The 72,089-nt window shown below is 47.2% G+C and overlaps 1 protein-coding gene and 2 long non-coding RNA genes across 5 annotated transcripts; all 3 read right to left on the bottom strand.

Annotated features, from left to right (window-relative positions):
• Positions 1–11,664: 11,664 nt before the first annotated feature.
• LOC103654666 (uncharacterized) lies at positions 11,665–35,063 on the bottom strand. Its single transcript, XR_566263.4, has 3 exons — positions 34,966–35,063; positions 31,331–31,648; positions 11,665–12,245 (listed from the first exon to the last, which is right to left on the bottom strand). It is a non-coding gene; the product is annotated as an uncharacterized lncRNA (long non-coding RNA).
• Positions 35,064–40,309: 5,246 nt separating this feature from the next.
• Positions 40,310–42,780, bottom strand: LOC103654665 (uncharacterized). 3 transcript variants are annotated; one of them, XR_566259.2, is made up of 5 exons: positions 42,698–42,780; positions 41,625–41,656; positions 40,670–40,816; positions 40,471–40,543; positions 40,310–40,388 (listed from the first exon to the last, which is right to left on the bottom strand). It is a non-coding gene; the product is annotated as an uncharacterized lncRNA (long non-coding RNA). The 3 variants fall into 3 exon arrangements; XR_566262.2 differs by lacking the exon at positions 41,625–41,656; XR_566261.2 differs by lacking the exons at positions 41,625–41,656; positions 42,698–42,780 and adding an exon at positions 41,483–41,588.
• Positions 42,781–48,427: 5,647 nt separating this feature from the next.
• Positions 48,428–49,576, bottom strand: LOC103654664 (putative germin-like protein 2-1). The gene is made up of 2 exons (XM_008681503.4): positions 49,250–49,576; positions 48,428–49,149 (listed from the first exon to the last, which is right to left on the bottom strand). The coding sequence occupies exons 1-2, from the start codon at positions 49,368–49,370 to the stop codon at positions 48,614–48,616; spliced, it is 657 nt and encodes a 218-aa protein (XP_008679725.1). The 5' UTR covers positions 49,371–49,576; the 3' UTR covers positions 48,428–48,613.
• Positions 49,577–72,089: the final 22,513 nt, after the last annotated feature.

Below are 72,089 nucleotides of genomic sequence, written 5' to 3'. Positions count from 1 at the left end.
GCTTTTCTAAAAGCACATTCTTATCATTCAAGGCATCAATCAATTCATTGATTTTGTCTATCTTAGATCTATCTAAGCCCTTGAATAAGCATGAATAGTCTATGTCATCATCATCACTAGACTCATTATCACTAGAAGAAGCATAAGTGGAGTCTCGAGTACTCACCTTCTTCTCCCTTGCCATAAGGCATGTGTGACGCTCGTTGGGGAAGAGGGATGACTTGTTGAAGGCGGTGGCGGCGAGTCCTTCATTGTCGGAGTCGGAGGAGCAATCCGAATCCCACTCCTTTCCGATGTGTGCCTCGCCCTTGGCCTTCTTGTAATTCTTCTTCTTTTCCCTTTTGTTCCCCTGTTCCTGGTCACTATCGTTATCGGGGCAGTTAGCGATAAAATGACCAATCTTACCGCACTTGAAGCATGAGCGCTTCCCCTTTGTCTTGGTCTTGCTTGGCTGCCCCTTGTGACCTTTTAGCACCGTCTTGAAGCGTTTGATGATGAGAGCCATCTCTTCATCATTAAGTCCGGCCGCCTCAATTTGTGCCACCTTGCTAGATAGCGCCTCCTTGCTTCTTGTTGCCTTGAGAGCAAGGGGTTGATGCTCGTTGATCGGTCCATTCAAGGCGTCGTCCACGTATCTTGCCTCCTTGATCATCATCCGCCCGCTTACGAATTTTCCGAGTACCTCCTCGGGCGTCATCTTCGTGTACCTGGGATTCTCACGAATATTGTTCACGAGATGAGGATCAAGAATGGTAAATGACCTTAGCATTAGGCGGACGACGTCGTGATCCGTCCATCGCGTGCTTCCGTAGCTCCTTATTTTGTTGATAAGGGTCTTGAGCCGGTTGTATGTTTGGGTTGGCTCCTCGCCCCTTATCATTGCAAACCTTCCAAGCTCGCCCTCCACCAACTCCATTTTGGTGAGCATGGTGATGTCGTTCCCCTCGTGAGAAATCTTGAGGGTGTCCCATATCTGCTTGGCATTGTCCAAGCCGCTCACCTTATTGTACTCGTCCCTGCACAAAGAGGCTAGCAACACAGTAGTAGCTTGTGCATTTTTATGAATTTGTTCATTAATAAACATAGGGCTATCCGAGCTATCAAATTTCATTCCATTCTCTACGATCTCCCATATGCTTGGATGGAGAGAGAATAAATGACTACGCATTTTGTGACTCCAAAATCCGTAGTCCTCCCCATCAAAGTGTGGAGGTTTGCCGAGAGGAATGGAAAGCAAATGCGAATTCGAACTATGTGGAATACGAGAATAGTCAAATGAAAAGTTCGAATTGACCGTCTTCCTGTAGTCGTTGTCGTCGTCCTTTTGGGAAGAAGAGGATTCGTCGCTGTCGTAGTAGACGATCTCCTTGATGCGCCTTGTCTTCTTCTTCTTCCCATCTTTGCGCTTGTGGCCCGAGCCAGAGTCGTTGGATTTGTCATCTTTTGGCTCGTTGACGAAGGACTCCTTTTCCTTGTCGTTGATCACGATTCCCTTCCCCTTAGGATCCATCTCTTCGGGCGATTAGTCCCTTTCTTGAAGAGAATGGCTCTGATACCAATTGAGAGCACCTAGAGGGGGGGGGGGGGGTGAATAGGTGATCCTGTATACTTCAAAAACTTAAGCCACAAAACTTTGATTAAGTGTTAGCACAGTTAATGCCAAGTGGCTAGAGAGAAGATCTTGCACAATATGATAACCACAAGGAGTTCAACACAGAGTAGACACAGTGATTTATCCCGTGGTTCGGCCAAGTACAAAACTTGCCTACTCCACGTTGTGGCGTCCCAACGGACGAGAGTTGCACTCAACTCCTCTCAAGTGATCCAATGATCAACTTGAATACCACAGTGTTATGCTTTTCCTTTCAATTTCCCGTTTGCGAGGAATCTCCACAACTTGGAGTCTCTCGCCCTTACACTTGAGATTCACAAAGAAATATGGAGTAAGGGAGGGAAGCAACACACAGAAATCCACAGCAAAATGCGCACACACACGGCCAAGAATCGAGCTCAAAAGACTATCTCAAAGTTCTCACTACAACGGAGCTCGAATCACTTAAAATGACAAACGAATGCGCAAAGACTGAGTGTGGATGATCAAGAATGCTCTAAGGTTGCTTGGTATTCTCCTCCATGCGCCTAGGGGTTCCTTTTATAGCCCCAAGGCAGCTAGGAGCCGTTGAGAGCAAATCCAGAAGGCCAATCTTGCCTTCTGTCGTCGGGTGCACCGGACAGTCCGGTGCACACCGGACACTGTCCGGTGCCCGATTTCTTTCCTTAAACAGTGCAGTCGACCGTTGCTGATCTGGGAGCCGTTGGCGCACCGGACATGTCCGGTGCACACCAGACAGTCCGGTGCCCCCTTCCGACCGTTGGCTTGGCCACGTGTCGCGCGCTGAATCCGCGGCCGACCGTTGGCCCTAGCCGACCGTTGGCTCACCGGACAGTCCGGTGCACACCGGACAGTCCGGTGAATTTTAGCCGTACGCCGTCGGCGAATTCCCGAGAGCGGCCACTTCGGCCGAGGCAGCCTGGCGCACCGGACACTGTCCGGTGCACCACCGGACACTGTCCGGTGCACCACCGGACAGTCCGGTGCCCCAGACCGAAATAGCCCCTTGGCTGTACACAGCCACCTCATTCCTTTTCTTTTTCTTCCTGTTTCCAATACTTAGACAAGTATATTAGTACGCAAAAACAATGTACTAAGACATAGAAACATACCTTTGCTTGTGATTTGCACTTTGTTCATCCATGGGCATAGATTCACATTTAAGCACTTGTGTTGACACTCAATCACCAAAATACTTAGAAATGGCCCAAAGGCACATTTCCCTTTCAGCTTGCGAATGCCGTTGAATTTTTTCAAGATGTTTGCACTAAACAAAAAGCTCAACTTAAAACCTTGAAAAATAAGTTGATTAGCTCCCAAAATGATTACAAAGGTTTGCTAGAAAAATTTGAAACTTTTGCAAACTTAAATAGTGATCTGTCAACCAAAATTGAGCTATTAGAATCTAGTGCTCCATCCATTGCTACCGATGATGGCCTTATTAAAAAGAATGAAAAACTCAAGGCTAAGTTAGCTAGCTCCCAAAATACTATTGAAAATTTGCTAGAGAAAATGGAAATTCTTAGCATACACAACAATGAGCTAACTACTAAGCTAGAAAACATTGGTAGCACCCCAGAAGCATCTTTAGTTGAAATTCCTGAAATTATTAAAAAGGATGCTTCTACTTCTTGCTTTGATTTAATTGATGATTCTAACCCATGCAACCAAGTTCGTGTTGAGAATATTGTTGCAGAAACATGTTCGGATGAGGTTGCAAAGGAAAATGAACAATTAAGGCAAGAAGTGGCTCGCCTTGGCAAGGCTTTGTATGACAAGAAAGGCAAAGCCAAACAAATCCGACCTCCACAGGATAACACCACTGCGGGAGTGAACAAGCCTATGGAGGGAGAAATTGTGATTTGTCGGCTATGTCACATGGAAGGCCATAAGTCTTTCCAATGCAAGGCGATGACCGGGGACAAACAAAGGCAAAAGCTCAAGCAAAAGCCATCAAGCAAAATCTCCAACACCTACATCAAAAAGGTGGACAAAGAGGCTGCTACACCAGATTTGATCAAAAAGAAAAAGAATGGAAAGGTGATAGCAATCAAGGCCAACAAGCAAGCCAACAAAGGAAAGGGGGCCAAACGCATCTGGGTGCCAAAGGAAATAATTACAACCATGAAAAGCACCAAGAAGGTTTGGATCCCGAAAGGGAAGTGAGTAGACCAAAGGAGGAACGGGAAATTTGGAGACTTGGCAAAGTTAGGATGTATATCATGGGATACATCACATTGGATCAAGTTTATTGCCAAGAGGGTTAGTAGATACTTTGGACCCAAATTTCCCCACCCATGACTAAGGTAACTAGATTTATTGTATTCCTTATTTTTAGTATGTGTATCTATTTTCTTGTATCTAGTTTTACCTCTCATGCCTAGTATAACAATTTGTACTTACTTTTTCTTAAACGCATCCATACTAGGTAAATCACATGGTAGGACTGCTTGTTTTCAATTCATACACTTAAGCAAACCTACACGGTTTAAAATGTGTATTTAAGCACGGCACATAGCTTCTTTATCACTCCATAGTAAATGATACATCAATTAATAATTTTAAATGCTACAGGTAAAACACTCATATTCTACAAGTTGTATCATTTAACTTATATGTGCCAAAGTTCGGATTATAGATAATTTTCCCCTCTTGATATCAAATCAAAGTGCATGTCTCCTACAAGTATTCAAAACTTGTACGCACAAATCCAGGGGGAGGTTACTCTATAATCTAAGTCTTTGAGACTAATACCTGTTTTCAAGTCTATTTCATGTAGTAGTCTCATTGTAAGGAAAATGAAGTCCCCGGAGAAAGACAACAAGCTTCCACTGCAAATCTACAAGAATTCTTATGTCTGCAAGCCTGCCATTGGTATTCAATTGGTCCGCAATTGACTTTTAATTGGTATCTTTGAGACTACACTTAGTAACATTTACATGTCTTCTCCATTATTTGATTAGACTATATTTCATATCTTATACTTCCCATATTGCTATAAATGCATATATTGTTAACTCATATTTTGTTACCTATGCATAATGGAAGTTAGTCTATTCAAATCATGACTTGCACCTCCATTTCTCACATGCTTTTTCCTAAGTAGAAGATCTCTGTCAGGGGGAGTATTTCTTCGTCTCTACAGGGGGAGAAAATTCTTTCTAAAGGAGAACACTCATTTAGGGGGAGTATCAATTTGGTGTTTCAATTGGTATTATTTTACAAATCCTTTTTGAGGGCAAGTCTTATTTGCTTCCTATATGCTTTTAATGTCTTCCTTTTCGGTGGTTGATGCCAAAGGGGGAGAAGTTGTAGGGACCAAAGCAATGAAAATGTTATCAAACACCAAAAACCACCAAATTAAAATTTTGATCTTTCAAGTGGTTTTTGCATTTTGGTCTAAAATAGGAAGTAAGTGAATTATGGAGTTAGGGGGAGGCTTAAGTCCATAATCTCACATTACGGGGACAAACATGCATCCTAGCAAGTAGATTGTATATTTATATTCAAATGTTTGTAATATTTGCTTGCTTTGGTTGTGTTGTCATCAATCACCAAAAAGGGGGAGATTGTAAGGAAAATGGACCCTGGGCCATTTGGCTTAATAGATTTTGGTGTTTGATGATTAACACAACCTGTGAACTAATGTATTTTCCAAGTGTTTGTGTGTTGTAGTCCACAGGATGCAAAGTGGATTGGACTGAGGCTCTGAGGATGCAACAACTCAAAGAAGACATTATAATACCCATATAAGACATTACAAAGTCATATTGAAGACAATTTATATATGCTAAGAGTCCAACACATCAAGAAGTAGAAGTGAGATACAAAGATGCAACACAAAAGTGAACTTGACAAAGTTGAGAGGAAGGGCTGACTGAATTGGAAGTGTTTCACAAAATCAAATCTACTCAAACTGACATGGCTTCAACTCTGAGATGTAGATAATTTTATAAGCTTTCCAAAAAGTCCAAGATCATCAAAATCGGAGTTCGGAGCTAAAAGTTATGGCCACAATACGAAGTCGGAATTGCTGAAGAAACAAGAGCAGCATATGGGATGTCCGGTGCACACCGGACTGTCCGGTGTGCCAAATTTGCTCAAACTGGTATGGCTTTAACTCTGGGATGTAGAGAATTTCATAAGCTTTCCAAAAAGTACAAGATCATCAAAATCGGAGTTCGGAGCTAAAAGCTACGACCAAAATACGACAAGCGGACATGGGCTGTCCGGTGCACACCGGACTGTCCGGTGCGCCATGTCCGGTGCGCCATCTTCGGAAGCTCAAACGGCTACTTTTAACGGCTAGTACACGTGGCATGTCCGGTGCACCACCGGACAGTCCGGTGCACCTGTCCGGTGCGCCGCAGAAAGCTGCAGAACTGCTTTCCAACGGCTATATTTGAGTTGGGGCCTATATATAATTCACCCAACCGGCCATTTGGAGGTGTGGGAGCCCAAGCAACATACCAAGGCATATTGTAGACATTTCCAAGTGCTCAAACACCCAAGTGCTTAATAGAATCACTCGGTGATTAGCGTAGGTGCTTTGCGAAGTGCTTAGGTTAGTTAGACCGCTTTAGCGCTTGCTCTAGGTGAACCCTAGATTGTTGAGTGAGTTTAGATAAACCTCACAACCCCTCGGCTCTTGCGTGAGCCATTGTAATTGTACCGAGTGGGGCGAGAGTCTTGCGAGACCGTGACAACCGCGTTTGTGTCACGGCCGCCACCGTGTACCGGAGGGAACGAGGCCCGCGGCGTTTCGGCCGGAAGCTCGATAGTGGAGACGGCGGGGAGCGTCCGAGAGGAGCCGGAAGCGGAGCACCACTTGCGTGTGGAGAAGGCCCGCGGCTCTCTACGGAGTTACTCGACCGAGGTGCTTGGCCCTCGCGTGGGCTTCCCTTCGCGTAGGGGCACCAACGAGGATTAGTCGGGACCTTGCACGGTTCCGGATACCTCGGTAAAAATACCGACGTCATCCACGAGAGTTTGCTTCTCTACTTTGCTCTTTAAGTTTCCGCATTTATATTAAGCATTTAAGTTTCAATCTTGTATTCATACATATCTAGTGTAGATTGAAACTTAGCCTTTGCGGTAGAGATAGCAACACTTAGACAAAACCTAGTTTGCACATTCTAGTTTGACTATTTGCATAGGTTTTGCTCTAGGGATTTAATTGTGGCCTAGTTTAGCGAAAGTTTTATAAGTCCTAATTCACCCCCCTCTTAGGCGTCACCCGTTTCCTACACACCACTTTCCAAAGTTATCATATAAGACTATCTCAAATTCATGGGGTGAGAGATAGAAATTGGTTCTATAGATTTGCATGCTATTTTTCCAATGCTCAACTTATAGCACACTCTTCTACTTGTTTTGCTATAACATAAATGTAGTATATAACTATCTCTCTCATATGGTTTAGGATAATATACAAATATATTACATATTTAAATATATGAACTTAATTAGTTTTGTCTAAATTATAATTATTATAATGGAATTCAATTCCAACGAAACAAACGGGGCCTTAGGGCTACTTTGGGAACCTCAAATCCCCTTTGGGGTTGGAGGAGAATGAGGTGGAAATGAACTAATTTCTTCTTCAATCCCCTTCAATCCCGAAGGGGATTTGAGTTTCCAAACTAGCCCTTCGGGATTGAAGGGGATTGGAGGGGAAATTAGTTCATTTTCACCTCAATCCCCTCCAATCCCGAAGGGGATTCAAGGTTCCCAAAGTAGCATAGGGCTGATTTGGTAGGAGGAAAAATACTTGTGGATGGAATTCTCTTAGGACTGATTTGGTGACCAAGCTAATGGAGGGGTTCTTTGGGGGAGGAATCCCCCTGCTATTTAATTTTGAATAGCACAAGGATTTCTCCATGGAGGGGTTCTTTGTGGTCACCAAATCAGCCTTTAGCATCTCCAAAATGTCATCAATTTAGTAATTAAGAAAAGTTGAGGTACTCCATGTAATATTAGGAAAGATCGACCTGTCGAGGTAATAGAACCCTCAAACACAAAGACCTCACACAAGTCAAGAAAACCCTCGAACACCTATCTCACTCATAAACAATGGCATTGTATCCCATGTGAGAACGATGTGGAAGGTGATGAAGAGTCGGTCTCGTAGTAGACTACCTTCTTCATTTTCTTTTTCTTCTTATCACCTTTCCTATGTGACTTGATCGAGGAAGCGAATTTATCCTTGTGCTTGTCGCCGGCCTCCTTTGACGGAGTACGTTCATCATTCTTCCGTCCTAAGCCTTCGGGCTTTTCGTCGGTGGTTATCTCCCTCTTGGCGTGTTCTCCCGACATCACTTCGAGTTGATAGACTCTAATGAAGCACCGGGCTCTGATACCAATTGAAAGCCGCCTAGAGCGAGGTGAATAGATGAAACCTGAAAATTATAAACTTTGAACACGCACTATGCTCAGGGTTAGTGTTAGAAATAATTCAGAGTGCGGAAGATAGTTCTCCTTGCTATGAGTTGCTCAATCAATGCGGATAACCTTAGGAGCAAACTCAAATCAATATGAGCAAGGGAACTTAAGAGAGAGAGGAAAGGGGAAATAAATCGAGTGGAGATCAACACAAATGAACACGGTGATTTGTTTACCGAGGTTCGGTTCTATAGAACCTAATCCCCATTGAGGAGACCACAAAGGCCGAGTCTATTCCAACCCTTTCCCTCTCTTAATCGGTCACACAGGTCGGTTGAGTGCTTCTCCTTAATCACTTGGGTCACTAAGACCCCGCAAGGATCACCACACACTTAGGTGTCTCTTGCTAGCTTTACAAAGCACTTGAAGAATTAGAGTGAGAAGGGAAAAAGCAATCCAAGCAACAAGAGCAACAAAAGAAACACTAAACACCCTCTCACAAGTCACTAAGCAATTGAGTTGATTTTGAGGCTTGGAGAGGATTTGATCTTTTGATTGTGTCTTAGAGTGTAGGCTTTTGCTCTTGTATTGACTGTGAAGGGCTGAAAACTTGGTTAGCTTGAATGGTGGTCGTTGAGGGTATTTATAGCCCCAACCACTATTCCAACCGTTACTGTCGATGGGCACACCGGATAGTCCGGTGGTGCACCAGACACTCTATTGTTCCCTGTCCGGCGAGTGCCACGTCAGCCGACCGTTAGGGTTTAGAGCGGTTGGCCGTTAAAGTCCTTTGTCCTCTTGCGGCACCGGATAGTCCGATGTGTTTTGACTTTGCAGTTCTAACTTCTGACTTCTGCGTTGACCACTGTTCACTGTTCACCGCAGTCGACCATTGGGCGTAGTTGACCGTTGCTCTGTTGGCTCATCGGACAGTCCGGTGAATTATAGCGGATTGACTCCCAGAAAAACCCGAGAGCGGCCAGTTCGCGAGGTGCCTCGGCCTGGACACCGGACAGTGTTCGGTGCGCCACTAGCAACATCTATACTTGTCCTTTGCTCCAAACTTTGTAGAGTTCTCCAACTCATTTTCTTTGTTGGTTTGTGTTGAACTTTATGCACCTGATATAAATGACAACTAGGCAAACTAGTTAGTCCACATGGTTTGTGATATACGTCAAACACCAAAATCGATTATAGGAAATGTTTAAGCCCATTTTCCTTTCAATCTCCCCCTTTTTGGTGATTGATGCCAACACAAACCAAAGCAAATATAAAGTGTAGAAATGTAACTAGTTTGCAATTTTGACAGATGTGCACAAGTTACTTTTGAATTTAAACCAACTGAAAGTATTTCTAAGTATATATGATTGCTTTCTTCTATTTTAACATTTTGGACCACATTTGCACAACTTAGGTTGTTTTTGCAAATCTTTTGGAAAAGTCTTTTTAAATTCTTTTGCAAGTAGCCAATGGTATAAGAATATGATTTCAAAAAGCATTTTCAAGATTTTGAAAATTCTCCCCCTGTTTCAAATGCTTTTCCTTTGGCTAAGTAAAAGCCCCCCTGAAGAAGTTCTCACCTTAGTTGTCAAGAGGGTTTTTGTAATTGAAATAACTCCTTCCCCTCTTTGAAACAGTTTTTGAAAACAAGGTGGTGGTGTGGTCCTTTTGCTTTGGGCCTATTAATTTCTCCCCTTTGGCATCAAGCGCCAAAAATGAAGAAACTTGAGAGACCTAATACTTCTCCCTCATTGAATATGATTGAAAGTTTATGAGGAGGGCAAAGGATAAATGATATCGACAGAGTAGTAGTGGAAGTCTTGCCTTTGCCGAAAACTCTATTTCCCTTTCAATCTAAGACTAATCATAGAGATACTCATGGAAGCACATTAGTCTTAGCTTTGGCACAAGAAGAATAAAAAATGCATTTGCACCAAATGAGAGAGACATGATCAAAGGTATAAAAAATTAGCTATGTGTGCAAGATTTCAATCAAAGTTCCGAGAATCTAAGACATTTAGTTCATTCCTAAGCTTGCTAAAAGCCTTTTCATCTAGGGGCTTGGTAAATATATCGGCTAATTGGTTGTGGGTGCTAACATAAGCAATTTTGATATCCCCTTTTGTTGGTGATCTCTCAAAAAGTAATACCGGATGTCTATGTGCTTAGTGCGGCTATGTTCAACGGGATTATCCGCCATGCGGATCGCACTCTCATTATCACATAGGAGAGGGACTTTGCTCAACTTGTAGGCATAGTCCCTAAGGGTTTGTCTTATCCAGAGTAATTGTGCACAACAATGTCCTGCAATAATATACTTGGTTTCGGTGGTGGATAGAGCTACTGAGTTTTGTTTCTTTGAAGCCCAAGACACGAGGGATCTCCCCAGAAACTGACAAGTCCCTGATGTGCTCTTCCTGTCAATTTTACATCCGGCATAATCGGTATCGGAATAACCAATTAATTCAAAGGTAGATCCCTTGGGGTACTAGAGCCCAAAATAGGAGTGTAAACTAAATATCTCATGATTCTTTTCACGGCCCTAAGGTGAACTTCCTTAGTATTTGCCTGGAACCTTGCACACATGCATACTTCATGGTGTATGGATCAGAGGCAGTGTTGCCATCAGACATAATTTTTGGAGCACCCAAGTTAACATTCGAAAGCATAGCAGAAGCGAAAGCAACCGGACTGGAGGAGGTTGGCATTCTAGAAGAAGAGCGTTTGAATGTCGTCATCCAATCGGCTAGGTACCAACAGATTCTGAGGCGCTACCACGACAAAGCAGTGCGGCACCGATCCTTCGCAGTAGGACACCTGGTACTCCACCGCATATTGGAGGAGAAGGACGACACAAATTATCACCGCCATGGGAAGGACCATTCATCATCGCAGAAGTCACCCGACCAAGATCCTACCGACTAACCCAGATGGACGAGACTCAAGTAGGAAACTCGTGGAATATCGAGCATCTCGGGAAATTTTACCCGTAGTAACACCGTAAACTCTAGATGGTGAGCTACACGTTGTAAACCAGAGATCTTGTTATCAATAAAGCTTTTGTGCTCGTCCACATACAAACAAATTCTCAAGTAGTGATCGGCTTAAGTTGAAAACGCCTTAAGTCGACGCAGCACGTTCACACATACATAACTTAGGGTGATTACTATACCTTGCTAACGGAGCAATCAGTTTAAGTCAGAAACGCCTTAATAGTCGGTGCGACACGCTCACGCATACATAACTTAGGGTGATTACTATACCCTGCTAACGAAGCAACCGACTTAAGTCGGAAACACCTTAAGTCAGTGCAACATGCTCACACATACATAACTTAGGGTGATTACTATACCCTGCTAATGGAGCAATCGGCTTAAGTCAAAAATGCCTTAAGTCGGTGCGACATGCTCACACATAAATAACTTAGGGTGATTACTATACCCTGCTAATGTAGCAATCGGTCTAAGTCGGAAACGACTTAAGTCAGCGCGACATGCTCACACATACATAACTTAGGGTGACTACTATGCCCCACCAACGCAGCAATCGACTTAATTCGGAAATGCCTTAAGTCGGTGCGACACGATCAATTAAGCAGCAAAAAGCCCAGGGCGCATACTATGCCCTACCCACACTCAACAAAGGAGAGTAACTCAACATTCGACAAGAGTTCAAAAAACCGCGAAAAATACCATCTCAATGAAAAGTTATTATCTGTTTGAACAAATCAATGTACACTCTCACTCTCTAGTTACTGTGCATGAGCATCCTCGCGAGGAACCTTGTCCACAGGGTCACCAGAAGCAGAAGGATTACTCAAAGTACCCGATGCAACGAGTACATCAACTACAATGTCATCAGGCACCACAACGCCAGGCCTCTTCATCAAAATCCGGCCAGCCCGGATAGCCTTATCCATTGCTTTGTCACACCATGCCTTCATGATAGCACGATCGTCCTCCAAGACCTTGATATCATGATGGGAAGCCTCTACATCGCGACGAGCAACCTCTAGCTCCTGCGACACAAGTTTCTTCAAGATGCGAAGCTCTCTGATGATGGGATCTTTCAAAGACAATGACCTGCTAAGTCTTGATATCTCGTACTGGGAGATTTTTAACTCATCTCTCTGGCGCTCCAGCTCTGACATGGTAAAGCGGTGGCTCCTCTCTAAGGTGGTGAGAGAATTGCTGGCGTCATGGTACAACTTGTCCAAATTGTCCCAAGAATCAAGAAGTTTCTGTATCTCCTCCTGCAGACAAGAGAGCTTCAGATATCAAAGCAAAAACACAAAACAAGATACTTTAAGACCTCAACAAGTTAACCCATGGGCTCTCTTTTCTGAGTCAAGCTTGGCATTCAGGGAAGAGTTCATAGCACGGGCATCGTCCAGGAGCGTGGTTACTTGATCAAGATCCGCTTGATTCTGCGCACACCTTTCCTCAGCATCAGAACACCACTGAATCAACGCCGAAAAAACAAGCAAAAGTAATCTGTGACATAAGCAGAAAAGCAACAGGCACAAGAAGAGTTATCAATCCACTAATGGTGTTCGAAGCTTTTAGATCATCTATTTGCCTTTGAAGAAGAAGAGGGTTCCACTGTGATGGAGATGAAATCTGCTCAGGAACAGGAGCGCCACACGACCTTAGCTGAGTCGATACCGAGTCTAGAATACTCTGTAAATATAAAAGTCAAAAAGGAAAACATCCACTGATAAGGGTAGAGCAGAGTAGGGATGCACATACCTGAAGGTTGGAAAGGAACAAGGGAAATCCCAGGGCTGGAGGCATCGAGATACTATCAGACGGAAAAGCAATGACAGAAGCAACATTAGGGGTAGGGTTAGACACCAAAGGAAGAGTGTAGTCCATGCTCAGTGCGACGCCCAATGGGATCTTAGCTCCAGGAGTACCCATCGAATCCTCGGTGCCAGGACCACCGACCTCTAAGGTGATCGGGCCAGTTGGGCTAATGGGAAAACTAGAACCCATCACCACAGCTTCCTAAGATAGAACCAGCGGCGACCCAACATGAACGTCCATGGAGACAGCTAAGGGAGAACCAGTCCTAGGACCCTCTTGGGCTAGATCATCTTCAGCTGCACCCTCGAGGGCTGGAGCATCCTCATGAACCGGAGCACCCTTGGGGGCTGGAGATGTATGGCAAACTGGTGGGGTTATTTGTCGCCTAGCCAGAAAACTAGCAGAGGGCGCGCTGTCCAGGATCTCTATAAGGACGTCGGCACCCCTAGCTTCAGAAAGCTACCGCGAAAGGTCCTCGAGAATAACCTCCTCCAGCACGTCGTCAATGGCGGACATTGTCATTCCCTGGAGGCTAACCAGCCCCGAGAGAGCTTGGTCTGTATCATCGTTGCTAGCCTTGTTGCGACTATTTCTATGAACCAAGGAGGGCACATCCTCTTCATCCTCCTCCTCCTCCAAAACATACCTACTGACTCTAGCGCCACCCCAACTTTCCATGTCATCTTCAAGATCGGCATTCGCTGTGTCATCACCAAGGTCTAGAGCAGCGGAGTCAGCCTCCAGTTCTAAGCGGGACGACCGCTGAAGCTTTCTTTTTCTCCTCGTCGTTTCAGGGAACACGACCGGGGAGCTCACCCGACATGTCCGCTTGCAGCAAGCGCTAACAGGGCTGCAAATTCTTTTCTCCTCATCGCATAGTCGTCCGAGTACAACATCTACTGATTCAGCTTGAACAGACCAGGTGACTCTCCAGCTAGTGCATATAGAATTGCGTTCATCTTAGCATCATAAGCAACAAATTGCATTTGGAAGTGGGTATGTCTCTTCTCCTCGGGAAAACCCCTGTACACGGTGACGAGGTCCTCGATTTCATCCGAAGAAGGTCACACTCTATGGCCTGGGCTCCCGTCTTGAACAGGCGGGTTGGACACGAACTCTAAAAAGGGCCTCTACAACAATGGAATGACACATTAAAAGCATTGAGGGTGACAATACAGAAGCTCGTGCATGCTAGCACTTACCATTGGGGGAAGATTCCAGGCAGAGTAAGAAGGAGGAGCACCAACATCCGAAATTTTACCCCTCAACATCAAATCAACTCGACTCAGGACATTCTCCTCGGATATCTGCTAATTGGTAACTCGAGAAGGGCCGTTCACCCCTGTGTACAAATAAGCCGGGTACACTCTATCCTTCAAAGGTTATATGTTATTATAAACAAAGTCAACAACAATAGCTTCAGCAGTCAAGCCCCTGTTCTTCAGTATAGATATCTCGGCAAGCAAAATCCAACTAGGCGTTCAAACGTCGGGTTATCTCCCAGAGCGAGCGTGCATCGATTTGTGATGGTTCTCCATGGTAAACCACTCGAAGCGCCATCCCTTGATACTATCCTTTAGTGGAATGTCAAGGTATTCAGTTTTCCTGCCTCGACGAAGCTCTAGACTGGCGCCTCCGACCAACTGATGTTGCCCCCTAGCCATTCCAGGCTGACAATGGTAAAGGTACTTCCACAAACCAAAGTGCGGAAAAACTCCTAGGAAGGCTTCACAGAGGTGAACGAACACGACAATTTCAAGAGATGAGTAAGATTGAGAGAATATAAGTCAAGGAGGCCACGGAAAAAGGGAGAAAATGGCAAAGACAACCCTCTGATGAGGAAGGGCACGAAAATAACCGCATCTTGAGTATCCTCTGTCGGGACGATAATTCCCCGCTAGATCCTCCATGAGCATAACTCTTTGGACAGAAAGAACACCAACCTCGACGAGGTGAAGAAGACCAGTCTCTGAGACAAAGGAAGCATAGTTACCGCAGAAAAGTAGTTGACTGTTGGGATCAATCGGAGGGATATCGGGCATGGCGACACCCTGTTTCCTCTTCCTAGGTGCCATCATGATCTCGCAAACAAAAAGGCTTAGGAACATTGCAAGAATGAGCGGGAGTTCGAGAGGCTAGAGTGCGACGAAGGACAAACAGAGTTAGGGTTCACGCACCAAGAAACCGTTGACAAAGATATATGCGAACACGTTAAGTTGGGCGCATCGTGGCAGGCTGGTGGCTCGGACCAGTTTTTGGCAAAACAGAACAAAATGGGTCAGACAGTGTTTCTGGTCGGGCCTACCTGAGTGTTTTCGAAAACTAAAATCGTCGACTGGGTTCACCAGAATCAATTTGTGAGGCAAAAATAGAGATGCAACGATCATATTTATGCTTGTTCCTGATATCCTTGTTCCTCTACTACTATAACTACTACTACAACAACAACAACAACTACTGCTGCTACATCTACATCTACACTATACTACTATTTATGCTGGTGGCATCTTGCCACCGGCGTTATCATCGTCGTCGTCGCCCTCGCCCTCGCCATCACCGTCGCCCTCGCCACTGCTGCCGCCGCCGTCCTCGGAGTCCGAGGAATCCTCCTCCTCTTCCTCCTCCGAGGAGTTCTCTGAGGAGTCCTCCGAGTCATCCGACCCTTCGAGCCCTACGCGCTCGATGGGCAGGATGTAGATCTGGTCTGCCACTAACAGCCCCATGGAGTCGTCTGAGTCGTCGGACAATGCCGCGGGGACACCGGGGCCAGCGAGCCATCGTACTCCGAGGAGAATTCCTCCTCCGAGACCACCAAGCCCCCAAAGTCCTCAGATGGAGGGCTCAGAGGGCGCTTGTGCTTTCCCTCAGACGAATGATGCTTCCCCTTGCCTCCTTTGCCTCCAGCCATTGTTCTCGGGGGTGAAGGGAAGAGGGAGGGGAAGAGGACGAGTTAACAAGTGCAAGTGACGAAGGCAACTGGGGGCGAGTGGGTTATTTAAAGGAGCCGGAAGACGACCGTTCGTTTCTCGCCCATTCGCCGAACAGTCACAAGACTTCAATAGCGGCTCAAGTCTCCAAGAAATGAGTCAGGTGGCTGGCACCGTTTCACATAACATGGCACCAGAAGGAATCAAAGTCAACCGCTCAGACACAGCGTTACACCTCCCCATCGCATTAGTTTACTATTTCGAGACAAGACAATGGACACCTTTCAGTGGATAGACACCCATTGGGTGTATCATCGGGATTTTGAGGTTTTCTAGAGCACCACGACCTGCAACATATACACAATAAATACACAACAACAAAGGGAGAGATTGGTCAAACTGAAGGAAGTCCAGACTCCATCGAGCACAAGTCCAATCAGTAGAAGCATTGAAGTCTTCGGTCAAGTGTCGTCCAACCAGGCTCCCCTTGGTTTGGGTTCATCCGGTCGGGCTCCAATTCGTCAGGGGGTCTGATCGGAGTGATTCTAAACCAAGCAATGTGTGGATAGATGTCACCGTCAAACTACTCCAAACTCTTTTGAAAGCAGGATGCGAAGACCTTTGAGTTGATTATTTCAAAATCAATTCAAAGCTCAGGGGCTACACCCATTGGTCGGTGCACCCAATGGAGACATGAAATCTCAGAGAGGAATGCTAAATTCAAAAGCGAGCAATGAAGAACTTTGAGCTGATTATTTCAAAATGAATTCAAAGCTCGGGGGCTACACCCATTGGGTGCAACTTCGGTGCACCCAATGGAGACGTGAAATCTCAGAGAAGAATGCTAAACTCAAAAGCAAGCAATGAAGAACTTTGAGTTGATTATTTCAAAATCAATTCAAAGCTCGGGGGCTACACCCATTGGGTGCACCTTCGGTGCACCCAACAAAGACGTGAAATGTCCAAGAAGAATGCTAAACTCAAAAGCGAGCAATGAAGACCTTTGAGTTGATTATTTCAAAATCAATTCAAAGCTCGGGGGCTACACCTAATGGGTGCACCTTCGGTGCACCCAACAGAGTCATGAAATCTCAAAAAAGAACGCTGAACTCAAAAGCGAGCAATGAAGACCTTTGAGTTGATTATTTCAAATCAATTCAAAGATCGGGGGCTAGTGGGGGCGGATATCCCCCGGGTCCACACGAGCACGAAAATATGTCCGGGGCCACACAGCAGACGCCCTCCTAGGGCGTCTCGTGGTGGGCGGGATAAAGGAAACTAGGAGAGGCAAGCCGGTTCTAATACAAAAGAGGCCCAAGTCCGAGTTAGCTGCTGCATGAGTACGGGTATGTCGGGCCGGGTTTTTTGCGCCCACCCGTTAGACTAAACCACCAGCAATAACTCGGACGCGTGAGTGCAAGATTTCCATAGTATAAAGGAAGACTGTTCGCTACAAATCAGGAGATAAGCAAGGAGATTGTAATCGACACCTGTGCAGGGGGCTCTCTCTGGTTGTATATATAAGGCCAGGAGGAACCCCTACCATTTTCATCTCACCCTCAACCCACCACTCTCATAGCCACAACCTGTAACTCACCTCAATACAGAAAACCACCACAGGACGTAGGGTATTACGCCTCTCGAAGCGGCCTGAACCTGTTCAAGCCCGAGCGTTTCTCTCATCGTGATATCGCATGAACCATCGAGTCACAATCAATGACGCCATCCTACTCAAAAGCACCATGAGGGTAACCCCGGGGTGTGCGGTGTCACAAACACCGACATTCCACGATGAGATTCTCCAAGCTCTAGATGGCTGAAATTGATGTTGGCGTAGCATGGGCTCTCGGAGCAACCGAACGCTTTAGGAACTCTGCCAACGCCCTCGGCAACAAAGGAATGATGAACAAGGCCTCCGAAGCCCAGACTCCTAGGACGAGCGAGTCTCTTGACATCACCTCGATCACTTGGAAGGTGGGAGCATGCAGCCAGGCTCACCACAACCCATTTTTGACAAGGCCTTTGAGGTATCAAGTCCTGTTCAGGGACCGTCGTTTGGCTACCCCCTGTCAGGGTCGGGAGACAGACCCGGTTTCCTATTAGATGGGACTAGCCACATCTCGACTCGAGAATGTCTCGTGATCTCACCGATCAAGGACCCCTCCTTGCTCTTAGGGAACCTCGAGGGGAGCCTCGCTGACACTGCGGTGCGCGTCGTGGCGTCAGTCCTAGCTCCACTTGACCCGCCATGCTAGAGATTGCCACCAACGACACCTCTACAATAGTGCCGAGGGTTGACTAGAGCGCTACGACAGTGCCGGCAACCAACGACGCCTCTATGAGACAACTGATCAAGTCTGAAGTGGGCCAGGAGCGGATCCCACCCCGTTGGAACTGAAAATAAGCGAGGGAGCATAGAGCACGCCTGACCCAGGGAGTGTCGGGGAGGTATGGAAGGGGCCAAACGATGACCATCGGTACAGCCGGCGCAGCGAGGCCGGTTTGACTCTGACGAGGATCGACACCCAAGCCCCCAGCCGTCATGGCTATAGGCTTTCTGTTGCCATATCCTGCGGGCACCCGCACGACCACACTACAGGCCCTCACTATCGCGAAGTACACTAGGGAATCGAACCCCGGTCCCTAGCTAGAGGACTATCGGCTTGTGTGTCATGCGCGGGGAGCGAATTGCGATGGTTTTATAATCCAGAACCTCCCCCTATTGTTAGTAGGTTCGGCGTTGACCTGGCTCAATACCCTCGACCCTGGGTGCATCTAGGGCTGGGTAGACCTAGAAGAGATTTTTCTTAGAAATTTCCAGGGCACGTACGTACGCCCGAGAAACCCATGGGACCCTAACGATTGTTGGCAGTAGTCGGACGAGGCACCGAGGGACTATATCTGACACTTTTCGCGATAATGCAACCAGTTGCCCAACCTCACGGACACCAACGTTATCAACGCCTTCACCTAGGGAGCCACCGACAAAACCTCGGTGCATAAGCTGGGACGGAAGACCCCACAAACGCCAAAGAAGCTTTTCGACATTGCGACGGGCCATGCATCAAGAGAGGACGTAGAGAGAGCCACCACTGGTAGTCGCAAACGGAAGACTGGGCGTGATAGGGGTCCAGATGAAGATGTCGACAATCACCTCAACATGAAGAGGAGAATAGGGTGATGAAAATGAGCCAATGTATCGGCGGCTACGATAAGCTGGACGTGAGGAAGGCCTCCAGCTGAGAAAACCCCTGATCACTTCGAAAAGCTCCTTGAAGCCGAATGTCCGAACCATCAGCATTCAGTCTGACATGGCTATGAGGACTACAAGTTACTCAGAGAATTCTTACGCATAACGACACCATCCGGGAGGGGGCTCAAACCTAAGGAGAACAAAAGGCCATAGGGAGCGGGACCTTTTGCCTTGCTAGGACCAGCCGCTCGCCGACCCTCAGGTAGTGCGACCAGTCCCTGGTCACCATCGGCCCTATCGGCGATACAGTACAATTAGCCAGGATACACGAGGTTAGAGGCAATAGGCATAATGACCTCTGTTTTGCCTCGAACGAACATCGTGAGTTTCGAGACGCGATCGCCTCCGACTGACCGATGGACCTGTTCCCCCTCTTCCGAGCGGTGACTAGCTAGCAATCTCTAGCTCAAGCCATAACACATTGAGTTGGGCCAGAAAAAGGGGAAGGCACCGGTCGACAGCAGGAACATCAAGCCGATGGGATGGCTCAATTCATGGCGAAGTCTCAGCGCCCTAGACCGGTTCTGAACCCCAACCCTGAAACGATTGTCCGCAGGGGCGGGCCCAGGATTTAGAGAATGGGTATTCGAAATTGTACTAGAGAAAAAAATTTGGATGGCCTAAAGCCTATCCTAATAGACTTTATACACATATATATATAATCGATTCACGTATAGATAGTCATAGCATAGATAGTTGTTGGGGCGAAGGCAAAGACGCCACCCTTCGCTCGAGGCCTTCGCTGCAGTCGTCGGTCCGACGGAGATAAAACGGGCAGGGACACCCTTCGCTCGACACGACATCAGACAAAGGCCTGCGACGAGGTCATCCCACCGTGCGGCCTCGTCCAGCTCGGAGGCCCACGTGCGATCCGGCCCATTGTAACGGGCCCTGCGTGGCCGCTGCGTGTTACGGGCCTAATTTGTAAAGGCATTCCTGTAATTACAGTCTGTAACCCTGCTTTATGGGAATATTCTGGGGATAACCTAGGTGTCTGAGGGCACATGCGTCCTTAACACAAGACGCTGGGCGGTCAGATACCTATAAATACCCCCGCACAGCGCCCGTGAGAGGCCAGATTAACAGAGCTATTGCCATCTTGCGCGAGAACCCTGTTAACGTCCCTGTTCACCCTTGTTGGATCCCCTTGCAACTGAGAGCAAGTTCCAACATTTGGCGCCCACCGTTCGTGCTACGAGAAAACCACCCGCGATGGCACCCAAGAAAGCTAACTCGAAGGCTGATGAGGCTGCGAAGGCAGCACTGCTCGCCGCAAGAAAGGGCAAGGCCCTCGCCCTCACCCAATCCACCCACCAAGAGGCCACTGAAGACGACGTTATCTGCACCTGCGAAGACGACACTCTCCGCACCTACGGCCCTGAAGGACAATCGCAGCCACCCCCAGGCTTCGCCCTACTGGAGGGCGCGGACCTCACCGAGGACGGTGAAGTCCTCGGCGTCTCAGCGGAAGAATAGCTACAGCTGCGCGCCCTGCGCCTCAAGAACCGCAATCTCCAGAGGCAGAAAGAGATACTGGAGGCCAAGCGCCAGCGCGTGTCCGCACTAGCCAAAGTGCGGCAAATGATACGCGACGAAGAGCAGAAGGCCCAGGACCTCGAGCGGGAGATCGCGCTGATGCAGCGCGAAGGCCACCTTGGCCTGCAGCACGGGCCACCCCTCCAGCAGCGCGCACAACTGGAAGACACGCGCGAAGGCCACCTCGGCCTGCAGCATGGGCCACCCCTCCAGCAGCGCGCACAACCGGAAGACCCGCGTCTCCCCCAGCGCGACCACACCTTCCCGCATGCCGCGCCATTCCAAGGGGTCAACTACCTCGACGAGCGAAGTCCCCTGGCGCCACACCTGCAAGTGATGCCTTGGCCCGCTAACTTCCGGGCAGGGACCTATCCCAAGTACAACGGCAGCACCGACCCAGCACAATACATAATGAGTTATCAGGTCGCCGTTGCATCTTCCGGAGGGGACGACGCCACAATGGCCAAGTCTTTCATCATCGCCCTCGAAGGCCCAGCTCTCACCTGGTTCACCAGGTTGCCTCCGCTGTCCATTGATTCCTGGAGAAGCCTCCGGGACAAGTTCCTACTCAACTTCCAAGGGTATCGCCCAGACACCGACGCCTTGGCCGAACTCTCGCTCTGCAAGCAGCTGGAAAAGGAGACCCTGCGGGAGTATTACCGCAAATTTTTAACACTCAAGTCACAGCTGCCCTCAGTTGATGACCAGATCGCTATCCACTACGCTATCAGTGGCCTTCGCGCCGGCGTCATCTATAGCCACTGCATCAGAGATCCGCCAAAGAACCTCCAGGAATTATATCAGCTGTTTGAAAAATACGCCAAATCCGAAGAGCTCCACCAGCGCAAGGTCGAGTCCCAACGGAAGCCAAAAGATGCTCCACAGTACAGCCGCACGTGGACGAGGACTCCGCAGCCAGACTCCGGTCGAGACGGCCGCAATCAACAGCAAGTGCACAACATCGCCAACCAGCACCCCGCTGCTGTCGCCCCTCGTCGCCAGGAATATCCCCTCAGGGCCGCGGAAATGGAACTCGCGGTAGGGGTCGGGGGCGTGCGTAGCCGCCGCGCCGATTCTACTGCCTCTTCCATGGCGAAGACTGCGCCCACCAAACCAAAGACTGCCCAGAAACAAAGGCCACCAGAGATAGGATGGCACGGGCGCAACCAGCCGACAACCCCAGAGTTGTCGCACACACTTACCAGCAACCCCCTCCACCATATATCCACGCCCCCGCCCCGCATCCACCGCACCACGCTTACCAACACCATCAGGAAGTACAAATCGTACCTCCCTCACCCCCACCACCACACCAGCAACATCAAAACATCCCCCACGCTCCAAAGCAGGAAGACTTCGCCGATCAGCCATATCGCGGCAGAAGCGGCAGAAGCGGGACCACTACCGCAGCATCAACCACGTCGCCGTCACTGGCCCAGTCGTGCAGACAAAGTGGTCCCACATACCGCTAACCTTCGACGCACGAGACGTCGACCTGCGCAGCGCCCCCCACTGCGACGCCATGGTTATCAATTGCAGCGTGGCAGGCTGGGACCTGCACAAAGTCCTAGTCGACAATGGCAGTCAGGCGGACATCATCTTCCTCCATGCCTTCGATCGCATGGGCATAAGCCACAGCCTGCTCAAGCCTTCGGACAACCCGTTGTATGGCTTCGGCGGCAAGGGCACCTTTCCTGTCGGCAAAATAGAGCTGCCTCTCTCCTTCGGTGTAGCACCCAATGCCCGAAGTCAGCAAGTAACCTTTGATATTGTGGATATGGTATATCCATACAATGCCATCATGGGCCGGGGCTCCATCAATAAGTTCGAAGCAGCCATTCACGGACTGTACCTATGTATGAAGATACTAGGTCCGTTAGGCGTCATTACGGTCTACGGCAATCAACAGACTGCGCGCAACATAGAGCGGGACTTCGTACCCGGTCAGAGAAACGTGCACTGCCTCACGGCCCAGCGCGAGGTCCCCGCGCCCGCCAGCCCAACTGATAAACAACACGACAAGGCACAACTGCAGAGCAACGACGGGACCAAGACTGTCCCCCTCGACCAGGCTACGCCCAAGCAGACAGTCACTATCAGCGAAGACCTCACTTCGCATGAAGAGGAGAAGCTCCTCTGCTGCCTGTCCAAGAACAAAGATGTCTTCACCTGGTCAGCCCTCGACCTGGTCGGGGTCAGCCGATCCATAATCGAGCACAGCTTGGGAATCGACCCTTCGGTGAGGCCGAAAAAACAGCGGCTTTGCAAGATGTCCGACGAGAAGACAGAAGCCGCCAAGGCAGAAGTGCGCCGCCTCCTGGAAGCCAAATTCATCGAGCCGGTGGCTTACCCCACATGGCTCTCCAACGTTGTGATGGTGCAGAAAAAGAGCGGGAAGTGGCGAATGTGCATCGACTTCACTAGTCTCAATAAGGCCTGCCCAAAGGACAACTTCCCGCTGCCACGGATCGACAAAATAGTCGATAGCGCGGCCGGATGCGAAGTCATGTCACTCCTCGACTGCTTCTTCGGTTACCACCAGATATACATGAAGGAGGAAGACAAGGCTAGCACCAGCTTTATAACACCCTTCGACACATATTGCTTCATCAGAATGCCGGAGGGACTCAAGAACGCCGGGTCCACCTTCTCCAGGCTTACCAAGACAGTGCTCGACGGGCAAGTTGGCAGAAATATATTCACATATGTGGACGACATCGTCGTCGCCAGCAAGAGCAAGGCGGACCATCTCACTGACCTCGCCGAGACATTCGCGAACATGCGAGACGCACGACTCCGTCTAAACCCGGAAAAGTGCGTCTTCGGCGTTCTCCAAGGCAAAATATTGGGCTACCTGGTATCACACCGCGGCATCGAGGCCAACCCAACCAAAATTCAAGCCATCATAAACATGATGCCCCTGCAGTCCGCTAGAGACGTCCAGCGCTTGACGGGGAGATTGGTCGCCCTCAACAGATTCATCTCCAGATCCGCTGAGCGAAGTCTCCCTTTCCTCAAAACTCTCCGTGGCGCAAAAGACTTCGCTTGGGGACCAGAGCAGGCAGCAGCCTTCGCCTCACTAAAACAGTACCTGTCGGAGTTGGCAGTCCTTACAAGCCCCGACTCTTCACTACCTCTGTTGCTCTATGTTGCGGCTTCGCCGCATGCGGTCAGCGCGGCACTGGTGCAGGAGCAGACAGTTGAGGGCGTGATCAGGCAGTGCCCAATTTATTACGTCTCTGAAGTGCTGACGCCGTCCAAATGTAACATGACAGAGCTGGAGAAGATTGCCTACGCAGTCGTTATGTCTTCGCGCAAATTGCGCCATTATTTTGAAGCATTCAAGGTCTGGGTCACCTCAGATAGGGGACTCGGCGAATTATTCAGAAACCCGGAAGCATCAGTGAGGATTGCTAAGTGGGCGGCCGAACTCTCCGGCTACCACATCAATTTCGAGCCCAGGACAGCCATCAAGTCACAAGTCCTGGCAGACTTCGTTGTCGACTGGACTGGGCCAATAACACAGCCGGACCCGTCCGCAGAGAAGGTTTGGACGATCCACTGCGACGGCGCATGGTGCCATGCGAGGGCAGGCGCCGCGGCAGTCATCACCTCGCCAACCGGAGTCAAACACAGATATGCGGCTCGCCTCAGCTTCGCTCTGGAATCCGACAGATGCACAAATAACATAGCAGAATACGAAGCAGTCATCCTCGGTCTCCGCAAGCTGAGGGCCCTTGGGGTCACCACCTGCATCATCAGAACATACTCCAAGGTAGTTGCCGGCCAGGTCGAGAAAGACTATGCAGCAAAGGACCCCGCACTCATGCAATACCTTGCGGCCATCCGAAGTCTCGAGAGACAATTCAAGGGATTCACTTTGCAGCATGTGGACCGGGCCAAGAACGAAGAGGCCGACGCATTGGCCAAGGCTGCCGCCAGAGGCGAGTCCCTGCCCTCCGACGTGTTCTACCATGTCATCGGCACACCAGCTGTCCGGAGCCCCGAAGGGCTCCAAATAACCAATGACAGCGAGGGCCACCGCATAGTCAACCTTATCATGACCGAAGACTGGCGGGCACCAATAACTATGTTCCTATAGGGGTATTATCACCCAACCGACACCAACGAGGCCAAGCGCCTCAAACATCGAAGCCGGGACTTCGCACTGATTGAGGGCCAACTCTACAAGAAGGGGGTCAGTCAGCCAATGCTCAAATGCGTCACCGAAGCCGAAGGTGTCCAGATCCTACGCGAAGTCCACAGTGGTACCTGCGGCTCTCACGCAGGGCCAAGGGCCCTAGCTGCTAAGGTGATCCGCCAAGGTTTCTACTGGCCCGCAATAATCTGCGCCGCAAATCGGGTCACAAGGTCCTGCGAAGCCTGCCAGAAGTTTTCCCCTCGATCAGGCAGCCCTTCGCAATTTACAAAGCTGATCGCCCACACATGGCCTCTCCAGCGCTGGGGCCTAGACATCGTCGGGCCCCTACCCACGGCTCAGGGGAACCTTAAGTTCGCCTTCGTCGCTGTCGAATACTTCACCAAATGGATCGAGGCAAGGGCTGTCTCCACAATAACATCAAAGACTGCCCAAAAATTCTTTTGGCAAAACATTGTTTGCTGCTTCGGAGTACCGTCCGAATTAACAGTCGACAACGGCAAGCAGTTTGACAGCCAAGACTTCAAAGATTTTTGCTTCTCCATCGGCACCAAGCTTGCCTTCGCCTCAGTCTATCACCCGCAGTCCAATGGAGTTGTGGAACGCGCCAACGGAAAAATCTTCACAGCTGTCAAAAAGATGCTCCTCGACGAAAAGAAGGGCAAGTGGGCCGATTTGTTACCCGAGGCGGTCTGGGCACTAAACACGACTGAGTGCAGGGCGACCGGGTTCACTCCTTTCCGCCTTCTATACAGATCGGAGGCCATGACCCCACAAGAAATAAAACACGGGTCCCCGCGAACAGTTCCTTCAGCAGTCCCCGACGTGGACGAGCCCACTTCAAAGGATCTCATCGATGGGGACCGAGTCTTCGCCCTGCAAGCTCTAAACAAATACCAAGCCCAGACAAAAGCATGGCGCGACCATGCAGTCATCCCAAGGGAATTCAACGAAGGGGACCTCGTACTCGTCCGAACAACTCGGATAGAGTCCAGGGGCAAGCTAGAGCCCAGGTGGGAGGGCCCCTTCATAGTCAAGACGAAAGCTTCCCCCAGCGCTTACAGGCTCACAACGCCAAGCGGCGAAGACCTGGAGCACTCCTGGAACATTGACAACCTCCGCAAATTTTTTGTTTGACTCATCAGGGCTGATTCGCCCTTGTAATTCGCAAAAACAATTTTATTCTGGCCCGCAATCTTTTCCTCCCGGGGGGTGAGGTTTTTAACGAGGCGGAGCCATGTAATATACAAGTGAAAAATCCCTCGCAAAAACATGCGTCGAAAAAAGACCGCGACGACGGTCTTCGACATTCGACCAATACGAAGTCACCACGAGGCTCAGCGCTAGCCACCCTCGCGTGCGACAACTCCGTGCAGAAGTCGCCTAAGGGTGCAGCCGGATTAGCACAACAAGTGCGAAAAAACGAAGTCTACCGCGAAGACTTACCGTGCAGAAGTCGCCTAAGGGTGCAGCCGGATTAGCACAACAAGTGCGAAAAACCGAAGTCTACCGCAAAGACTTACCGTGCAGAAGTCGCCTAAGGGTGCAGCCGGATTAGCACAACAAGTGCGAAAAATCGAAGTCTATCGTGAAGACTTACCGTGCAGAAGTCGCCTAAGGGTGCAGCCGGATTAGCACAACAAGTGCGAAAAATCGAAGTCTACCGCGAAGACTTACCGTGCAGAAGTCGCCTAAGGGTGCAGCCGGATTAGCACAGCAAGTGCGAAAAACCGAAGTCTACCGCGAAGACTTACCGTGCAGAAGTCGCCTAAGGGTACAGCCGGATTAACACAACAAGTGCGAAAAACCGAAGTCCACTGCAAAGACCATCCGCGCATAAGTTGCCCGAGGGCACAGCCGGACAAAGCGTAACAAAAGCAAAAACGACCACACCAAACTGTCCGCGCCAAGACCGACTATATACGCGCCAGTCCAGCATAACAAATACACCTGACCAAGCACGTAACGCCTTCGCGAACATAGCCAAATGTGCGAGGGCACACAACTTCATCATACAAGCCTTTACACATGTACAAACGAGGGCATCACACTCTACATCGGCTCAACCTTCGGAATAATTCCCATCTCCCTATAGTTAAATAACATTATCCTAAGCTCCTCACCCGCAAAAAGACTTCGCAATTCCCCTTCACCTGTACTCGCGGCGGCAGGCAAGGACAACAGTTCCTGCCGACCAGCCCTACTCACACGAAGCCGACCGCCCTCCGCCCCGCTCACCCTACGCCTCGCAACCGCCCTTCGCCGCCTGCGCCCAGTACTTGGACCAGGCACATCTTCTGTGTCCGCAGCGTGCGGTGAAGCCTCCGCCGCTGCCACATCCAAGGCCGCAAAGTAGTCCAAGTCCTCCTCCGACGACTCCTCAGTCCACTCAACCGAGCTCCCAGAGTCAGCAAAATCAGAAAACTCAGATGCAGACCCATCATATTTATTACCACCATCCACGATCGAAGCCGCCAAAAAATTAGTAGTGGCGGTTGCGTGCGCAGGCCCAAAATCTTGAACCTGCGCAGCAACCAAAATTCAGCAACATATCCAAAATTCCCTAACTATCCACACCCACTACGCCACCTGCGAAGACCCAGCCGTCGCGGGAGCCTCCGCCGTTGCCTCCGCTGTCGCCTCCGCCGCCACCGTCGCAGGATCTTCAGCCCTCGGCGTAGCGGCTGCGGGGGCATCAGGAGCGCCTTCGGCGGTCTCTGGGGGCGGGTCTCCGCCGGCCACAGCAGCTGCGGGGGCATCCGGAGCGCCTTCCGCAGTCTCCGGGGGCGGCTCCAGGGCGGCCCCGGACACGGCCTCCGCCGGGATCGGCTCCGGGTCAGGCAGCGCGCTGTTCAACACCCCGAAGTCATCCACCCTCTCGCCACGCGCCGCCTAAGACACAGCACACAAATTCAGCAAACCCACACATAGCCCACATCCAGCAAACGTCAAACAATAGCCAAACGTTACCTGAGCCCTCGCCGTCTCGGCCCGCTCCCTGACCACCTCGAGACCGTGCGGACCCCACATCCGGTCGTAGATGGCTCCGGCGGATTCCTTCACTATGGGGTCCTCAACCTTGTAGATATCTCGCTCAAAATCTTCATCAGCTTGGTCGAAGACCTCAAAGTGCCGGCACCCTTCGCGAGAGAGCGCGTTCATCGCCCCCTCGCAGGGGACCAGGGAGGCATACGACATAAACCCCTCCACGATAGTGGGGAGTGCCTGCAACTCCTCCTGTACCCACTCCAGGCAGCGAAGTCCGGGCTCTCGGTCCGGCACTTCGAAGTCACCGGTCCGCGCGCCCAGCTCATGATATGAATCCATAAGCTGTTTGCGCGTCCGCTCAGCCTCCGCGCGCGTCGCGGCCTCGGCCCTCTCCACACGGCCCTCCAGGGCACTGAGCCGCTCCTGCAACTGCTCGGCGCGCTCCCTGGCAAGATTGCCCTCCGCCCGCGCCAGATTGGCCTCCGCCTGCGCAGCCTGCGCCTTGGCGAGGGCCTCATTAGCCTCCCTCCTCTCCCCCGCCAGTTGGCGCCGGAGGTCAGTCTTCTCCCCCTCCAGTGCGGCCACCTTGTCCGCCAGCTTGCGGCACTTACTGTCGGCGGCCGATTTTTCCCGGACGGCGTCAGCATGTTGCGTCCGAAGTCTCTCGACTTCGGCAGACACAACTGCCGTGAGGGCCCCCGACGCCACGCGGTCTGCGAAGTCAGTCGCCTGCAAAACACCCGTAAGACCTCGGCCCCAACAAAGCCGGCAAAAAAAAAACCCGAAGTCTAGCTCAACGGACCTGACTTAGCGCCTCCTTCATCTCCTTCAGCCGGCGGGACACAGCGCCCGCCTCGTCCCTGACAGCCACGAGTGTCGGCATCTCGCCTCCGGCACTAAGAGCACCGCCCTTCGCCTTCAGCACTACGACAGCCGCTGTGGTCGCCGCGGCAAGCGCAACAATAACAAGTTGGCCTTCGTCCGACCCTGCGACGTATCAACGAATTAAAAAAAACGAGCCAACGGCTTACCACCAAGATAGTCGTCCACACTAATGTCAGTGGCGAAGTCGGCGACGGCAACCCTCGGGCCGCCTTCGCGACCTCCGGCACCCTGCTGGACGCCGGCAAAGCCTTCGCGGGCCTGGAACCACCGGCGCCAGCTGCAGCCTCCGGCGCCTTGCTGGATGCAGGAACGGCCGACTTTGCCGCCAGCGGCGGCTTGCCTCCACCGGGGGCAGCAGCCTTCGCAGCCCCTCGCTGCCTCTTCGGCCTGGCTTCATGAAGCCTGACAACCGCCTGGCGCTTCTGTGCAGCTCCCTGGTGATCCTTGTCCATCACTGCCGACACAACATCAGCAATATTCCGTCCGTAAGGAAACACTTTCCATTCACGAACCATGCGGGATGTAAAAAAGTCTTCGCCGGCCGCGCGGGGGATAGGAACATTCCTAGGCCACCAACCCCCGGTAACCCTCAGCATCCGCGCCGAAGACTCCCGGAGCTCGGGCGAAGACATCCTTCCCCCCGGGGCCGCGCATGTCCTCATCAACTCTCTAGCAAAACCGTCGGAAACCCCAAGTCCTCCCATAACAATACCTAGTTTCCTCTTCTTAGAGGATGGGGCGGCCGCCGGCGCAGGGTCGTCTCCGGACTCTACCACCGGCTTCTTCCCGCGGCGGTCCACATCATCTTGGCCCGGATAGCCGTCATACGGCAGTCGATTCAATTCAAAAACCATGTTCAAACGGTCATTCGACCCGCGGATATCCCAGCTACGCTGGCTCTCTGTCCTCGGCACGTACCGACCAACGATCCGCACCGCCCCATCCTCCACCTCACGCACAAAGGCGGCCGGATCGCGGCTTTGCAGATCCAGCGCGAAGGCAGGACTTCGCACCAGCTTCCCACCATGGGAAGGCATCTGGCGAGGGCACACTTCGCCCAACGCCCAGCCATGAGCCAAGGGCCATACCCCGTACGCCACGAATTCTTCAACCAAATCGCGCCCACTGCTCAGGCCGGCGGCGCACCGAAGGGCCCCTTCGTCCGCATCCTCCTCCGCCACCTCAAAGGGCAGGTATGCTGAGTAAAAATGCGAGCACATCTCGGACACGGGGAGCCCCTCATGGTCTTCGATGGTACCCTCCGCGACGTAAAACCAGAACTCATTCCAGTTGCCCCACTTGTTGCGGGCGCAAGGAACCAACTCGACTACCTGCATCGTGGTCTTGCCGGTCTTCGGCGTAAACGTACAGGACCCAAACTGGGCAACTTCATCTCCAATCATCCTCTTCTGCCAGTGCAGGCAATAGTACTTCGCAAAGACTTCGACTGATGGTTGTCCGCCGTACGAAGTCGTCGCCCAAACATACTTCGACAAAGCCACCACGGCGTACGGAGTCAGCTGATGGATCTGAACGTTGAATCTACGCAGCACTTCTCCAACAAATCGGTGCGCAGGCAGGCGGAGACCGGCGACGAAGAACGCCTCGAACACAACCAACTCTCCTTCCGGCTCGGGAACTTCCTCCGTCCCCGGGACGCGAGCAACTCCGCCGCCAAAGTAACCCAGCCACTGCATATCTTGCACGAGGACCGACGACATCCGTGACACACCAAAATCCACCGTATCGCCGGCACGCAACTCCTCTACCACCAAAGTGCTCGGCGTCTCCTTAGACGAGGCATCGGCCGGCGGCGAGGCGTCGGCCGGCGGTGTAGCGGCAGCAGAAGAAGAGGACGGCATCGCTACGTACCGTCGGCGGCGGCGGGCGGTTTGCTTCACTCGAGCCAGATCTCCGGCGAACAAGAGCAAGGAGGGCAGACGAGCAGCAAGACGGTGGAAAAGGTGGCTAGGGTTTTCACGGAGCGCGGAAAGTGGAGTTCAAAAAGCGCCGACCCCCGCCCCCTTTTATACACAGGGCGCGGCGCTTCGGGAAACCCGCAGTCCAACAGTACGGAGTCAATCAACGGTCATGTCAAAAACCCCCGCGGAACCACTTCGAGTGAGGGCAGCGTCTCCGCCATCTAGCGACGTCTTCGGCACTAGATGACTTTGTCAAACTGGTCCCTCGGAGGGCAAATGTTGGGGCGAAGGCAAAGACGCCACCTTTCGCTCGAGGCCTTCGCTGCAGTCGTCGGTCCGACGGAGATAAAACGGGCAGGGACACCCTTCGCTCGACACGACATCAGACGAAGGCCTGTGACGAGGTCATCCCACCGTGCGGCCTCGTCTAGCTCGGAGGCCCACGTGCGATCCGGCCCATTGTAACGGGCCCTGCGTGGCCGCTGCGTGTTACGTGCCTAATTTATAAAGGCATTCCTGTAATTACAGTCTGTAACCCTGCTTTATGGGAATATTCTGGGGATAACCTAGGTGTCTGAGGGCACATGCGTCCTTAACACAAGACGCTGGGCGCTCAGATACCTATAAATACCCCCGCACAGCGCCCGTGAGAGGCCAGATTAACAGAGCTATTGCCATCTTGCGCGAGAACCCTGTTAACGTCCCTGTTCACCCTTGTTGGATCCCCTTGCAACTGAGAGCAAGTTCCAACAATAGTCATAGCATATAATAGAACATACACAATACAGAAGTAGTAAACTAAATCAAAACTCATGTAAAAATAATAGGTCAGAAGAACATTAAATAGTATAAGGAAGCTTACATATTACAAGACAACCTTCTGATCCTTTAAGCTTTGAAATTGAGTGGCAATGTCCTCATCCTTGACTTGCAAGAAGAATTGCCTTTCAATAAAAGTAACCAAGCATCCATTTAAATTTTTTTGTCCCATCTTCCTTCTCAACTCTCTCTTGTTCTGCGGGTGTTGCATTACTAGCTTCAGTCTGTCCTTGAAATATCACCAATTGCATCTCTCTTTCATTGGAAGATGGAGCAATAATAACCTTCTTTTTTGCAGCAGCTCTTGCTAAAAAAGCTCTCAAATCAGTGGTAGCACTGCTCTTCCTCTTCATTTTCAAATCTGCAAATAAATCACAATACACTCAATTCAATGCCTAGTCTAAAACAAATTAAGATACACTCAAATCACAAATTAGTGAAACCATTCAAATGGTCAAACAACTAAACAGGACCTCAACTTCAACTTCACAAATCGGCAGATCGCGGACGGCTGTCTTGGGCTCAGGATCGACCTCGACGGCACAACAGTGAAACAGTGAAGTCTGAAACGGCTCTGCGGCTGCCGTGTGCCGTGCCGGCTGGGCCTGGGCGGGCAGGGCAGCTCCATCGTGGCTGGCGCCTGGCAGCGAGCGGCGAGCGCTTAAGCGCGCCCTGGCCGATGCCCGATGGTCGTGCGGCGTGCGTGGTGCGCCCGTCACTCCCTCAGGCGTCAACCCTTGGGCCCTGGCGCCCGTGTTGCCGTGGCCGAGCCGCCGAGGCCGCCCGCTGATGGCACCTCGCCGCCTCGCGCGTGTCGCACCTGCCCTGGCGCCTTGGCGGCTGCCGACAGCCGGCTGTTGACTTGTTGAGACTGAAGCGCAGCTGGCAGACTTAGGGTGTGTTTGGTTTGACTTTTGGCTTTGGCTTTTGCCCCCCTAAAAGCCAAAATCCAACCAAAGGGCTGGATCCAGAAAGCAGCTTTTTCTAAAAGCCGACTTTCTCGTAGTGCAAATCTGAAAGCACCTCTGGACCTGCTTTTAGTGGCTTTTCGGATGGAACTATGAAAACATATATCGAAGAATTTTTAACGACTTTTAGTGGTTTCCACCAAACAGTTTTTAGCTTTTTAACAGCTTACAGCCTACAGCAGCTTTTTCCACAGCTCACAGCCCACAACAACTTTTTTTCATAGCCACAGCCCAACCAAACAGACCCTTAATGCCTAATGGGCCAGATGGGCCGAGTATGGAAAGAAGTAAGAAACAAAGCCTAAAACGAATTTGGATCTAAATACTCAGCACTCATGTATTTTTCAATATTTCAGAGTATATATATAGCATATACATGTATATATATTTTTTTTTGCCAAAAATAATGGGTATTCAACTGAATACCCTTGTTTCAAGGTGGGCCCGCCCCAGATCGTTCGGGGATGTCGGACAGACGAAACCAAGGAAGAAGGGAGATTGTCAGTCTCTTCGCACCTTATTTTCTATGTCTTTTACATCTATCTTGTGAACTCGATTGTTCTAACGAATCTTTTTCCTTTGTCCATGCAACTGACATAGGACCCCAGAGAGCAGAAGGGACGAAAAGCTGGCCAAGCCACCGACTGGAACGTCCCACTAGAGGAGCCTGAACGAGTGCTCAAAGTGTCCAACCTGGTAAGACCTCAAGCTCCTTCTATTTCCTTTATGAGGGGATAAAAAACCGCAGTAGAATTGCCAAAATTCGGGGGTCCGAAAGGCCAGTCCACAAGGTCTCGTGGTCACCTCAGCGAAAACTAGAGTGAGGGGCAAGCAAGTGACGAGCACACTAGCGACCAGGACCCTGATGCGCAAAGCGCGAAGGGCATCACCAACTTGTGTTTGAGTCCTTGGAATGTGTGACTCATGATTTATCACGAAGATACGCAACGAGCCGTCGAGTCCGGTCGAACAGAGTCAGCAACTATATGATTCGGTGACTAGGAGTATGAGGACGGTCCCCTAGCGAACCTCGCGCTTGGATCCTACGAAAGGTCTTAGGGCCTCACTTGGATTACCCATTTGCAGCTCACTACGCACCATTGCTTGACCATCAAGGTAAGTGTGGTTCGGGTCACCTCCCCTCATCGCTGTGGAAGGGATGCGCGGGGGAGAGTAAAACAAAAAAAATACGAGATGACGCCTAGATGGATCTCTGCATCGAGCAGAGGCTCGGGGGCTCGCCTCGCACGAGTATGGTGAATGGGAAAAAGTCGCACTTATAGCGCCCCTCAGACCGTGATAGAGTTTAGTACCAACCAGGGTCCAAGGGGCCCAACGACCATACACATTGTAGGAACAAACATGCCACAAAGCATGTTTATGGGAGATCACATATTATCTCCTCCACCGACACCACCCCGAGCACGGAGTTCGTCGTGGCGTCAAAGCCGCTTGTTAGGAGTTCCAAGTCCATTGACGTTGTCTCGATAGGTAGGCCGTCAACATCAAGAATACGATCATCGTAGCAAAGTTGCGTAATGGGGAAGGTTGTCACTCCGCCATGGTGAATCCCAAACTCCAAAGCCTCATGAACACACTCCGGGATGTCAAGGAGACACGACATCTGATTCCTCCCCCGCACACAAATGGACCTTGTAGCCCGATCAACGCATAAGAAAAAGGCAACACTTCGAGCCTAGGACTTGTGATGAACCACTAGGTAGTCAGGGATCTAGAAAACATCGAGAACCCAGAGGTCGGACCATGATAGCTTACATGCCCCTAGGTCATTAAGAACCGCTAGCCGCGATTGTAGATGCCACGCCTCATCATTAGCTGCCTCTAAGATTGAATGTACCACACTTAAATCCCTCAAAAGAGCATCATCGGTCCTCTCTAGAGGGATCGACAAGGTGACTGATCAAGGCACATCGCCTTCGCGCCTCAAGAGAGGCGAACAACATCTTGGAGAGTATGCTAAGGGTTAGTTGCCAGAAGGGTGAAAGGGAACCCATGAGGAAAGATGGGACGAACGCACCTTCCCCTCGGGTGGTCGCTTCTTTAGGAGCTGTCCCGATCCATGAGCGAAGGAAAGCACGAGCTAACAAGAGATCCACAGAGGGGAACACTTTTCCTTCTCCCTCTCTCTCTGTCTCCCTATCTCTCCCTCTTGCGTATGCTCTTAAAGAGGGGAGGTACCCGACCGAGCTTGTATAGAATAATAGAGAAGGGGTTCGAAAGCCCCACAATGCTAGAAACCAAAAAGAAAGAATCTTTTTCATACATTATTATTATAGCCAAATGAATAGTGCCGAGGCATAGCACACCACAGTGAGCCGACACCCTAAGAACGATGCGGAAAGCTACGTTGTTGTAGCCTTCCAGCAGGTCCTCCAACCATTCATCTGAGAGGGATGAAGGGGACCAACGATATCCTAAAGGTTGTAGCCCAAGCAGACCTACACCATAAGTAGCGCCACCGCGACCCCACAATGAACGCCAAAGTCTGCAATGTCCCAAACGTGGTCCGGGACGTTATCCAGTGCTCGATTAAAGATGCACCATGAGCCCCAGCGTAATCCACAAGCTGGCCTAAGCGGTAGAGCAACATCTCGAGCTCCGCTTCCAAGGATGCCACGAGAAACGGGGAGAATAAGAAAAGGGGACAAAGGAAGAAAAAACAATAAGAAGCAAGAATCAAACAACTTACCCGCGACCATCGGCCTCGGCAAGCTGCACCCATAGGCCGTAGCAGCTCGGCTTCAACCTCTACGGCCTCCCGCGCCACGCGAAAGGCATGGCACCCCCCCCCCCCCCCCCCCCCCCCCCCCCCCCCCCCCGAGCCCGACCGAGATGCAGTCTCTGGGTCGACTGTGACCACACTGTCGTGGGGAACGAATAAAGCAATATCAGGCAAAGAGAGGAGGCCGGCAAGCCCGAGGAGAGAAGCCTACCTTGGCTTGTGACCTACGGAGCGTGACATCTGGAAACACTCAAAGTTCGATTGTTGGCCTGGTTGTTGATAAGTTCAAAAGACGTGTCAAGGCCGACCAGGAGGGGAGCGACCGCTCAAGGTTTATAAAGGGGGCGGAAGGGCGCCCGACTCCACCCCAGTAGGCTGACGATTGTGGCACCAATTTCTGGGGAACGCCACAGTTGCTCGGGGAACAAGCTGACAGGACACACGTCTGACCCTTAATCAGCACCGGAAGGGAGACAATCTCCCCTCGGGGCTCGGGGGCTACTATCGAGGAAACCATCCCCGATCCCTAGGACCCGCCGGTCAGTAAGCGCGCTATGGGAAGAACCCCTAATCACTGGGGCCCATTAATCAATCGAAAGAGGCAGGTGAACCAACCTGGAAGAACCCACCCCCGGTTGAACCCCACAGCACCTTGCCTAGGGCTAGGCGTGGCGGAGCCTGACAAGGGAGGACAGACGTGTCGGAAGGAACTGGTTGAGTGGGTCCCGCGCCCGGCTCCGGACTAACCCGCCATAAATGACTGGCCGCATTAACCATGCCTGGCACCGAGTCGTAGCATGGGCATCGGTCAGCTTTCCACTCATGACCTACTAACCCCTCGGGTCGCATAGCACTCATGACCTTCGAGCCCCTAGACTGAGACGCATTAATAGACCATGCACCCTCGGACTGCGGCGCGCTTATGGCCTATTGGACTAGGCCTGAGTGCGCAAACCTCCCGCAGGGCACTAAACGACAAACTGCACAGATCCCTAGGCTACGAAAGCCAGGGGTTGGCATAGCCAAAATGATGGCGCCTGGGACCATCGCTACTCCCACGATAAATACGTGGCAGCCATGCAGCCCCGGGCCCCGTGAGTACGTGTGGACTCACCCAGGGTAAAACATTGTTTTTACCCTTGCCTTATAGCTCCTTCCTATGGAAGCCACCGCTGGCAGACCCCTGTCCTGGCCTATAAAAGGGAGAGGCTGGCCTCTAGGTAAGAGAATCGGGAAAAAAGGAACAAAAGGACACTTGGAGACAACCGGACGCCTTCAGACGGAGACGAACCCGCAAGGATGAACATGAGGAGCGCCGACGAGGACCAGGAGGTCGGAGCCCCGCCAAGCCAAGACATAGCTAGGATTCCACCTTACGGCTTCTAAGCTCCACTTCCACCCCGATAAGAGATCAAGGAGCCTCTCCTCCCTCTCTCGACTGCATGTAACCCCTACTACGAGTTTGATCATCAATGGTGCTAGTAGCGCAAGCCACCGATGACTAGATGTAGGGACGTTCTGCCCGAACCAGACTAAATCTTGCGCCCTCCACGCACACCCTCCGGAGTCCGGAACGCGCACTAGAAATTTACTTTTCGGAGCGATATACAAAACACCGACACCACATTTCTCCAGTCGATCTATTGTCCAACACCTCCTTAAATCAGCTAAACATAGAAAAAAAATACATTTAGGAGGTGACGAGGCCCTCTAGATTCTTTCGCAATGTTCAGATCGGGACGACCCAAGGAAGAGACCATCATAGGTTGCTTTGGCTGAGTATTTTCCATTAGTAGCAAACCTGAATATATGCTTGTCATCTATGCCTGGTTGTAGCTGGATTGTTTGAAGTGCATCCCAGAGATCAAGGACATCAACCAACACTCCAATGGTCAAGGCCTCTTAAATATCATTCAACCATTTTCTATCTATTAAAGCCTCATGAACAGTTTTGTTGTTCTTAATCTTCTTTGGTACAACTGCCATCAATCTAGGAGCAAGGTCTTCAATTTTCTTTCCATGAATCCAACGATCTTGTCAAAATAAGGTTGAAGATCCACACCCAATCTCAGTGAGCATGGTAGTGGAGAAGAAGGCCATCATCTTTTTTGAAAATTGCATAGGTAGTGAGGACCATGGTTTATCAAGTTTAGTTTTACCAAGCCATAGCCATCTCAATCTCAATGCACATCCCAATCTAAGACTCGAAATGCCAAGACTGCCAAGCTCAAGGGGCCTACAAACTCTGCCCCAAGCCACTAAACAATGTCTTCCTCTGGCATCGTATGGTAAATCCACTCATTGTCCCTATAATTAGAATTTCATATTATTTTTTATTTATTAAATCCTATGAGAAGCATGAACATGAATAATGTAGAGAATTTGTTCATGCATATTTGTATGTCAATATATTAATTTGCTCGTGCCCTGCACGGGTCTTTGATAGATACGTCTACACAGTTAAAAGATTGCTAAGTCTACACAGATAAAAGATCGCTAAGGCCTTGTTCGGTTATTCCTATTACCCATGGATTGGATGGGATTGGAAAAAACTAAGAAAGAATTTGAATTATTTGGGATTTGAACCCACCTAATCCCACTCAATCCATATGGATTGAGAGCTAACCAAACAAACCCTAATGTGGATATATGAGAGCACATCAATTTATTAATTGTCAGAATAATCTAGAACATGAATAGACATTTCATCCATCATCGATCGAAATTCAGAAAGATCAGATCTGAAGAAGCTGTAATCAATGGATGGATATGGAATGGGCTAGATGACAAGATGATACCTGGATCGCGAGAATTTTCCTCAAGAGTGCATCGGCCTAGGATTGGAAGTTCGCCGCCCCAATCGGCCAATCGTCGACCTTGTCGCCATCATGCAAAGAAGCTAGTGTAGAGAGAGAAAGAGAGCGTGTCCAAGGCTACGAACCAACGCGTAGAATATAAAAAAGACGGTCCTGCATGCCCTTGGGGTTCACCAAGCGTTGGTCTCGACCTCGAGGAGGGTAACCTTCCGAGTAGGTCAAATCTGGCAACACAACACAGGCTCAATGCATCAAACTGGAGCCATTAGCTCTAAAAGAATGGGCGTCTTTGGCGGGGCTATGCAACTACAACGTATACTATCAGCTAGCTCGCGCATGGATCCATTGACTCTAAAAGGTTGGCCTCGGCGATGACGCGCGCGGCGAGCGGTACGCTGCAACCGTGTGAGTTGGAGCCATCGGCGAGGAGGGCCACGAGGCATGCGGCGATGCCCGCGTGCAGGATGTGGAGGATGGAGTCCAGACATTTTCCTTTTTTACCCCACCGCCCTTTGAGCTTCGTCTGGAGGCGCTCATTCGTGTGGCTAGGAAAGGCTTGGGTTGCAAGCTTTGCTTCTAGCTTTACTGTATGGGAACATATTCAGTGCATATAAGTTTTTGTTGCACATGAACTAATAAAGTTTACGAAAAAATTTCTAAAAAAATCATACATATTTTTTTCATTATACTTCTATTATATACAAAATTTTAAGTTCAAATTCGTTATATTTTAGCTGTAATAAAAAGAGAATATTTTAGACGATTTTCTAATTTAAACTAGTCAAAAAATTTATCTTTTTATTACAGCTAAAGTATAATGAATTTGAACTTAAAATTTTATATATAATTAGAGTAAGATGGAAAGAATATATATATATTTAAATTTTCCTAAACTTTGTTAGTTCATGTGTACCGTATGTACACCAAACGTTTATAAGTACAGAGTATGTTCTCCTACTATATGTAATGACTAAAAGGGGCTTTTATGTTGACTAGGGGAGCATGGGGAGCGGCGTCTAGCCTACAAATATAAATTTGGTTTATTTTTAAACACTAAGGTACATGTGGTTTGGTGGTTAGCCCCAAATTTTTGGAACAGAGGGGGTATGGGTTCGAGTGCTCATTCTGCACTATTTTTTGCGGGCGCTGGGCGTGGGGAGGGTAAAGCCGTGGTTGCACCAGGTATCCACATTAGGTTCTTAATAGAATACTAGGTATGTGCCCGTGCGTTGCGACGGAGTAATTTTTTTAGTATGAAATATGGATACGGAACGACAAACATCACTACGATATATAAAATCCGTGTGGAAAACATTATCTATATCATAAATTATTTCTAAAGAGTCAATTTAGAATTTTTAATGACAGACAAATGTATTGATAAACATACACTAATCTACTTCTTTTTAACGATATCGTCATGAGCCCTTTGTCACCTGTCAGCGAGCGTAGACATACACTCGGTATCGGGGGAGGGGAAAACAAATGTGTGCTTCTTGTGTGACACAAGCGGGGAGGGGAAATAGATGTGCGCTTTGCACGTGATGTAGTTGTCAGGCGATACCCTGGCGAGGAAGATATAGATGTGTACTTTGCGCGTGACGCAGGATGACCGGGCAAGAAGCGTGGGACAGATGTGCGCTTCCGGTGGATGCCCGTTAACCATCTGCCCACTACAATTTTAGCATTCGACACTAAACAACAATTTTATCACATTTCAAAATAATTATCATTCTAGCAACATCAAATGATAATTTCAGCACCATACAATATGTCATGAATAAAAATTGAAAAATAATAATTAATGATAATATATTGAATCTGGTTGGCCCATATGTCAGATATCTATTGGGTAACAGTATCCATACCCACGAAAACATTATCAGCGGATACCTTATTATATCCATAACTGTACCCGCGAATACCTTATTATATCCATAACCGTACCCCAAATCCTACCATAGTACCATTCCCATATCCAATTGATAATTATCCGCGGTTATTTACCCATACCCGTACCCATTGCCATCCCTAACCTTACCCCTATATTTTGCAGAGATGTTGTATCTTCTAAAAATGAAAATGTCATATGTTAAGCAATCCCAAAACCAGATTGGACACTTACCCAACTCTGCAGATACCAGAATTATTTGGCCTCTGAAATCTGACCTCAATTAGCAACAATTGTAACAGTGGGTTCAAATATTCACAGTCAAATATACAACTACAGAGACAACTATTTACCAAGTATTTCATTAGAGTGAAAACAATACTTATTGTCCTAAGGCATAATATAAGTCATCTTGCTTGCACGGTAAATGTAAACATCCTCCATTAACATCATCACTGCATCAAAAAATCTGGTGTCAAGTAGAACATTAATGAGAAAATCTATTATGTCATAACAACACATCATATAGCAGGAGATGCATTTCATATAGCGGTGCCCATGGAATAAAAGGCACAATAACTTCTATACCTGACAAATCTCTGCTAGATTATCCCCGCCAACATCAACAATAGACTCCAAAGAACTATTTGGAATCTCTTAGTTCAATGGTGCTCGAGAATCTCCTGTCATAGAAGGCATTTTCAATGAAATCTGTACATGTAAAATTAAAATTATGTTTACGAAGGAAGGCCTCCAAAGTCATACCCAGTAGCACTTGTTAGTCCTCTATAATCCTCCAGTCCATAAATTTGTCCAGCAACATGTGCAGTGATAAAAACTAAAATATATACAAAACTTGAGATTTCCTGATAAACATAGATAACATCAAGAAAAAATAGATTGAAACTAAAAGGAAACAATAGATGCATGGTATGAAGAATTGAAGATGGTGTAAATAACTTACACTACAGTAAGGCATGTTGCATGATTGCTGCTTGACTGAAGAAGTCGAACACCACAATGTAATAATCTAAAATGAATGGGGATATCATCTAACCATTGTGCTTGAATAGTTGCACACATGTCAAAGCACTGAACAACCCTCGCCCCTCTGTACAAGTATGTTGCAATAAGATTAAATGCCAAATTTTGGAGAAAGAGTACATATGTGCACAATAATTTTCTTCACGGTCAATGTTTCAGGATTCCTTATTCGTCTATATGCTACATTAATTAGTTTGTCTATGTGTTGTCCGCTTGTTATATTAATTACTTTATCAATTGAGAACTTTGATCTTCATATAAAAATTAAAAATAGCAGACAACATTTAAATAACTCAGATCTCGAAAACACAAATCATAGAAGTATAGAAAAGCTCTTAAGGTACATTGTGGCAATGTGGCAGCATGTGAAAGGTCAGGAACTTTTCTTTAGGCAACTTGGCAGCTACAGCTACACAGATACCCAACCGTAAGTACATCAAGCAGTTCCTGTTGCACAAACAGTATGTCAAGGAACTAAAACTATTACAATACGATGCAATCTAAGATGCGCTGTGATAAACAGACATGGTAAGGTTATATATCCCCATTGTTGCAAATAGAGTAGCCAGTTAGAAACCAATTAATTAATTAGGATAATTTTGGTGCTATATGTTTCAAAGGGGCATTTGAGCCACAAAATTGATATGCAACAATAAAAAACACCGATGAGGGGGGAAGGGGGCAATAGAGTGCAGAGATGCTAACACTAATTTATTTGGAATAGAAGGAGTACTTTTGAAGTAAAAATAGACTTTCTAGAACGTGGATGTGATTTCCATTCAAAGAATGAGCAGATGTGTCTTAGAGATAAGCAATCTCCACCAATGTCATCCAAAATTTGCTTTTAACATGTAATCAACTACGAATACATCCACCTTGCCTGTTGTGTCCTTCTAGATCTCAGGTCCTGCGTTTATGAACATTAGAAATCAACAAGATAGCATTAAGCTACATGTCCTGACCAATGATTGCTACTGTTCGTTGAGAAATAAGAACAGGTTGTAGAAAACATGTAATACAATGTATGGATAGTTAACCCGTAAATGACAATGAGGTACAAAATTAATTCACAAGGTATTGCACTTTTTGTACTATAATGCCAAGGATCAATCAAGTTTATCAGTTTCTATGTAAACTATCAGATTGCATTCTACAATATAGAAGTGTTATATTCTATAAAATACATGCACTAAAGACCAGAACACTGCATCTAAACCTTGCAACAAAAATACTCATGCACAACTAAGCATATGAGCATATCGACATTCCTAAAGGCTTGTTGCAGGCATACTAAAGCTCAAGCACAAACACCAGCTCGACACTAAAGGTTGTCACTGGATGAAGACCGGTGATTTAGAAATGTTTGGTGACTTCTTATCCCTTTGTATTATGGGCTTCTCTAAAGGCAAAAGAGGAATAACATCACACTATGAATTGAGAAAAATGCATCATGTTTTTATAGAAATGACAAAATATTTTTTTCTTGTCACATGGGTGCATAAATGTATTATAGAAACTTATTTCCCACTGAAAAAATTTATGTTGTTACATATCCATATGGCTATTTCACGTGTGGAACTGCATCATAACAAAAAAATGTTTGATTAAATAGAGATCTGGATTGAGTGGTTTGCTCCATAGATTTTAGATTTAGTTCCATTTTGGACACAAACAACTATCAAATGAATTGTTCTTCCACCGGTTCATACGCCCATTGTTCAAAACAATCAAAAAGAAAGGGTCCTCATAAATTTTGAATACTATTGTACTAAAAAATACATACACACATACAACCTAACTCTTGGTAAGAAGCAAGTTTAGACTTACTACTCATATCACCTAAGGACGGACCTTGTAAAGAACATGGGTATACAGATGCACACCCTATAATATGCATGTATATTTGTAATAGATCAGATCCGAATATAAATAGTATGTCACAACTCACAACTGAAGGGCGATGAAGGACGATTATTGAAGAGGTGGACCGGCCGGTGGCTGATATTGAAGAAGGCAGTACCGGTTCAGAAGTTAGAGAGTAGATTCTATTCTAGAAGGACAGATCATGTAATAGGTGTGGGATCTGCTGATCCCTAGAAGGGAAAATAAATCTGTAACAGATTGGAGGAGGGAAATTGGCTAATATCAGAAATCAGAACAACCACTTATATGTTCCTTACCTGGGTCTCTTACCAAGTGATGAGGGAGAGCGCATCCAAATCCGGTTCCTTGCGGACTACCAGCGCCACCGATAGCCTCTCGCCTCGGCCACCTCGTCGGAAGCCAAGGAGTATAACATAGTAAATTGGGTTTGTGTGCTTGTTTTCGCAGAGCAAGAAGATAAGACCAAGCGATTGGCGTACCTTGTGATACTCCTCGCCGACGAAGGGCCTAAAGAAGATCTAGGCATCTGGTGTATGGCAGCAGCGACTAAATCTGCCATAGATGTAGTACCACAAAGAATATCAACTGTGGGAATATAATGAATGCATGCTCACATGCACAACTCTGTTCAACCTCTTGATTGGCCTGGAACACAAATCACCGCATGAATTTTAGCAAAGAGATCAAAGGAGCAGAAAAAACAGAACAAACTTTATTTCTTGGTAGGTTGATAATGCAAGTACCAATGAAATTTTAGACAAAGACATGTCAACGTAGACCATTTAAAACTAAGTTATTGAGATGCTAACCCATAGTCCAACTTCTGAAACCAGTTTCCCAATCATACTGCAATTCTGTTGATTCTTCATCATAACTTTAACTGTCTCAGCATCACATATCCTGATCCCACTTGCACTGCCTATCCAAATGCCACCACTGTGGGGAGGATGAAGAATAGAAGGGCTACAAAGATTCAATGCAAAGCACACCTTACTGCAGGCGCAGATCCAGTAAAGGACATGGGTGTGCTCATGTATGCATAATAATCTTTGAAAGGGATTGAAGTTGGCAGGTGCATGTACACACATGTAATTAGATGGACTCACAGAGCTTAGAAAATTAAAGGGGACTAGGCCTTAGTAGATCTATCAGTTAGGATAAAATTGCCATTTGAATACCATGTAAATAGTAAACAAAAGTTGTTATACTACACGAGCACTACAGTGCCAAGATTTAAGTATAATCAATTTCCACTTATGAAGCTAACATAGCGAGTACATTGAGTTATCTGCAGTCTCTTTCCAACATTTCTCTACACTACATAATCACATATTCAGTAGATACATGCTACACTTAAACCAGTAGCTTTTAGTCGAGAAAGAAAGGCACCATCCTAGCTCATAAGAACTGAAAGAGTCATCACCTGTCTCTATAAGGTGAAGCTTCATCTTTGCTTTAACTCTGTCAGTTGGAGTCTACAGGAAAATCAACAATTCATATTTCAAAGAAAATGGGAAACAAACAAAACAATTCTACAATAGGCCAAAAAATAGACAAAGCAATATGAGAGGAACACGACATACCGGAGCAACGCGAGGGACCATCGAACTATGCCTCAGATGCTGCCACTACTCGAGGGATTCACCATTCCAGATCCATGCCGTGGAGTGAGACAGGCAACATGCGTTGGAGGGAGGAAGCGAGGACAACGGGGGGCGTCTTTAGTGCGGACCCTAGGGACGCCCGCAAGGACGACGGGGGACGACGTCCACGCGGAGGGGGCAGCGTCTCGAGTGCGAGACGCAACGGAGAAGGCAGAGCAGGCACGGGGCGAGGACGAAGGCAATCTCGAGTCGACAGAACAGGGGCGGGGTGGATCCATGCGCGCGCGGGGGCGGGGGCACAGGGGTGTGGCCACAGCGGTGGAGAAGGGCGGAGGCACAGTGAGAGGCATGGGGGGAGGGGGCGTGCGCTGCCTCGACGGGTATTGGGGGGAGGGGTGGGGGTGGATGGGGTGCTGAGCCGAGGCCAAGATGACAGTGGAGCCGTGGTCGAGCTCTCGATCGGGCGAGGGGCGTCCAGTAGCGCCGGGCATCACGCCGCTGGGGAGAATGGGGGCGCGGGCATCGTGGCGAGGGGTGGGGGTGCTGGCCATCGCGGGGACGGGGCATCGAAGGGGCGCCGCCGACTCCTTTCCTGGTAGGAATGGCGGAGAATGAGGGCGCGGGCATCGCGGCGTCGCGAGGGGTGGGGGTGGCGGCCATCGCGGGGACGGGGCATCGAAGGGGCGGCGCCGACTCCTTTCCTGGCAGTAATGGCAGGGCGCGGGCTTCGAAGTAGCATCGCGGGCGGGGTAGGCGGGGGCGGAGCCACGGTGAGGTGGGTGTGGACGCCCTCCTTACGTCCTTAAGGAGTAGTATAGATTATAGATATTTGTAAACACAAAGGTTCGTGTGGTCTGATGGTTAGACCCAAATTTCTAGAGCTTAGGGTTATTGGTTCGAGTGCTTGTTATGCACTATTTTTTGCGGGGTTGGGCGTTAGGAGGGTAAAGCTGTGGTGGTACCATCAGGTGTCCACCTTAGGTTTTTAATAGAATATAGTATAGATATAGATTGGGTGTGGAGATAATGTCACCGTAATGGCCTCTCTTATTTCCATTTAGAAACTTTTTACTGTTTTATGTTGCCGCTACATTTCTTACTCCATATTACGTAACGATAGCACTATTTGGTACAAAATAAACTATTGTTTAATGGAAAATGAACAGCTGCACTGATCTTCCGATTTACTGGATGTTAGATAATTTCACAGCTCAACTTATTATAAGCATACATCATCGTTCATGCCATGTAATTTCACATTTCTACTTATAATCCTAATAAACGTTAATACATTTCTATGTTATTAGTCACTGTTTTAAACAAATCAACAACTAATATACAATCAGACCTTATATGCAAGCGAATCTTTTAATACGTTAGATTATGATCCAACTGTAGATATAATCCTAGTTTGTTATGGGGTTTTTTTATAAATCTGTACGAGCCGGTGGTGGAAGGGTTTAAGTGTTAAATGTGATATATGGTTGTATTGTGATCTAACGGATCAAGAGCCTCGTTTGCACGCTTGCACATAAGATATGATTGCATATTAGTTGTTGCTTTAAACAAATATCTAACGTGATATACTAGATATAGCTTAGATATGAAGTCTTTGTTCCCGGCCATCTAGCATTGGTGCAAACTAGTCAACAAATAGCGATAGTACATAAGCAATCTAAGTTGTTCTAATCTTTTTGCACATGATATCTAGAGTCATAGGCAAACTCATTAGACCATACCATCCATTTAGTTCCAGTTTTGGTGTTTAATCTATACTATTCTATTAAGAACTTAATATAGGCACCTGCTGCTATCACAGCTTCACCCTTCGTGCTAACGCTCTGGGCCTGCCCCACGCGTTTCGACTGGTTCTCCTGCCCCATGCGCCCCGCTTCGGCGTCGTGCCCTGTGGGCCCCAAGCCAAGCGCACCTGACCCTGCCCACGCAGCCAGCTACTACGCCTGCCCAGCACCTGACCCCGTCCGCGTAGCTACCACCAGACCATGGGCAATCTAAGTTGTTCTAATCTTTTTGCACATGATATCTAGAGCCATGGGCAAACTCATTAGACTCTACCGTCCATTTAGTTCCAATTATAGTGTTTAATCTATACTACTCTATTAAAACCCCTAATATGGGCACCTGATGCTACTATGACTTAACCCTCCATGGTGACACTCTGGGCCTGCCCCAGGCGTCTCGAGTGGTTCTCCCGCCCCACGTGCCCCGCCTCGGCGCCGTGCCCTGTGGGCCCCACGCCCAGCGCACCCGACCCCACCCTCGCAGTCAGCTACTACACCTGCCCAACACCCGACCTTCCCCGCACAGCTACCACCAGACCATGAACAATCTAAGTTGTTCTAATCTTTTTGCACATGATATCTAGAGCCAAAGGCAAACTCATTAGACCCTACTATCCATTTAGTTCCAATTTTAGTGTTTAATCTATACTACTCTATAAAAAACCTAATGTGGGCACCTGGTGCTACCACGACTACACCCTCAATTGTGACACTCTGGGCCTGCCCTACGTGTCTCGGCTGGTTCTCCCGCCCCACGCGCACCGCCTCGGCGCCGTGCCCTATGGGCCCCACGCCCAGCGCACCCGATCCCCGCCCACGTAGCAAGCTACTACGCCTGTCCAACACCCGACCTCGCCCGCACAGCTACCACCAGACCATGGGCAATCTAAGTTGTTCTAATCTTTTTGCACATGATATCTAGAGCCATAGTCAAACTCATTAGACTCTACCATCCATTTAGTTCCAATTTTAGTGTTTAGTCTATATTAGAAGCTGATTTCGTGGTAGAAGACCCAAATACGTTTGAGGACGATCCGCAGGACACCTTTGAGCAAGGCAAGTGGATTCTCCCTCTTCATTTCTGTTTGTACCCAAATAATACATATAATAATGTTTACTTTTTGAATATTTGCATAATTTGATGGGATTTGCCTAAATAGGATTTCCTAAAAATATCAATCTTATTCCTTGATTACCATGGGATAAATACTATGCTTAGCAATTTGTGTTACCGCTCAACTTGATAATTATGATGTCACTCTTTAACGATACTATTGTTCCGAAAATGAAATTTGTATTATGATGTTAACCCGATTGTTAAATAAGATTATTTCATATTAAATGGAACATGGAGTGACCATCCAGGATAACAGTGCAACCACGAGTGCTATCATGGCTCTGGCTTTGGTAATTAGCTTAATGCGCTTAGTACCTAGCAACCTTACCTGAAATATGGGCAAGAGGGGGAGCAGCAGTGGTGGCAGCTCACGTTAACATGGGGACGTATTCTTGGCTAAGGTACCTCACCTAGAGGGCCTCCACACCGACTTAGAAACCATAGCAGGTTGCTTTGTATTAAGTGTATTTTATGAAAACCTCATAATGGATCCCTAGCCATTCACCTCGGCAGTGTTTAAGGGTCCGTACAACCCAGGCTAGATGGGATACACGACTTGTGGGTAAAGTTGTACCACCTCTGTAGAGTGTAAAACTGTTATGTCAGTCGTGATCACGGTTAAGAGCAACCTGGACCCTCACATGATAATTGAACATAAAGATGGAGAATAAATCGTGATTCGATGATTTACAAATGGTTTGCTTAAGTGATTTCACTTAAGTGTTTTTTATATAATCTTATGCCTTTGATTAATTAGGATATTTGGGACACACTTATTAGTAAGACATGTGTTGCTTATAAAATATTGACCAACTAAAATGCTTACCGCTTAACCTTAGCCTTACCTTGTTAAACTTGCATAATTTCCCCCACTTGCTGAGCCCCGATCATAAGTGAGCTCACCCTTGCTAATATTTTGATCAGAGGGTGATGAACAAGACTTTGATGGAGATATTGATGAATACTGAGTCTAACGATGCACCGATCATCTTCCTGTGTGAGATTATCCATGTTATTTTCGCTATACTTTGATGATACTATTTAAGATACTTATGTCTGGATGATGTAATAATGTTATTCTATTCTCTTTACGTCTTTATTGCATTGTCTTTTGATATATTACACTTGTGACATCAACATATGTATGGAAAATAGATCCTGTCACACATATGTTATGCATTCGTTTTTACCCCAGAACCGGGTGTGACAGTGAGCCACGCTAGGGGCTCTTCAACGCTTCATGATATTTTCTCTTATAGGGACAACCAGCAATCGACCATGAAGTAAATTACATTCATTTTGCAAACAAGGGATACATTTCTCAACACATCTGACAAGCGTAAATGAACTTACAACAGCTTAAAGATACATTACAAAGGGGAAGTAGAGGAAAAAAATAGTTCATATAATAAGACGAGATCGAATCAAACATGCACACCCGACCAGAGAAAAAAAAATTAGAACTGAGCTTGAATCCAGTTAACTGCCTTCTGATCGACCTGAAAGGCCTTGGCAAGGACATCATCTGATATCAATGGATCGGAACCAAATACTGTGTTGGCAACAGTGATCACCCCAGGGTTCTGGCTGCTCAAGGCGGCAAGAGCCGCAGCACTGTCCGTGCCATAGTTGTACTGGAAGTGGACAAGGCCCTTGGGGAACACGAACACATCGCCCTTGCTGAGAACCTTGGAGACGAGCGTGTTGTTCGGATTGGAGGTGACGAAGCCAACGTAGAGCGATCCCTCGAGCACGGCCAGCATCTCGGTGGCGCGCGGGTGCGTGTGAGGCGGGTTGAGTCCCTTGGGAGCGTAGTCGATGCGGACCATGGAGATCCCCATCGTGTTCAGCCCCGGGATCTGCGCCACGTTGGCTGCCGTCACGGCGGAGCCCTGCCGGTTGCTGGTGTTGCCGGCCTTGTGAAGGCCCGAGAAGAAGAAGTCCTCGGCCACCACGTCCTTCGCATCTTTGCAGGCAAATCCATTCACGCGAACTGCATACAAGGACAGCAAAATAATGAAATAATCTGTTTTGTGGAAACGCCACGCCTAGCAAAGCAACAACTTTAGTTAGTTAGCTTGATCTATATATACCTTGAGACGTCTTGTCTGCAACACAGAAGTCTTGGAGAAGGCTCGGGTCTGAAGCGATGGCACAAGAGCATGCCATAGCCAACAGCATAGAAATAAACAGGAATAGACGACGGATAGCCATGGCTAGCTAGCTCGACTTGGTTTCTAATTAAGCTCCAAGAGCTGTTCTTCAAGGGACGATATGGCTACAGCATGGAGGGAGCTGGTAATTTATAGGAGATCAGCATGGTCGCTGTGGTTCAGGGGCGGGGGGTTGATTGATTAATGATTCGGCACCTAGGAACAAGTCTTCCGATTCCATGGCGTCACTGCGTGTGCTCTTGATTTAATTACATGCATATATAGCCAGCCTGCTACTCAGTTGCAGATAAGGGACGGCAAAGCAAGAACCAATCAGCTGTATGTCTCGTGCTTGAACTAGTCTCTCTTGTACGTACGTAGTATTAGCGACAAGAACAAGATGCTGCGATGTCTCTCCAGATGGAAAACACTCAGATAAAGGTCTAAAAATTATGAGACGCTGCTGGCTTGATGACAGCTACTTATTAGATACCAACCGTAATTTGTCCAACAGTGCATGTCTGTACCAATAAGTACCACTGCAATGTGTATTCAATCTCTCTCGTGTGTGAAAGAATCGTTGGCCGCTCTTTTTTTCCTCTTTATTACGAGAGAAAGAGAATCTTGTTTTAGATCAAAAGCAAATAATGCTACGGAGTTTTAGTAGCCACCAGGCCACCACCACGGTAGCAGATACCAATTTTGAACTGTCCAACGTTCTGTAATGCTGTGAAACACTCAGCTGGTAGTTCACTGATAATATTTTAGGCGGAATAAGTTAATGGTGTGTTTAGTTTGTCAAAGCTTCACTCAGAATTTATCTTCACATCCCTCGATCTTCATTCTGTGAAAACACATGGTAGATATATATGTGCCCGCGTGTGATGGATGATAGCCAAGCTCTGCTTTAGTATTAAGACTAACTATGATGTGATCAGTGTGGTGTTCTCTTTTCTTAACGATGTGCAGTAGTCGAGCGTGCCGTCAAGACAACCAACGACAATGGTCAATGGAGAAGCTCAAACGAGTTTGCTAATGGGCTAGTATAACGGTGAAGGACATGTATGTGAGGGCTTGGACCGAGAGACCGAGAGCGGGTGAACGAACTGTGGACGATGGTTGTTAGCACCTGGCGGTATAGATGTCCAAACGGGCCACCCGGCACGAACCCGGCCCGAACCCGTTTCGGCCCGGTACGAATAGGGTCGGGCCAGGCACGGCCCGTTGATGCTTCGGGCCGGGTCGGGCTGGCCCACGTGCCTAGAGACATGCCCAAACCCGGCACGCACGGGGAAAAATCGTGCCGGGCCGGCCCGTTGGCCCGGTGGGCCTCAACGGACCGGGCCGGGCACTGGCCCGAACCAACAGTAGAACGGTATATAAATAAATATATTTAACATAATTAATCATATATAATAACATATTATTTATATATATTAAGACAACAAAATATTTATGTATGCATTTTATATTTATGTATGCATTTTATATATGTTTGGCCGCGTATTTAGTATTTACATACTATGAGAGAATTAAATGTATTTACATATTTAGTATTTACATAAATATGCGGGCCGCCGTCGTGCCGACCCATTTATCGTGCCGGGCCGGGCCAAAGCACGCGGGCCGCCGTATGTGCCCATACCCGGCCCGCTAAACGGGCCGTGCCGGCCCGGGCCCGTAACCGACCGTGCCGGGCCGTGTTTGGACCGGGCTAAATTCGTGCCGTGCTACGGGCCAAACGGGCGGCCCGCACTGTTTGGACATCTATACCTGGCGGTGTCGACAAGTGTACAAAATAAAGACAGTGTAGACCATGTTGACCAATTCAAGACTATGGTTGACCAAGATAAGCGAATTTATAAGGACTTTGTGATCGAGTTGTCAAGGATAAGCCGTGACACGCGTCAGGTTCGTAAAGGAAGCATAGAGGATACGTGATTCTAGTTGGGTTTGGTGGTTTCGGCCTCAAAACTACGGGCTTCAGGCTTGCTAGGTTTGGACCTCAAAACTCAAGCGAAGATTTCAAGATGGCATATGGCATTGTCGAAGAGCTTGCATTCAGGTCCGTCAGGCACCATGATTGAGGGTGGCGCCACGTTTCAAATTTACTCGGAGGTCGCCATACACGCGGGTCTCGGTGACACGCGGAGGAGCGCAAGGAGGTGGAGCACATGGTGGAGGAGCCAACGTTGGCGTTGTCAGTGTAGGAGGAGGAATGGGCTGAGGAGATGATGAAAGCGGTTATGCGCGTGGGAGGGGAGCGAGGCAAGGCAGCGGTGGTGGATGTGGAGAAGAGGGGGTGGACGGAGGGTTGTTTTGCTAAAAGTAATTGGGTTTTTCTGCAAAACATGCAGAGCTAGGTGTTGACGTAAGAACAAGCCAGCAATGCCTCGAACATTCTCGTGCGAACAGACGGGATGAGGTTTTAATATAAGTGTAAAAGTGGTGGAGTTTTATGTAATGATCTTATATAATTATATATATAAATCATATACAAAGTAACTATATATAACATCATAAAAGGCATTTGGCGTATTGAAGTTAATGGCCAATGTCCATAGGCAAATACTATTTGTAAAACAAGGCCAGGTGAGTGGGATGGGAGAGAGAAACAGTAGAGTTGGAATTTCTCCAACAATTCTCTATCGGGCTGATTGGTTGCCGGCTCCGCTCCCGCCCGGATTGCGCCAGCCTGTGCCGGTAGATACGTGCTTATCTCATGTCTCCACGCATGCAAGTAAACGGATAAAAAAACACATAGGCTGCACGGCCGTATACAGGTTGGACTCACACGATGCACGTAACCATTCATAAGCTAAAATATAGTCAACGTACCCGCTGGACCTGGACGCTGCTGACCAGGTAACCAATCAAGCGATATATACTTCTCTTCTTACGGGCTAGTTTGAGAAATCTATTTTTTCATTGGATTTCTATTTTCTTATGAGAAAATGAACTAATTTCCATTCGAAAAATAGAAATCTATTGAGAAAATTAGGTTCCCAAACTAGCTCTACATATACTTTTTAATCTATTTTACTATCTCTTCTTAAAATTTGCCCTCAATAATATGCAGATGCCTCCGACCATTCCCTCTGTATATCTCGCTCCCTCTGCACCAACTAGCTTCCACACAGTACATGTCACATGACACAGTGCGGCGGCTGCTCATCCTCCCCAGCCAATCATCCACTCCCAAACCGCGCACGTTCAATTGGCACAGTGTTTGCAGGCCATGGGAATTCCTTCTTCCCCTCATGTCCAGAGAGGGGATACGAAGGCCCCTGTTTGTTTCGGCTTTTCGCAGTTTCTGGCCACCAAAAACCGCTGCAGACTACCAAACACTCAGCTTTTCAGTCAGCTTCTATAAAATTTATTTAGATAAAAACAATTAAAAATCAACATAAACATATAATCGGTTGAGTCGTCGCAATAGTAGTAATCCGTCACTTTATAGATTCTGAGTCCCATGGACAACTTTATCTTTCTCCGCACGTAATCCTAATGATACTCAGATTCTCTACACAGCCAGATTCTCCCTATAGCTAGATTCTCGGAAAAGCTGGTCAGAAAAAAGCTGAACCAAACAGACCAGATCAATCCGTGGAAACAGTCTCACGGAATGAATCGAATTGAAGTAAATACACATACGATAACGAGCGGGAGAAAAGAAAATCTAAATCTTTATGTCTCATCCTAAGCTCTTTAATCGTGTTAACACTACGAAAATCTAAATAAAGTAAATATACATTAAGAATAACGAGTTTGTCAAAAGTTACATAATAGAAGAATTAGACTTGTACCGATGAAAATTACTAATTTCCATCAATTTAGGGTTAATTCATTTTGGTTCTTGGCCACGGGAATACACAGCCGGGTTTAGTTAATTCCCGTCGACCGCTGACTGAGATTAATTAATTTCTGTCGGCTTACTATAGCCCACGAGGATTACTTAGACCGTCGGCTCGAGCGTGAGAGCCAGCTAATTCCCGTAGGCCTCATCTGACCGTCGGGAATTAGCATGCTAACTCCCGTCAGCTACGGCTCATCCATGGAAATTAGCTAGTCTATGGAAATTAACTGCTAATTCCCGTTGGCTACTTCTGGCCCATGAAAATTAGCTGTTTATTCCCGTCGGCTATGATCAGGCCAACGAGAATTAACCTTTCATGATGCAAACCAACAACCAATGAGGCTCAATTTCTCCACAATTTTATACATAACAAAACATATAAGATACATATCATCATAGACGGGAACTGTAACACCCTTAATTTAGGAGTATAAAATTTCTTCTCTAATAACTACCAAATTTAGATGTTACTACTTTTCTCACATCTATAGATTTTCTTTTCTATTCTTTTTATAGGATTTTTGGTTAATTATGTGGGAGAAATATTATTTTCTTTGGAATATTAAAACCTACGGAGATATGAATGTGTGCATCATGTTGAGCTTAAACTTTGTTTTTGTTTGATGCACACATTTGAAATATTTGAATGAATTGTGGTTTGATTTGATTTGAATTCCATGGAGAAAATAAAAAAAGGAATTAGAAATTCAGAAGAAAAAGGAAAAACCAATTCAACCCAAGTCGGCTCAGTCCAGCCCAGCTAGCCCCCCGCGCGCGCCCACCCCTCCATGACAGCCGGGCCTGGCTGTCGGCGCCAACCCGCGCCCGCGCGTCCACACTCCCTCCCTCCCTCTGCCCGGTGGGGCCGACCTGTCGGCGCCAATTCCCCTCATGCGCGCCCCCATCCTCTCTCTGTCCCACGAGCCCCGTCCGTGAGCGCCACAGGTCGTTCCCTCGCGCACGTGCTCGTGTCTCTGCGCCGCGGGCCAACCCTGTCAGCTCCGCCTTCCCCGCGAACCACCACTCACCCGCGCGTGCACGCACGCCGAGAAGACCGGCTGTAGGAAACGGTGACGCCTAAGAGGGAGGGTGAAATGTACTTCTAAAACTTTCTCTAAACTAGGCCACAGTTAAATCCCTAGAGCAAAACTTATGCAAATAAATAATCTAGAATGCGCAACTAGGTTTTGTCTAAGTATTGCTATCTCTACCGCAATAGCTAAGTTTCAATCCTAAATAATCTAACTATAAATACAAGATTGAAACTTAAATACTTAATATAAATGCGGAAGGTAAAGAGCAAGGTAGAGATGCAAACTCTCGTGGATGACGCCGGTATTTTTACCGAGGTATCCGGAACCACGCAAGGTTTTGACTAATCCTCGTTGGTGCCCCTACGCAAAGGGGTAGCCCACGCGAGTTCCAAGCACCACGGTGGAGTAACTCCGTAGAGAGCCGCGGGCCTTCTCCAAGCACAAGTGGTGCTCCGTTTCCAGCTCCTCTCGGGCGCTCCCCGCCGTCTCCACTATCGAGCTTCCGGCCGAAACGCCTCGAGCCTCGTTTCCTCCGGTACATGGTGGCAGCTGTGACACAAACTTGGTTGTCACGGTCTCACAAAACTCTCACTCCACTCGATACAATTACAATGGCTCACGCAAGACACGAGGGGTTGTGTGGTTTTTCTAAACTCACTCAACTAACTAGGATTCAACTGCACTAATGCGGTCTAACTAACTAAGCACTTCGCAAAGCACCTACGCTTATCACCGAGTGATTCTGTTAAGCACTTGGGTGTATGAGCACTTGGAAATGTCTATACTATGCTTTGGTATGTTGCTTGGGCTCCCACACCTTCAAATGGTCGGTTGGGTGAAGTATATATAGACCCCAACTGAATTATAGCCATTGGAGAAAAGCTGATGTTCTCTGCGGTACACCAGACAGTCTAGTGGTAGGCACCGGACAGTCCAGTGCCCCTGTCATTTGCTCCTAGCCGTTGGATCTAACACAGCAGGTGACCATTGGTGCTGCAGGCTTTTACACCTGACAGTCCGGTGGCTTCTCTCCCCAGTGCCACCAGGAACTAGCCGTTGGGCTACTATTCCCTGGTGCACTTGACAGTCCGGCGTGTGGCACCGGACAGCCCGCCAGTGGCAACACATTTCTTCGTTTCTTGGACTTTGCTTGATATTCTTTGATCATCACTTGTGATCTTCATAATGTCTTCTTTTGAGGTGTTGCTTTCATCAATGCCTTAGTCCAAGTCACTTTTAGCATCCTGTGAACTACAAACATAAACACTAGCAAACACATTAGTCCACAGGTTATGTTGACCATCAAACACCAAAACATTTTGAGCCAAATGGCACGGGGTCCATTTTCCTTACAATCTCCCCCTTTTTGGTGATTGATGACAACACAACCAAAGCAAGCAAATATAAAAAAAATTGAATGAAAATATGCAATCTACTTGCTAGGATGCATGAGTGTCCCATCAAAGTGAGATTATGGACTTAAGCCTCCCCATAACTCCATAATTCACTTACTTCCTATTTTAGACCAAAGAACCAAAACTACTTGCAAGATCAAAAAAATAATTTGGTGGTGTTTGGTGTTTGATATAATTTCCATTGCTTTGGTCCCTAAAAATTCTCCCCCTTTGGCATTAACCACCGAAAAGGAAGACATTAAAAGCATATAGGAAGCAAATAAGACTTGCCCTCTTAAAATATTTATCAATTTAAGCACTAAAAGATTACTCCCCTAAACGAGTGTTCTCCTTTTGAAAGAATATTCTCAGTCTTTGTCATAAACGAAGAAATACTCCCCCTGTCAGAGATCTTCTACTTAGGAAAAAACAAGTGAGAAATAGGGGAATAAGACATGATTTGATTAGACTAACTCACCCTATGCATAGGTAACAGATATATTTTGACAACATATGTATTTATAACAACATGGGAAGTATAAGATATGAAATGTACTCTAATCATAAACTGGAGAAGACATGTAAAAGATACCAAATGTAGTCATATGAGACATGAAACTACTTGTAGGTTTGCAGTGGAAGCTTATTGTCTTACTCCAGGGACTCCATTTTCCTTCAATGAGACTACTACATATAATAGACTTGAAAATAGGTATTAGTCTCAAAGACTTGGATTATAGAGTAACCTCTCCCTGAAAGTGTGCATATAAGTTTTGAATACTTGTAGGAGACATACACTTCGATTTTGATATCAAGAGGGGCAAATTATCTATAATCCAAGCTTTGACACATATAAGTTAAATGATACCAATTGAAGCTTGGAGGATATCGAATGTGGAATATGTCATATACTAATACCAATTGGAATATCATTTACTTAGAATGTTAATAAGCTATGTGCCATGCTTAACTAATCTTTTTAAACCATGTAGGTTTGCTCAAGAATATGAATCGAAAACGAGCAATCCTACCATATGATTGAGCTATTATGCATGCAGTTAATATCAAAAGAAAATATAAAATGCAAAACTAGGCATTTAAGGTAAAAACTAGATACAAGTAAATAGATACGCATATCTAAAAAGAAAATTCAATAAATCTAGTTACCTTAGTCATGGGTGGGGAATTTGGGTCCAAAGTATACACTAGCCCACTTAGCAATAGACTTGATCCAATATGATGCATCCCATGATATACATCCCAATTTTGCCGAGTCTCCAAATTCCCCGATGTCCTTCGGACTTCTTACTTCCCTCTCGGGATCCAAACCTTCTTGGTGCTTTTCATGGTTGAAATAATTTCCTTTGACACCCAGATGTGTTTGACCCCTTTTCCTTTGTTGGCTTGCTTGTTGGCCTTGATTGCTATCACCTTTCCATCCTTTTTCTTTTTTGATCAAGTATGGTGTAGTAGCCTTTTTATCCACCTTGTTGATGTAGGTGTTGGAGATTTTGCTTGTTGGCTTTTGCTTGAGATTTTGCTTTTGCTTATCCCCGATCTTCATCTTGCATTGGTAAAACTTGTGTCCTTCCTTGTGGCATAGCCTACAAATCACAGTTTCGCCCTCCATAGGCTTGTCCATTCCTGCAGTGGTATTATCCTGAGGAGGTTGGATTTGTTTGGCTTTGCCGTTATTGTCATACAAAGCATTGCCAAGGCGAGCCACTTCTTGCCTTGATTGCTCATTCTCCTTTGCAACCTCATTCGAACATGTTTCTACAACAATATTCTTAATAAGAACTTGGTTGCGGGGGTTAGAATCATAAATTAAATCAAAGCAAGAAGTAGAAGCATATTTCTTAATAATTTTAGGTATTTCAGCCAAAGATACTCCTGGGGTGCTGCCAATGTTTTTTAGCTTAATAGTTAGCTCATTATTGTGTATACTAAGAATTTTCGTTTTTCCTAGCAAGTTTTCAATGGCTTCTTGGGAGCTAGCTAACTTAGCTTTAAGTTTTTCATTTTTAGTAAGGCTATCATCGGTAGCTGTAGATGGAGCACTAGACTCTAATTGCTCAATTTTGGTTGATAACTCACAATTCAAATTTGCAAATGTCTCAAATTTTTCTAGCAAACATTTATAATCATTTTGTGAGCTAATCAACTTATTTTTCAAAGTTTTAAGTTGAGCCTTTTGTTTAGTGCATACATCCTAAAAATATTTTATGGCTTCCGCAAGCTTATCTACGGAGGGCTTTCCCTCTCCTTCATCATCACTACTGCTATCATCACTAGAGGATGGAATACTCATTTTACCTCTTGCCATAAGGCCATTGCGTGATGACCGTGATGAGCGTGATGAGGATCGATGGTTGCGCATCCTTGGAGGTTCATCTTCGCTTGAAGAGTCATCCCAAGTTTTGACACTTGTAAGCGCCTTGCCTTTGCTCCTCCCCTTTGTGGGTTCGACCATATTTGGACAGCTGTCCCTGAAGTGGCCCTTCTCCCCTCATGTGAAGCATCCTCTTTTTCCTTGCTTTTTCCTATCAATGTTAAAGAGAAGATCCTCGACCTGCAAGGGCACACCCATTAGATTAATCTTGCGGATCATCCCCATTACCTTTCCGACGCGTTGGATTATTTCTTCGTCCTCGGAGGATGATGTTGATGGTTGATTATCTTCATCATCACTTTCTTCTTCTTACTCTTCTTCACTTGAGGAACTTGGAGTGGGAGCCTTCTTTTTGCCTTTTCTTTCATCACATGCAAAAGCATATGGTCTTGATAAAGTTGTCTCCTCTTGTCGACCCATTTTTCGCGACATCTCAAATGCCACAATTTTTCCAATTAAAATGGTCGGGGTCATTTGACTCAAGTCCTCCATGTTGTGAAGAATGGTGATGATGCTCCCATATTTTTGTTGTGGTAGTAAGAAGATAATCTTCCTCACAATGTCCGCATCACCTAGCTTATTGATGCCAATAGAATTCATCTCATTGATGATTAGATTCAAACAAGAATACATATCTCTAACAAGCTCATTATCCTTCATAGCAAAAGAATTATACTCATTTAAGACTAGGCAATGTTTTTACTCACAGACATTGGATGTGCCGTCATGGAGCTCATGCAATTTTAGCCAAATCTCATTAGCAGTTTTTAATGTAAAAACTTGATTAAAAATATCCATGCTAAGAGATTATACAAGCAATTTTGGCTCTAGCATTTAAATGAATTTCTTTTTCCTCACTCGTGGTGGGTTTCTCGAGATTCTTGGGGGGTTTCATCCCTTCACAAGTGACTCTCCAAACACCTAGATCAACGACCTCTAGGTAACAAGTTATTCTAGCACCATAATATGAGAATTTAGTGTCGTCGAAGTGTGGTGGCCTATGGATATCCATCCCCTTTCTTTAAAAAGCATTGACTCCTTTAACGGTGAAGCTGAAGCGTTTCAAATGAGCCAAACCAGGCTTTGTTACCAATTGTAGGAAACGGTGACGCCTAAAAGGGGGTGAATTAGGACTTCTAAAACTTTCTCTAAACTAGGCCATACTTAAATCCCTAGAGCAAAACCTATGCAAATAAATAATCTAGAATGTGCAAACTAGGTTTTGTCTAAGTGTTGTTATCTCTACCACAATGGAAAAGTTTTAATCCTAAATAATCTAACTATAAATATAAGATTGAAACTTAAATACTTAATATAAATGCAGAAGGTGAAGAGCAAGGTAGAGAGGCAAACTCTCGTGGATGACGCTGACATTTTTACCGAGGTATCCGAAACCACGCAAGGTTTCGACTAATCCTTGTTGGTGCCCCTACGCAAAGGGTAGCCCACGCAAGGGCCAAGCACCACGGTCAAATAACTCCATAGAGTCGCGTGCCTTCTCCACGCGCAAGTGGTGCTCCACTTCCGGCTCCTCTCGGATGCTCCCCACCGTCTCCACTATCGAGCTTCTGGCCAAAACGCCGTGGGCCTTGTTCCCTCTAGTACATGGTGGCGGCCATGACACAAACTCGGCCGTCACGGTCTCGCAAAACTCTCGCTCCACTCGGCACAATTACAATGTCTCACACAAGAGCCGAGGGGTTGTGTGGTTTTTCTAAACTCACTCAACTAATTAGGATTCACCTAGAGCAAGCGCTAATGCGATCTAACTAACTTAAGCACTTTGCAAAGCACCTACGCTAATCACCGAGTGATTCTATTAAGAACTTGGGTGTATGAGCACTTGGAAATGTCTATACTATGCCTTGGTATGTTGCTTGGGCTCCCACACCTTCAAATGATTGGTTGGGTGAAGTATAATAGGCCCCAACTCAATTATAGCCGTTGGAGAAAAGTTGCTGCTCTCAGCGGCACACCGGACAGTCTTGTGGTAGGCACCAGACAGTCCGCTGCCCCTGCCCGGTGCTCCTAGCCGTTGGATCTGACACAATAGATGACCGTTGGTGCTGCAGGCTTTTACACCGGACAGTCCGGTGGCTTCTCTCCCTAGTGCCACTAGGAGCTATCCATTGGGCTACTATTCCCTGGTGCACCGAATAGTCCGTTGTGCCACCGGACAGTCCGATGTGCCACCGGACAGTCCGATGTCCTCGACCAGACAGTCCGCAAGTGGCAACACATTTCTTCATTTCTTGGACTTTGCTTGATATTCTTTGATTTTCACTTGTGATCTTCATAATGCCTTCTTTTGAGGTGTTGCTTTCCTCAATGCCTTAGCCCAAGTCACTTTTAGCATCCTGTGAACTACAAACATAAATACTAGCAAACACATTAGTCCACAGGTAATGTTGACCATCAAACACCAAAACCTTTTGAGCCAAATGGCCCGAGGTCCATTTTCTTTACACCGGCCATGTCGCCTGCCCACTCACCGCAGCTCCATTTGAGCCCCGCCCGCACCCGCTCTCTCCCGCCTGCCTCATTTCACCCGCTCTCACCCTCTCTCGCGCTCTGCCGCCGCCGCTAGAGTTCACCGGTGACCCGCACCTGCCGTACCGGTCGTCCAGGACGCAAGAAGCCACACTAAGCCTTACCAAGCGTCGTCCCGAGGTGAGGAACTCGCTACCGTGCTCGGTTTCCCTTAATTCTTCCTTGTTGTGGACAATTCGCCCTCGCTGGAGCTCGGTCGTGCCAGTTCGCCGTGCCCACGCGGCGTCCGGCCAAATTGGCCCCGTCTCGAGGCTTGGTTGTGGCCCATAGTGTTTCCCTTCCCTCGCTGGAGCTAGTCCGAGCCTTAGCATGCATGTTTCCCCCTCTGCGACCGAGATTCCTTGCCGGAGTCACCTCGACCCGCCCGGAGCACCCCCTCCACTATTCTCTCGCCTCTGGTCCCGTTCTCGCGATCGGAATCCCGCCAGTGAGTTCGCCGGACCCTCCTCACTAGTTCTAGCCAACCCCGGTGACCCTAGACCCCCTGGAGGCCGCTCCGGCCACGTCTCCAGCGACTTCACCGCCACAGGCAAAGCAGCACCGGCCGCCGTACTGGTTAGCCCCTGGGCTCCAGATCGTAACCGCTCCCTCTTAATCCAATGGCCCAGATCTCTGGATACGGCTTCGGGCACGGGCCTTGCCCCTAAGCCCCATCTGTCGGTCGCCTACGCCTCCTGGCGCTGGGCCTGACTAGTCAGCCCACCTCCCATTCCCAATCGCTGACCCCCTGGTCCGTCTGTCAGCGCTCGCCCGCACGCGCGCTCGCGCTCAGATCTAATCCTAGCTGTTGATCTATGATCGGGCGGCCAAGATCACCTGATACCTGTTCGTTTGGAAAACTTGTCAAAAGAACCCTAGGTTTTCAGAAAATAACCCGCAGTCCTGTGTTCTTGCGCTCAGGCCCCTGATTTCTTGCAGAGAAGCCCCTGGACTTTATTTTTATCACAGAAATAGGTCTAATTTAGTATTTTTGAATTCCAAAACTTGTTTATTTCATTTCTTTTGCATATGAACTCCAAATTGAGTGGTTTAAATTGCAAAATATTCATAAAAATATTCTCTATCTATTTAAATTATTATCTTTCACTATCTGCATCTAAATTTTATGACTAGACAATAGGTTCATTTTGAAGTGATGGACTACTTATTGAAAAGAAAATAAAAAGGAGAACACTAATGAATAGTTAAGTGACTAACTTTGTGAAATTAATCTCAGGTAATATATGACCCCACCCCTAGAATAACTTTAGTAGTTCAATAAGATAATTATAGTTAAGTTATGTGATCCACTGAGATAGGCAGTACTTAGAGAACCACGAACCCCTAGGTGTATTAGTCCACCGTAGAACCTAGATTTCACTTTTGTATTTATACTTTTTCTATTGAACTTGTGTTTACTTGATTGCACATGTTTGGTGTACTGTTTATTTGTCATTTCCCAAATGTGTTGAATGAATGTTTACTTTGCGTAGATAACGAGCAGTCCGAGGTTTTCGAGTGTGTTACAGGAGACTTCCCTGAGCGGCAACCTGGTGAAGGCAAGTGTCCTCTGACCCATTATGTCCTATTTACTTTATAATTCACTGTCTCGTATTACATAATTAAAACCTAAGAATTGACTAGCTTTGTATTTACCTTGTCATTGATTACCTTTTGGGTTATTATGGTTAGCTTCATGCTATTGCTTTACATTAATCAATGAACATGATGAGAACATTTATGATACGATGATGTTATCTTGATTATGATGATGAACTTGTGATACTTTTGGGGACTCAGGCTGTTTCCTGAGTACCTCTCTGTAAGGACCTGTTTGTTGAGAGACCACCCGGGATAACAGTACAACCATGACGGTGGAATGGGACACCTTTAGTTGATTAATTAGATGAACTTAGGGTGTAGTTGGCTTTGCCATAGGGCCATCAATGGGGGCCGGGGCATAGTGCTTACTCTGCTAAGGGTGGGTGCCGAGGTTTATTTGATTTAGTTTTGTTAGTCACCCACCTTAGCGAGGAGTACTATGTTTGTATGACTGAACCAAAAAGGTGTCATGCCACCTAAGGCACCCACTGGAAAAGTTTGAAACCGAGCCCAAGACGTTTGACAAGATTTGGCATGGTTTTTGTCGCGAGGTGGACAGAGGGACAAGCCAGATTTGGCGTCCGCAAATCTCCCTACCTAGGGCATATCTGCCATGGGAACTCACATAAAAGAGACAGCCCTAGGTGCTAGGAGGAGGCCTGCGCCGGATTTTTTCCAAGATTCACACGCTTGCGATCTCGGCGAGCTGTTGAACAAGGGCAGAAGAACACTTCCACGTGTTCGACGCGCTCTGAACGCGCCAAAGCACGCCCAGCGCCCGATCCCGCGTGCCCCGCGCCGCGCCAAGCCGTGCCCGTGTCTCCTGCTCGTGCCCGTGCCTATAAAGCCCACCGAAGCTTCAATCGTACTCCCCCGCGTGCTCTTGACCTCAACGGAGCCAGAGATCACCGGTGTTTGCCCTGCAAACGGCGTGCCCGCGGCCTCCCGAACACCCGCCACCGTAGACCGGAAAGCAGAGCCCCTCCCAACCACGTCCGACCATCGGAGTAGACCGTGCATGCCTCGGTGAAGCTCCCCGAGCAAGGAATCGGACTTTGCCTCACCAGAGAAGCCAGTCCAAGGTCGTCGGGCTTCACCCGATCGCCGGTGAACGTAGACCGGGTAAGTCTCTGCACCATTTTCCGATTCCCTGCGCGCATAGCCTCTACGTCATCCTGTGGAGCTCATCGTGCCGTTTAATTGAACTAGATCGCCGTGGTTAGGCCGGAGCACTCGACGCCGACGAGTTCACCCGCCTGCGCATGTGGTCCGGCCGATTCCGACCACCACCGCTGTCGAGCCGTACCTCGCTGTGACCGCCAGGACCTCTCGAAGCCAACCCCGCCCCTCGCTGGACCTCTCTCGCCGCCGGTAAGCCGCGTCGCCCTTTTCCTTTCCGCGGTTACTGTTTACATAAGGGGAGGGACCTCGGGGGAGAAGAAGAAAAGGCCAGGGGGTTTTGTGCGCTGTCAGTGACTCGAGGGAATAGTGGCGCATGGGGTAGAACTGAAGGGATTAGTTTAGAAAGAACCCAGGGTCTTCGGTGCAAAGTAGTTTTCCAGAAAACCTTTTTAATATTCTGATTTATATGCCAACAGAACTTCAAAAATTTATAACTTCAGTTTGGTTCATCCAAATCAAGTCAAACCAATTTTGCCAGATTTTAAATAATATAAACTACTTAGGAAAAATATAAAACCCTTAAGTGTTGCAACAAACTTTAAAGTTTTGATTTAAATGAGTAACTGGTCAAAATCTAAAAGAAATAAGGAAAAATAGCTACACTATTGGACTAGGGTTAAGAAAATTCAGAGAAGTATTTAATCACTTTCTAACCTGTTTAAAAATAATAAACCCCTCTGTACACCAAGTTAAGGTAGAGTTTACCATTTAAATCATTTTTAGCCTAAAGTTAGAAAAAATATTAAAGGTAGTTTAAAATAAGAACCAGGGAGCACCCACATTTTTGTTAGCTTCCTTATTTAGTGTAGTTTACTAGAAAAATTTATTATACCCTTATTTAGTGCAAAAGAAAGGAGATACCTTTTAATTTAGAAAAACACGGAAACCTTAGAAAAACCCTATAAAAATAACCCTGAGGAGAAAACACCCCAAACCTTGGGATAACTAATTTTTTGTTATTATGAACATAGGAAAAATATGAAATCTGTTGTTTGATATTTTTCAAATAACAAGTTAGTTGTAAGCATCTTTTTGGCATAAAACTTTAGAAATTAACAACTAAATATCCAGTAGGCCTTTTTTTGTGGTTTTTAACACAGAGGCCTAATATCACCTATGTATCTGGAAAAAAATAAAATTTGGTACAAAAACCTCACTTAAATCACAGCTATAGTGTAAAATGCTCTTTTAAAACTTGTTTTTGTTAATTTTGCACAAGTAATATCTTAATCCGTATCCACCTCAAATTTATAGGACAGCCTGCAGTGACAAATAGTAACCCACTGTAATTTTTATAGAATTTTTGGAAAAAGTTAAATCACTGCTATAGTTCAAACCCACCCCAAAAGCATAAATAGAAAAGGAAAAAGGAAATTAATAGTGGCTACTAATGTTACCCTAACTAAACCAGCAAAATCCCTTGAGTACCCACTAAAACATTAAGAGGCATTCCAAGTTTCAATCCATTATGCTTAGGCAAGAAACTCAAAACCTAAATTGATAAGCCTAAAACCCTAAGAGCCTCTTATAACAAGAAAACCCTAAATGATTAACCAACTTAGTTTTTCTGCACTAAGGCATAATTGCTATTAAATTCTACATATCATAGCATACATATATCTTATTCATTGCATTCAATAGATTGCAACCTCGCGGACGGAGAGTACATCCTCGTGACAGAGCAAGGAGTTGCTCAGGAGGTAGCCCCGGATCCAGCACCAGAGCCTGCCCGAGAGGATCTGCCTGCCCCAGCTTTGGAAGGCAAGCCCCGGTTTATGCATAACCAGTTCTATATATTATTTTACTGCACTTAATGTTTGTAGGCTTGTATTGTGCACTTAAATGTAGGAGTTGTTTGAAACCCTAGTTGCATGATCTCAGGAATCCTTTTGTGATGGATACTAGTATGCTAGGTCGAGTAGCTGCTTTATTAATTAGGGATCTCGGTAGAAGTCGAGTGATTTTTCTAGCACTCGCGCGAGGTCAGGAAATTGGTTGTATCCATTTTGATATCGTAATGATAATAGTCTGTGGACAATGGTCCATGGGGATGCGTTGTCTACGAGACAGGAATTGGAATAAGGATTAAGGTGTGGTACCGTGTGTCAAGCGTTTGAATGTACTAAGCACATGCCGAGAAATATGGTAAATCGGTAAGCCTAGTACCTGAGTGAACCTGGCAGTGGACATATCCCCTCACGCGACCTGAGACGTGGTCTCCCATTCCGGTTATGGTGGGTGCAAGTGCGGTCACTGCACGACGGCAGTCGGGGTCAGTGAGGCATTGTACGCCAAGGCGGTGAGCCCTAATCTGCTGACGGGGAATCGATGGGGATGGTTGATGTGTGTGGGGACGGAGTGCCTCGCCACGTCGTGTGTTTAGGTTTACCTTGCAAGGTTTAAAAACTCGATTCGAATCATCTGCTTCTCGCAGCTAATGAGACTGCTTGATCCATGCTGCTACATTGAGTAACAAGTGGAAATGTGATGACTTGGCAAAAGTTGTTGATTGCTAAATGCTTGATACCATGTATGATTAGATAAGTATACATTTAGTCTTAAGAGAGTCACACTAAAACTTGACAAAGCTAAAACTTGATTTATAAACTCAGCTAGTGCTTTTGGCAACCAAACCCCTCAGCCAAACAGCTGCATGTCTAGAGGTAGAGGAGTAGAATCCTCACACCGGGTAAGTCTAGCTGAGTATTAGTATACTCAGCCTTGCTTGTGGCATAATTTTACAGGTTCTCTGGAGGACATGGTTGCTGGAGTGACTTAGCCGTCCATCTTGCCACCGGGTTGGACAGTCGAGTGGGACCTTGTCTCGGCTGAGGAGGAGCATGAGGAGTGATGGGATAGGCTTCCCCATCTCTCTGTTTATTTATCGTTAGTTTTATTCCGCTGCATTTCGAACAATGATGACTACTTTTGCTAAAACTCCGATGATGATGTAATAAGTTTAATACTCCTTATTGTATGGTTTTATGCTTTATTATATTTGCTCTGTGCCTCACCATCGAGTGAGTACGTGGTACTTGATCCTGTCAGTGGCCTAGTCGGACTAGATCCGAGGGATTGACGGGTTATTCCCATTTAAGTGTGGTCTAGCCTCTAAGGCGGGACTTAGGCACTTAAGTTGGAATAATTCAGGCAGTTCCGCCACAAATATCTTTGATCTCCGGTATGATGGCTTCATATATTCTGCCAAATGGTTTAGCTGGAATGGCTATGGGGATAGTCAAGAGAACCTCTTCTTGGCCATAACTCAATTTGATAGTTCTCAATTCAGTATTGAGAATAGCTTTATGTTGGGCCAACTAGTTCATGCCCAGAATTACATCTATGTCTTGGCCTTTCAGAACAATCATATTAGTAGGAAAGTCCCGTCCAGCCAATGTCACGGGCACTTGGTAAGCCACTTCTTTAGTAAATATTTGTCCCCTAGGCGAATGAATTTTATACCCTTCCCTTGATTCATGGTATGGAATGCAATGTTACTTCACAAACTTCTTACTTATGAACGTGTGTGAAGCACCAGAATCAAAAAGAATAATTGCAGGGTGATTGGCCACTAGAAACGTACCCATCATAACTGGTTCGCCGTCCGGTGTTGTGGCCACTTGAGTATAATAAAGTCGTCCCGTTTTCCTTGCATTTTTGCCTGCGGTATTGTTTGCTGCATTTCCCTTCCCTTGAACGGAATTCCCAGAACTTTGCTGATTATCTGAGCGATTCTGCTTCTGATATGGATAGTCCTTGATAAAGTGTCCGGACTTTCCACAGTTGAAACAACCAGTTGAAGAGCTGGGGAGGGTAGGGAAACGAGTGACAGGGGCACCCCGCTGATTTGTTGAAGTAGGGGCAGTGGCGGGGCGAATGAAAATCGGTTGCTTAAAAGGGTAGGAGAGTGGACGCGGTGAAGAGCGATTCGGATTGAAAGGTCGGATTACCAACCTTTGTCTTTTCTCGGGGCCCTGATTGGTCCTGTCGCCTCCATAACCCTTAGATTTTCTGGAACCTGCATATTTAGCCTCAACTGCCAGCGCTGTGCTGACAGTCCTTCCGTAAGTACGGTCGATGCAGGTGGCCATCTTTCTTTGCATTCGATCATTCAAGCCTCTCATGAAGCAATTTCTTTTCTTCAAATCCATGTTGACTTGATCGATTGCATATTGGGATAAGTGATTAAATTTATTGAGATACTGGGTAACAGTATCCCCGCCTTGTTTCAACTTCATGAACTCCTCCTGCTTCATGTGGAGCACTCCTTCAGGTATATAGTGCTCGTGGAAAGCCATCTTGAACTCATCCCAAGTTATTTGATGACCAGCCGGTTGAATGGCTACAAAATTTCCCCACCAAGTGCTGGCAGGGCCACGCAATTATTAGGCTGCAAATAGGGGCTTTTGAACCTCTGAACACCGGAGGAGCCTGAACTTCTGTTCAATGACGTAGATCCATTCATCTGCTTCTAGAGGGTCCTCTGCTTTGACAAACAATGGAGGGCACGTCTCGAAGAAATCCAGATAAGATGTCTCACGGGGGCCTTGCGGATATGCCCGCCCGCCTTGTTGTTGTAGTTGTTGACTCGCCATTTCCCGTAGAAATCGGGTATTGTTTGCTGTAGCGTTAACCAAGGCAGTGATGGCCTCGGCTAATGTGGGAGGTACTGGAGGTGGGTTTGGTGTTGCTTCCCTCCCACTGGAGGTCCCTGCTCCATCCTGTGAACGAGTCTTGGAGGGCATCTGAGGCAACAAACAGTGGGAAAAATATAATATTCCAAAGAAAACCATCCATTTTATATTACTGAAAAGGGTAATGTTATAGACTCAAATTTACAACATGCTTACATTACTTATTATACATTATACTACTTCTACACTATACTATTCTTGCTTCTTGTCGCTTTTAGTAGCCTCGCTGTCGAGAGTAGGAGACCATTCATCCACCAACTTCATAGAGAGAGGGGGCCTGAACAAGTCCAGTTCACCACCGAGTGCTTCTCTCGCTACTCTAGATGGTCCGGCTTCCATCCTGACAGGATCCACAGGGACATTCGGGTGCAGTTGCGAGTACAATACATGAACCTCTTCATGTAGTGTATTACAATAAACCTGCAAGCTATCCACGGCTGAGCTAAGCTCTTCCACACGGGCTCGAGCTTTTGCCTCCTTAGCCCAGGCAAGCGAACGAGAGTTAACCGCCCAATTGAGCGCTAGATCCCGTTCCGCGAGATGATCTTGCAGGTGGCGGATGTCTTATCTTAATTCATTTATTCTTTCTCCATCCGCGACCCATATGCCGTTCCTGCGTCGGAGTTCTGTTCGAAGCTGATCCACTTGGGCTTCCAGATCCCTGATTAGATCATTGCTACCACTGTTGCTATCTTCATGTCGTGGGCAAAGTTGATGACGGGGTACACCAATCGGCCCAGTAGACTTGCGCGCAGTCTTTCTTGTGCGTGGCGGCATTTCTTAAGGGGGAAAATCTTATTAGCATAGTTTTTAGCATGATGCATGTGTAATTACAGAATCAACCTTAGTCGATTCACACCTTCTATACATTGCACTCTATATCTGGTCTTTTAATTAAGTTCTTCAGAAAGAAGCTAGATAAGAAAGAAAGAAATTTTCTAGGTAAGTCTTAGAGAATTCTTTTTCAAAATGCCTCATAACCTCTGCAGAGATGGGCTTCGCTTCGATACCAGCTGTGACAGAACTTCTCAAGTTATTAGGCCCACCGACAGTTGTCCTTGTCCAACGGACCTCAGACAACCCTGCAGGTGCCCCTGAATTACTTGATAAGTTCGGTATCTGCTTTCCTTACCTTTCCCAAGAGCGTTCACCCGTCACGCAGATAGTACAAGCATCGGAGAAACGAAAAATGCGGAAGTAATTACATTAACTTACTTTTATTGAAAAGTAAGGCAGAGTTATAATATTACAGACCAGAAATATAATATATATGAGTGCTGAGTATTATTATTACAAACCATGGGAGGCAAAAACCCCTCCCGATAAGTTTTAAACAAAAGTTTTATGGAGGATCCTTTCCTCCCGCAGCTTTACTCCTGGTGCTCTTCCTTAGGTACCACCTTTGAAGAGAAGCAACAAAAGTTGGTTGCTTCCTCACCTAAAAACAACATGGGACAAAGCCCTGAGTATGGAATTACTCAGCAAGTCTTACCCGACTAAAGAAAAGACTCTCAAGGGTATGCTGGCTTGAGGGAGTCAAGTTAAGGCTTCACAATAATCAATGACTCTGTTTGCAGAAATGCTTACTAAGAGTGGATCCTTAAAAATCCAATTTTATTTGTCAGGTTAAGTAAGATTACCTACAGCTAGGGTTCTGTTTACCCTAGTTCAATCACTTGACCTATACTAGCCAATTTCTTAACAACTCTTCATCTTCACTGGATTTCTACGTATAAGTCACTGACCAAGTCTTCATAACCGCGAAGGTACGGCGATCCAAATTGATTATACTCAGCTGAGGATCTCCGATCACACGACATATGTAGCACTTAACCCTTGCATATGTCAACTCGCCACCGGGGTTCTTAAGACCAGATCAGGTTCACGCCAACCGAGAGCACAGATACACCATTGTCCAGCCTCTTGCCACGGACGGTACACGCTACTCTCGCCATCTCTCCACTCCCATTGTGTGGTATCTTATTCTGGTATTAGTCTGCCCGAGGCAAAGCTTACCCATGACGAGGCATGTGACCAGTTAAAGGGTCCTCGGTCAGTAGGCCTACATCGACACGGTCCTTAATCAACTCAGACGGAGACACTACACCGAGACTCTCTTCTCGTGCAAGTCAACCGCCCGGTCTTAGCTTAATCATTTCAAACCCAAAGTTTGGTACCTGGTAGAGGTACATCTTTTCCGATGTTGGACCCATCATGGCCATGATGGATCCACCATCAAGTTTTATTTTCGAAAACATCCCACCCACTTTGCAACATCATCTTTGATAAAGCAAAACATTTTGTTTTTCTAAAGCAAAGCTAAGCATAAGAAAACCTTTTGGCAAAACCGGGTTAGGAAGTAATCCAAGGAAGGAGATGCAGCAATAGTTTAGCACACAACTCCTATCACCTAATGCATCAAGTAAGTGAGAAAGATTTTTAAAAGGAACAAGGAGGTGGCAAATGCACCAGGGCTTGCGTTGTTTTACAGGTGAATCAGGCTCAGATACGTAGATATCAAAATAAAAGCAGTTGTCTGCCTAATGTTCCTCAGGTGGTGGTGGTGGAGTCTTCTCTTCTTCTACTTCTTCTTCGTTTTCTAAATATAACCATACATAATAACGAATGCCCATGTAATGCTCATGAGAGTGCAAAGATAATAAAAGTTTACTATCTAAAGTATTGAATACATTTTTCCTTCACGGATCTCCGAGAACTTAGGGTTTTCGAAGTCAACAGTGAAGTTCAGAGGGCAGGGGGGGTAGGGTTTTGGGTTCTAAGTATGAAATATGGCCCAAATCATATCAAACTCTACCCAAATCTTCTAAATAATATATAAGGGTCATCCAAAAAAATTGGGGATTTTTGGAATTATTATCTATTTTCTAAAAATCCAGAAACAAGATTTTAGCCGGTTTAAATACTCTATAATTTCCTATTTGGATTAAAAATCAAGTAACTATTTTTATTAAATACTATAGGAAATTAGGAACCTAGCAAAATTGGTTTGGTATTTTTAGGATTTTTCTACAATTTTCTAAAATTGTTTTAGCTCTGGCAGAAATGGAAAAAAACTGTGAATAATCTTGGGCCAAAATCAGCCCGAACCGGCCCAACATAGGAGGAAAACGCCTATGCGCGCGCCCGCGTGCGTGCCCGTGTAAACTTTGCAGAGCCACCCTTACCGATTCAAAATTCAGAGCTGCAGTCCCTAGCACTATTCATGTGTCTCACTGACGTTTGCAAAAACACCCCTATACTTCTATGCCTTCCCAGACCGAAGTCCACGACGGCGTGCGACGCCGTGCAGAGCTCCGATGAGCTTGTATTGGTTGATTCATGCAATGACCAGGGCTCTACTTTGGCAGAAATCAAATTCAAGTGCTAATCATCGTTTCCCCATAACGAATTTAATGAATGGTGACCTAACCAGCACTGTCCACGGTGACAGCGGGTCTCGCGGACAACCGAACACGTTCCCGATGATCTATGGGGTCCTAGCTCAATTGGACGGTTCGGTGAGCATCAATAGCACGCAAGGATGTTGAAACAAGAGAACCGAGGGCGAGATTGAACCTAAATCGGGCTGGCCATGACGAGGTCCTTGTCACGGTGTTCTTGAGTGTTTTTGGGGGAAATCCAAAATTGGAGCTCTCAGTTGTATGATTGGAGGCAATACTTGGTGGTTTGGTGCGTGATCATCCTACGGACCTAACGGCACACTCAATTTATAGCAAGCAAGAGTGGTGGCCATGAATTTGGATGACGACGCGCGGCGGCCGGGGAAGGAGAGGAGTACTGGCGCAAGTGCTTAGTGGTTTTCACTGTGGCGCTCCCTCCGGCGATCACCGGATATCCCTAACGTGACTAATCGCGACGTGGTAAAGTGTCTTGACACGCGGCGCAAAGCCGGGAAACGGCAGTCACCGGCAAGCTTATCCAAACACGTCGTGGTGAGCTCGGTATGGTGGCCGGAGTTGTTTACTGGTCGGAGTTTATCCACGGCGATGATATTTACGCGACCCCGAGCACTATCCAATTGGTTCGAGCTCGAATCACGGCGGCAAAAGCGTGAACCCGTGCGCGGCTCACCGACG

Source organism: Zea mays, chromosome 4 (genome assembly GCF_902167145.1).
Source record: "Zea mays cultivar B73 chromosome 4, Zm-B73-REFERENCE-NAM-5.0, whole genome shotgun sequence".
Taxonomy (NCBI): Eukaryota; Viridiplantae; Streptophyta; class Magnoliopsida; order Poales; family Poaceae; genus Zea; species Zea mays.
The sequence above is the reverse complement of the archived record's forward strand: the minus strand, read 5'-3'. Positions and strand labels throughout refer to the sequence as shown.

Bases quoted from the DNA above. Each gene is read 5' to 3' on its own strand.
- LOC103654664 (XM_008681503.4), bottom strand. From the start codon at position 49,370: ATGGCTATCCGTCGTCTATTCCTGTTTATTTCTATGCTGTTGGCTATG. The intron at 49,150-49,249 runs GTATATATAGAT...CCTTGTATGCAG, and splicing joins TGCAGACAAGACGTCTCAAG to TTCGCGTGAATGGATTTGCC.